Source organism: Malus domestica, chromosome 10 (genome assembly GCF_042453785.1).
Source record: "Malus domestica chromosome 10, GDT2T_hap1".
In the NCBI taxonomy this organism is placed as follows: Eukaryota; Viridiplantae; Streptophyta; class Magnoliopsida; order Rosales; family Rosaceae; genus Malus; species Malus domestica.
Window position 1 is genome coordinate 17,765,330 of NC_091670.1, and position 72,089 is coordinate 17,837,418.

Sequence of the window (72,089 nt, forward strand, 5' to 3'; positions counted from 1 at the left end):
CACGGCATTAAGTGGATTCATTCTTAAGATAGTAACACCATTTAATTAAAACCAAATCCGGGAGTAAGCAGAACTTTCGATCATTAAAAGACCTAAAATGATTGGAATACATACTAGAGAATTCATTACAACACCAGATCTATTAACTAAAAGACAAAACAAAGGGAATCAGGCAAGATTGAACCTTGTCGGGCAAGGTTGGACCTTTCGCCGTTTCTTTTCTTTGCCACTACAAGGGTCTGAGGATTTCAAGGGAGAATGGATGACAAATAAATTTACACAAGAGAAATCGATACTACTGGTGAGCAGCAAAGCTATTAAACTAGACAAAAGATGACTTTTGTGAGGGCTAATCCTAAAAATGATTGAGGTTGGGGGCTGACTACAGCTTCGTATGCAAATCTAGCTTAGCAGAGTTTGTGTATTTGTTTGTTTGATTGGTTGAGTGTCCTTGTCTCTAGGCCCTCTTCCTCATTTTATAGGCGAATTAGCCTATCTGCTTGTAGCTTGGTTCCTGCCCGAAAGCAACTGAAGGGTAGTGACTCATCAACAATTTATCTACTTTGCCATTCAGAAAGTGTTTTTGGGTTGAGAGTAAGTTGATTTCCATCAAGTGTCACTTATTTCAAGCCACTAGCCTTTGCATTAAATGTGGAATCATCATTTTGCCTTGGGTTGGACGAATGGGTTTGATGCTGGGCCTTCGGGCAGAGTCATGCCTTCTGGGCTTCTTTTTCGGGCTTCTCTTCCTTCGACCCAAAGTTCAAATACTAACCCAAACAGTGCCCCCTTCAATCATTGTTAAACCTGCAAACCGAGGCGTTTAATAATGATTGAATAGTTACCGCGCACCTACACTCGGTATGAGCGCCATTTAATGCAACCGTTGCTAACTGAGTCTTTCCCACCAACCCACACTTTTTGCCCTTTAATCAACATCTCATTGTGTAATTTCTTTTAAACGGTTTAAAACTCCTGAATTTCCAGTTTTCCCCAGATTTTTCCAGAATTCCTAAGGTCTTCAAAAATCTTTCTCACTTCTGGCTTCTTGTTTTCTACCCTTTTATTGTATGCTCGAGTAATAGCTTCATTTCCTTCTCGAATCTTGTTTAAAGCTTCAAATTTGGCTACATCAAGATCCTCAATCTCTTGACACATGGCTTGAACATATTATTCACTGTGTAGACCGAACTAATTTTGAATTCTGATCGAGCTTACATTAATCTCCATGGGAATCACAGCATCTTGCCCAAAAGTCAAAGTGTAAGGGGTTGTTCCAGTCGCCGTCCTTTTGGATATCCTATATGCCCGCAAAGTTTCCCCTCAATCTCTCATGCCATTTTTCTGGATTCTCGGCTATCGTTCTTTTAATGATGCTTACCAAACTTTTGTTAATGGCCTCCGCTTGCTCGTTTGACTGAGGGTAATAAGGACTAGATTGAACCATCTTTATTCTAAACTTGTCAGCAAACTCTTCTACTTCTTTTGAAATAAAAGATGGTCCACGATCTGTGGCAATTACCTCAGGCACCCCAAATCTATGCAAAATTTTGGTTTCAATGAACTTCTTAACCATGGCTGAAGTAATGTTTTTTACGGCTGAAGCCTCCACCCATTTGGTGAAGTAATCTATGGCCATGATTGTGAATGTGTGTCCTTTACTGGAAGCCGGATGAATATGCCCAACAAAGTCCATTGCCCATCCTCTAAAGGGCCAAGGCTTGACCACAGGGTTCAAAGGTATCGAAGGCACATGTTGGAGTGGCCCATGTCTCTAGCATTCTTCACATCCTTGGGCATAATCTTTACAATCTTTCTCCATCTTGGGCTAGAAATAACCATATCTCCTAAGCAGCCACCTCATCTTGGTTCCAGCCTGATGAGCTCCACAGATTCCTTCATACACCTCGGCCATGACTCTCATAGACTTTTCCTGGCCTAGGCATTTTAACATTAACCCGTATGGAGTCTTTCTTAGTAGATTTTCTTCTCACAAAACGTACTTAGTCGATTGTTGTCTATCCTTCTTACTTATGGGGAAGGAAGGATCTTTTAAATACCGAATGACAGGTTGTCTTCAGCCTCCACTTATTCGATCATTACATCTAGGCTAAATCCCCTATCCATAATGGAAGGGAGATCTCCTCTCTGGACTTTTATGTCTCTCTCAAACTTCCTCTCTTGGATTTGTACTCCTAAGGCCAATTGTGCCATCTCGTTAGCAATCATATTTGCTTCTCTAGGTATATAGCCAGCTGATATTTCTGTGCCCCAATAGCTCAATAATTGTGTGGCTGCCAAGTAATAATTGGCCATGATGATGTGCCTGCATCTATACTCCCCATTTAAATGATTGATTACCAATTTTGAGTCACCAAACACTTCAATTTCAATTGCCCCCAATTCTATCAAGACTTCTAGGCCAATTATCAAGGCTTCATACTCTTCCCGATTGTTGGTAGTTTCTTGGTAATCCAAGAAGAATGAATAACAATGGTGAGTACCTCTAGGATCAATCATAACGATCCTAGCTCCCGCAGCATTTTGGGTGCAAGATCCATCAAAATACAGCTTCCATAGGGTAGCCCAAAGGCTGGATATCCTTTCTACCTCTTGCCGAATCCACTCTTCTCTGCCCAAGATGGCTTTGCTTGGTGGGATCAAGATGTTAGCCATCTCCAAGGTTCCTAAGATGTTGATTATTTCTCCCTGGGACTCTTAATGCTCGGCTAAAAAGTCTGCAATTACTTGCCCTTTGATTGCCCTCTGAGGTACATACTGAAAAATGAATTCGGACAATGCCAGAATCCATTTCCCAAATTCTTCCTATCAACATAGGTTTTGCCAGCATGTATTTGATCACGTTGGTCTTGGCGATGATATGGATGTGGCAAGGTAACATGTAATGCCTTAACTTGCAAGCAGTGAAGTACAAGGCCAAACATAGTTTCTCCACTGAGGTATATCTTGTCTCTACTTTAGTAAGGATTCTACTGAGGTAGTATACAGCTTGTTCCTTTCCTCCTTCATTGTTTTGGGCCAACAAGTTTCCAATTGATCATTCTGAGGCAAAGATGTAAAGTTTAATGGCTTTCCCCTCAGAAGTGGCATGAGCACTGGTAGGGAGGCTAAGTAAGCTTTTATGTTGTTGAAAGCTTCTTGATGTTGTGGGCCCCATTCAAAATCTTCCTTATCTTTTAGTCTCAACAAAAGAGTTAGCGGTTGAATCTTGCCTACTAAATTAGCAATAAATCTCCTCAAGAAGTTTATCTTTCCTAGCAACATTTGCAGTTGTACCTTATTGGTGGGTGAAGGTGATTCCACTATTGCCCGAGCTTTATTTTTATCCACCTCCGCTCCTCTCTGATGAACGAGAAACCCCAAAAAGTTGCCTAACCTTACTCCAAAAACGCACTTCTTTGGATTCATCTTTAACTTGTGGATCCTTATTCTTGTTAAAGCTTGTTTAAGGTCTACCAAATGTTGTTCATCAGTCTTGGATTTTACCACAATATCATCAATATATACTTCCATGCTATGGCCAATTAAGTCATGAAAAATGGCATTCATTGCTCTTTGATAAGTGGCACCAACATTTTTTTAGCCTAAATGGCATCACCACATATTCATATGCTCCAACATGACCCGGACATCTAAAAGCCGTTTTATGTATATCTTCTTTAGCCATTTTTATCTGATTGTATCCTGCATTTCCATCCATAAAAGGCAGAACTTTGTGTTTGGCTACTGCATCTATAGATAGGTCAACCATTGGCATGGGATATTCATCTTTAGGTGTGGCTCCATTAATGTTTCTATAGTCAACACAACACCTAACTGCTTTAGTTACAACTTTTAATACAGGAACAATGTTGGCCAACCACTCAACATATTTGGCAGGCTTAATAAATCTGGCCTTTACCAGCCTTTCGATCTCTTCTATAACCTTCTCTTCGATCTCTTTTGATATTCTTTGTGGTGCTTGCTTGACAGTTTAAACCCCTATTTAATAGGCATTATGTGTTCTACTAAGGTTGGGTCTAAACCTGGCATCTTAGTGTAATGCCAAGCAAAACAGTCTTTGAATTCATGCAGAAGGTTAACAATCCCTGTCCGATCTTTGGTTTTTAACAAACCACTTATCTGTATAGGTCATGGATCTTCCCCCGTCCTTAGATCAATGGTCTCCAAGGGATCTTGCACCTCTGGGGCTGGTTTGTTAGGCTCTACACACAAAAACTTAACCAACTCTAGACTCTCGAGTAAATCTTCTGGCCCGTCCAAGTCATATATACACTCAGCCATTTGGATGGCTGCTTCTAGCTCTTTCCCAAAACAATCCTCTTTAGTTATCTAGCTATTTGAAGCTTCTCTGCTCCAGCCATTTTCTTCTTTGGCTGAGCTTTCCCTTTCCTGTTTTTTCTCTCTCCCATATACCAACAGTCTTTTTATCAAGAACCTAACTACGATCACTTGGTCCTTCCTTTTCTGCTCTGACATTTAAAGGTGTTGGGGAGTTGGGATGATATGGGGCCGATCTCATTCTTCCCTTGTAAGAGCTAGCCCTTGTTCCAAAAGCTTTTGGGTCGTCAGCTTAGTCGGGTGACCTTTCTTATCAGCTCCTGAACATTGAAGAATCTCAATACTAGGATTATAGAAGTTGGCCTCTGCAACGTTGGCTGTAGGGAGAAATGGTCATGATTTGGCCTCTACCATCTCCCAGAATCCAAGTCTTGCTTCTCCTTCCTCATGGTAGACGGCCATTTGTTGGTGTAAGGTAGATGGCACAGAGAGACTCTGATGAATCCAATCTCTGCCTAGTAAAGCTCCATAAATGGAAATGTTGTCCACAACAAAAAAAGGCCAACATAATTTGTTTTGATCCTAAATCCACCTCCAACGGCAGTATCCCATGCATCTTGGTGATAGCTCCAAAGAAACTAGAGACTATAAGATCGGTGGGAATAAGATCCTCTTCACTCATACACATCTTCTTCATTTGCTTGTATGGCAGCACATTAACTGCGGTCTCACCGTCGATCAAGACCCTCTTGAAGGGTACTCCTTCTAGGTGTGCAGTTATATATATAGGCTTAAGATGGTTGGCCTGGCTTGAACTCAGGCGGGCAAAAACCATTTTATCCGAGTATATCATCTCAAGCTTCCTTATTGATGGTTCAAGCAATCCAGTTTGGTTAGGTTCTCCTTGTCCCGTATCCTCAACACTAACATACGCCATCATGGGTTCTGTTGCCAGGTAATCACCTTCCATGATGGGAGGTTGATCGTGCTCAGCATGAAACATGGCTGATAAAACATGTCATGTTTACGTGGAAATCACTGGGTCCAGGTATATCTCAATTTTTACCCCCTATGTGGTTTATAAACCCATCTAACCAAGCTTGTGCTTCTTCTGGCAATATTAATTCAGGCACCGCTTCTTCTTGAGTTATGCCAAAGTTTTTCACCTGCACTAGGCTCTCACATAGTGTATCAACCAACAATGGTGAAGGTATCCCTCTCTCGGGCGAGATTGTTCCAAAACAGCTTGGTTCTGGGCACCACCTAGGTGTTGGTATCATTATCATATCTTCCTGAGCTCTTCTTAGGATCCTATATTTTCCTGGGTAAAGGTTCGGTGGCGCATGGTCTCCTTCCCCTTTAGTCTTGCTATTGGCTTTCTCTACCTCCTTCTTGGTTCTCCTGCGGATTTGATTCTTTCTTTCATTAGGTACCTTGTTTACCTCTCCATTTTTAGAGGTTTTTGAGGTGGTGGGGACTTTCAATGAGTTCATGTGGGCTTTATGTTGCCTTTGGACTCTCCTAATCATGGAAGCTCTCATCTCTTTAACGGGTTTTCTGTCCCTTCCAACTATATACCATTTCTGCCCGAGTCGGGCAATGTTCTTTTTAGTGCCTGGGTTCACTGTCTTCTTTGGTTGAGAGTCTCCTCCCAACCTCTGGAAGATGCTCCGAGAGGTTTCCTTATCGGCTGCTTGCATGATATCTCTGCGGGATTCCTGCTCTTCTTTTCCTCTTCTCTTAATCAATTCATAATCGAGGATGGCTTCTGCAACTGGTACTTCCAGCTTGCACTCACATTGACATTTATTGCACAAAACCACCCCTTTGATTATTGTTGGCTTAGGCTTTTTAGGCAACTTGATAGTTCCGTCCGTCGGCCTATCAATTTATCGCCTTTCAGCTCTTACTTCCTCGGTAGCTTTTTCTTTCCCTTTCTCTGCCCACGTTAAATTGATCATGTTTACGGGGACTTGTAGAAAAGGATCAGCACTTGTTACTGCTTTAGTTTGAGATTCTCCCAATGTTTGCATTATTTCTAGCCCGTATTACCCCCTGTTATTCAATGAGAACGACAAAGGGTTAAGCAACTTGGGCTTCTTGATCTCATTCAAAGCTAACTGGCCGGCTTTGGTTTCTTCCTTGCTCTTTTCCTTATCCCCTTCTTCTGTTAGTAAAGGGGACAAGGAAACAACTGGTTCCTTTGTAGGGCTAGTATGGTTTGTTGTCCTTCCAACATTATCATTTTCTGGAGCAGAGTGCTCTAGATCTGACTTTCTTTGTGGATTCATGGAACAGCCTTTGTCCATTTTTTCTTTAGCTTCCTCAAAACTTCTCTCCATATTTAGAGAATTTCTCTCCAGGTTTTTCAAGATAGCCATCAGGGCAACCTGTATATCTTCTTTTGTAACCCTCTCCTTTGATTTTTCAGAAGGGGTCGGACTTCCCGTCAAGATGGGTTCTTGTAAATCTTCGGGGAGATTTGTCATGCTAAATCTCGGTGTGTAGTGGAGTGATTTCTGTTTTGCTCCTCCTTGAAGGTTTGTTCCTTCCTTCGCCTTCTTGGCATACAAGATAATATCCCACCGGGTGTGCCAAAACTATGTTCGGGCAAGAATATCGCCTGTGGGCGTTCCTGGCTCAAGCACACAGCTCCCCGCGGAGTTAGCACTTTGGTTGTCTATTCGGTTCTTGTTCGTCAGGCTACAAGAAGAGGACAGAGTTAATTATAAAAGGTGCCTTTGTCGAGCCTTAAGTATAGGCCGTGAGGCTTGCAGTCAAAACTAACTTAAGTGCTTAGGCGTGCCACTGCAATCTCAGTATGGCAGATGTGAAATGAGTAGATTTAAGCCGATTACTTGCGCCCCAAGTTACTATAACTTCTCATTATCAAAGGATTGTCGTGGATGGGTTAAGTCCACATTAGATTCTTTTTTATGCCTTGAGATCAAGGACTTTTGTGTATCTTGTATGGTAAAAGGGTAGAGGTCCAGGTCTAATCATGGCATTAAGTGGATTCACTCTTAAGATAGGAAAACCATTTAATTAAAACCAGATCCAGGTCTAATTATGTTTTTGCCTTATCACTGAATTAAAGACAAAAATTGTGAGATGAATATAAGCTATATATCCTCTTCTGATAAAGATACGTGTCCATGACTCCAACGTGTTCCACGCACACAACCTACCCATACATCGAAACCTTCATCTGCAAGGACAAAGCCCAGCGATTCTTCTGGAGAATTTAAGAACCATGCATCACCTGCCTGTTTGAAATTCAAAACTAGGTAATAGTAGCATAAGATCAAGAAAAGGCGGTAACCAAGTTCAATTGAGTTTGAAGCACATTAGAGCCTCATTTAAAATGTATCCCATGGACGTTCATCACTTCACCACATTCGTTCGTTTCAAGAAATAAAATTTCAACGGAAACTAAAAACTTGAGATAAGGGAGCACCAAAAAGTGACTTTACGGTCAAATTTTGAAATAATCAACTTAGTGGATCAATATGTTCAAATGTCTGCTGAAAAAAAAATTGGAAGAAACTATAAAAGTTAGGCGTTTCACCAGTTTAGGCGTCCAGGCTCAAGGATCAGTTATGAGGATCATCTCAGCAATCCTTCGCATCACAAACCAAACGGAAAATGCACTAACAAACACGACTTATATTGATTCAGATAAACAGTCCAGCAGATGCGGCTCCAATCACCCGTTTTTTCTACACTTCTAGATGGTGTTTAATGAACATTTGCTAGATTTACATGTAAGGAAGACATGCAATTACCAATCATATCATAAACCTTGCTATTTCCCCATATTCGGTCCTATAAATGTATGATCGAAAGTGACATCCACACTACTACAAAAGTGGCTTATTGTGTCGGTAGTTGGTGTCGGTTTTGTTGGAAATGTGCCCTAAAACCAATCATATGATGATACTTTACGGACATTTCACATGTTAAACTAATCTAGTTTAAATATAAAGGGCAAATATTATTGTTTGAGCCGTCTCATATAAATGTTATATGCTTAAACGATAAAGTCCAAGGAATATGTGATTGGGAGAATGCAATCTAATGAAGTTAGATTCATGAGACCATTCTTTCGTTGACACATCCTAAATGTTCCTGATCATAGGATTACCAATTGGGCATTGACAGTCCGTCAAGATCGGTACGTGCTATGTCTTCTCTCAGGGAGAGTGACTAGTCTCGAGTCATTGGTGTGTGTGACATCAAGACAAGTACGTAGGTGCTCAGTAGAGAATGAGTTCACTGAACGTGATCAACGAAGAGTTCTCATACTCATGTCACATGAGAACTCATGTTTGGGATAATGCAAATTAGTCCTTTGACCTGAGGCATCACAGTTGTCTTATGGTTAAGTCCTTGATCTTTGATTATGTCAAAGTCACCCCATCGGGGTGTCCACGGCATCGTTGGGGTTAAGCCACTTAGTCATGGAGGCAAGTGAATGCGCAACAAGGGATCTCTAACCTTCAAACCGTTTGAGGGAGAATACTCTATGATATGATTTAGAATCTCTGGCCAGAGTATGAATGAGATTTAGAAAAGTCGTTCTAAATCACATTCAAGGTAATCATATAAGCACACGAATCACATTGGATAGTAGACATGAATAAATAAACTATCAAACCAAACAATGTGGTCAAGAGTATTGTATTAGAGAAGGACCGTATTGCATTTGTAATCCTAAACTGAATAGGTTCTTAACCTCTTCTGATTAGCTTGGGTAACCATGACATACGGCTAGGTGTCACTCATGGTTTGTGGAAGCCCTAAAAGTGTATTATCACTAAAGGGAGAATTGAAAGTAAGTTTCAATTCATAATCGATTTGAAAGAGTTTTGATCGCCCACTGCCTCGCTAAAAGGAACCTAATGGATCGTACACCGTATAAGGTGGAGATGGATGAAACAAACTAAATGAGTAAGAATAATTGAATAGTTTAATTATTTATGGCAATGATTAATTAATATGTTAATTAATCAAACGAATAAGTTCGTTAAAGACCTTGGGATAGGTTTTGGACCTTAAGGCCCAATGGGCTTCGAACGTCAAGCCCATTGACTTAAGTTGTATGACAACTTAATGAATAATAATTCACTAAGACCCAAAAGCCCAAACAACCCCCCATGGCCGGCCATATAGAGAAAGGGTAGTGAACTTGCTTTAATTACAAGTTTGCCACTCAAATGAATAAAGGTATAAATATGAATTTATAGCCTTTTATTCATTAAGGGTTTGTTTTGGGGAAAATTGGTGAGAATTGTCTCTACATTTCTCTCTAGAAAGGCCGGCCACCATGGAAGTTGTAGCTAGCCATCTATTCTTCCATGGTCACTCATTTATCATCCATGCTCTCCTTGGTGTAGATCCATCCAAATCCATGGATCTAAGATGCAAGGAATGAAGGCCCTATCTCTTGGGTGATTAGCCTTTGTTTAAATACAAAGAGGAATCTACAAAGGTATATATTTCAACTCACTTTGTTTTGAGTTGTTTATTGGTTCACCAATCTACTAGGCTTTGAATTTCTTGGTTAATGTTTTGTTTTTAAGTGCATGCTAGCATGTTTCCGCCTTTAATTGTTAATTGCATGCTTATTGATGTTGCTTAAATGAACATGTTTTCACAAAATATTCCCTTCAAGTGGTATCAGAGCCTAGGTCTAGTAGTTGGTGAATCCTTTTGTGTTTTGTAGTTCATAGTTTGTGATTTAAAAGTTGTAATATGTTACAAGCTTTATTCTTGTTTCTTTGAATGTAAATTTTGTTAGAAAATTTGCCATCTCAAATGTTGTAGATGTAGTTCATATGAGCATGAATATTGGAGCTAAAATTTGGTGCCATGACTTTGGGGATTTTCGGCCAAATACAAAGGGTGGATTTTTGGGTTCTTGTTTGACTTGTTAAAAGTGTTTTCAAGTGACTTTTGGAACCCTTATGTACCCTAGTTTGGTTAGATGTTATTTCCCTAAAGTTTGAATGGTTTTGGAATGTTTTTGGGTGGAAAAAGTTCATGGAAAAATTTTGGGTTTTTCATGAATGTTCTTCATTGTTCTTGATATTTTTGCCAAGAACAAAAAGGTTTGTGTTTTGATTCAAAGTTTTGATTTATTTCATAAAGTTTATGTTTTATGCATTTTCAAATGTTTAAATGTTTTAGATATTTGTTTAAATGGCAATAGAAATAATGGTGGGTGTGAAAGGATTAATTCCCTTTCACACACACCACTTGTGCACTTGCATGCTTTATGTCAAACTACAAATCAACACACACATCACTCATATCCTCTTCCAAAACCGGCCACCCCCTAGTGGGGGTACTTTTGGGGCCTTTTATGCAAATACATAAAGTTTTGATACTTTTGTGTATTTGCACTTAGGCCCAAAAGTTTACGTTTTTACGTTTAGGTCCAAAAACGCTAAAGGACAAATTGTTTTGCTCCTTTAATGAAGTTTTTGCATTGATTAAATTTTGGGTTCTATTGTAATTACATGAAGTAGTGGACTTTTGTGTCTTTACAAAGTGACCCCAAAAGTTTTGCAACATAGCCCAAAAGTTGAGGTTAATTGCTTTATGGCCCAAAAGTTGTGGTTATTGCATAATGGCCCAAATTAGGTAGAGAACAAAATTGTTTTGTCTCTTTAAATGAGAATTGGATTTTCATTTTGTTTAGCTCCATTTAAATCAATTTTATGGATACAAAAACCAAATGAAAATGTTGCATTCAATTTAATTAGTTAAAGTGTTAATTAATTAAAGGGTGATTATGAACCTAAGCCTAATATAATTGAGCTATGTGATAGGCCGTTTCAAATTTGTTTGAACCATGGGAATGTGTAGATTAGATTTTGGTTGTAATTTGATTTGATCAAATGTTGTAAAAGGGCTTAAGCTCTTCTTTACTTTAAAGTAATTTATTTTATGCAAATGTTGTAATGAGCATAAGCTCACCTTTACTTTGAAGTACTTCTTTCTTGCTTTATTTGATATGCATGAAAATGAAGTAGTTGGGTCCAATGCCCCTAAGACAACACGCCTTAATGTGATTAAACGCGTAACTAAAATCAATCACCATCCCTAGACCGAGATTCAACACAAGGCTCGTGTTGAATCTAAACAAAGGTTCATAGTCATCCTAAGGCCCTAAGGCAACTATATAGTCCATCAAATGAATGCAAAGGTTATGTTAGTAGTATCATATACTCTTGCTTTAAAAACCGTTTTATAAGCATAGTGGGAGTATTATATACGACTAAAAACAATCATATGGACCAATAATTGTAATAGGACCAAAATTGTTTTAATAGAGATTAAAATTGAATATTTGTATGTGATGAGACCTAAAACCCTCAACCAAACCATTATTAAGTTGATAAGCGTGAGAGTGCTTAGAACACTCTTTCGTAGGCCTTCCACCGTGGTGGCTCCAATGGTTTATGACTTGTACACCGGCTTCACCCTATCATGGGGGAATACAAAGTGCATGCTTATACTCAGGAGGAATCCATAAACATATGATGAGGTTAGTGTAGGCAACGAGGATAGCCGACATCGTATCATCGTGAGGCTATTCTTGAACCCCTTCACGAACTAAGCATGGTGGGAATGACTTAACTAAGTGCAATGGAACCAACATCATATCATTGTGAGGTGACATTCTCTAGAGGCCAAATAAGATGGGTACTTGCATTAGTTGCAAATGAGTAAGTGTACTCTCTCATTATTATTAATGCTAGCCAACATCATATCATTGTGAGGTGGGCTTGGTAATAGTGAGTCTCCCATAACCTACTAAGAGTTTCATCCAAAACTCTCGAATTCCAATGAGGGATATGGAATTTGCCAAAAATAGTGGGTGGTGCTATTTGATTTAAAGACCCGAATCAAATGGCTTAAAATCAATCAATTTATATTCGTTATGTATTTGTTTACCAATATATTTGCAAACGCTATCCATCACTTGACAAATAAAAGCCGAAAGTTTAGTTTCCGGACTTAGTACTACAAAACCATAGATTGTCTTTAATGGCTTGTAAATGTACCTAAGTAGTCTCATCCTCACAATCTTCCTATTGATAATGTATCATTAGAAGAATATGTTAGAAAGGTCTATCATGAAGAGGACAACACAAACAACCAATGCTTAATCCTTTGTTAAATGAACAAAGGAACTTACGAAGATTAGCATAATGACAAGGACACTTTTAGTGTTATTAGTTCTTCACTTACAAATCGTTGTATGAAGAAATAATAGTTGCTTTGAACTACCCTTAGTCAATGCAAACACTAGTGCTTGTTTCTTTGTTAAATGAACAAAGAACTTGAGAAGAAAGCACAAAGGCATTGACACTTTATGTGCCATGATTCTTCACTTACAAATTGTTGTATGAAGAAATGAGAGTTGCCTTGTACAACTCTTGAAGGTTTGTAATTATGTTTAGAACATAATGGTTGGTTGACAAAAAAATAGTGCATCAACATAGACTTATGATGATTTTGAATCATTGAGTGTTGAAGTGTTAGAACACTTCTAGAGACGGGAACTAGGCAAGGACTTCACCTTTGTGTCCCTATCCTAATCGTTCACTAAGTTTATTGTAAACTATGTAATGAACAATAACCACATGCTCTCCAAAATGTTTGATGTGTATAACACAATTGAAATAAGTTTCAAGAGAGATAGTGGGAGTTTAGGGACCTTGACTATGGTAGTCAAAGGAGAAGTCAAATGAAGAAAGCGAAATAACTCCAAGGGAACAAACTTTCTTTATGAAAGGATGGACATTGGAAGGGGTATTTGCAAGAAATGTCTTGCAAGTGTCAAGAACACACCTTTCGAAGGTGTTGTAAATTGTTCTTGAATAGTTCAAAACAATTGGTTCTTCTACTTGAATGTTTGATTCCGTATTAGTAACTATGTTTTACAATCGTTGTAAAAGTGTGGCTAATAAGAAGTAGAAGATTAATGAGAGAAGAGAAAGTACTTCACATTCGGAAAGTGAATAAAATATAGATTTCTGCGAAAGCAGATGGTACTTACTTCCTCATATGAACTACCAAAGAAATTGGAAAAACCAAGGATTGTCTTTACATTCCAATTTTAAGGAATTTAATTCCGTCACTATAGTAGAGATGGATGAATGTTTTGTTTGACAAAACATTGTTCTTTATTAATCAATGATTGGATTATAGTAATCTAATTGATTGTCTCTATAGTATAGATGATATGGTAGTGTTAACTGTTTAGAATACAACGATGCTTAAAACCCAAAAGGTTGCAAGGTAGTGACTAATCCTAACTAAGTTGTGATTCCTCTAAAAACATAAATTACGAGTTGGTAATAAATGGATGCTTTGGATTGTTAGATCCGGATCCAATACCTTCTTGTTAAAATTGTATAGAGGCAAAATGTTTGAATCTTCATTCTTTTGGAAAGAATAAAGAATCACAAAGTTGTTGAGGTTAATTCACTTAGATGTTAGTGGCACTTGTCCACAACATAATGCTACTCATGTTGTATGACATTCACCGAAGATCACCCTCGGTTGGACTATAGTTTATTTTAAATAAACACAAGTCCGAATACTTTGCAAAAGGTTTCAAAGAATTCAAGAAATGTAAGTTGATGAGTAAGACGTCTAAAGTATTTACATCCTTAGATTTGATCCAAGGAATGGTAACACTTTAGAATAGTTTTCTTGAAAGATATCAAGGAAAGAAGCATCATAAGATAATAGATTTCTCCATTAGGAGAAGAACGAACTTGAATAAGATTTAGTTCGTTAGATGTTATCTATTACCCATATATAGGATAAATACTTCTAAAACAATATGATTGTCAATGAGAAGATCTTCCAATATTTTCATGACTCCATAAGATGTAGTTGGAAAGAAAAACAAATCTTAAAACATGTTAAGATTTGGGGTTGTGTGTTAATAAACAATATTTGTTTGATAACAATCTTGTAGGATATCCTTAAATTAACTTTTGGATATCGCTTCTATAAACCAATTAACAAATGTTGTTTTGTTGGATAGTTCATTGTAATCCTACAATGTGATTTGCCTAAGAGCAAATGAACGAGAGATAGAACTCAAAGAATGGGTTCTTTGAGAGACAAGATAATAATCAACAAATATAACAACCTAGTTCCTATATCAAAAGCTCCAAGGTAGTCGAGAAGGATTTATAAACCGTCTCAGTTGAATGGTTTGAACTTTATGACTATGTCATAGAGTTACACCTCTTAATTCGAAAGAAATAAGAATGAAAATCCTTATGACTACATTGAGTGTATATATATGATATATACTCAAGGAAATGGTAAAGTACCATTTGACTCGAAATAATGAAACCTTCATAGCTAATTGGTAGCTTAAGGTGACTACAATCAAAGAGAATGGTTGACTTTGAAGGAACCATTTTTGACATAGTCTTAGTTTCAATTAATTCGAAGATAGCTAGCGACAACTAAATGGTGATTCAATGTTTGGACATTATATGGTTTCCGAAACCATTATTAAGATAGTCTTGATAATATATATGTCTAAAACTATGAATCACAAGACATATAAGTTGTAGAGATCCAACCATCATGAATCTAAGCAAGCTAGTGGGAGCTATAAGCGTCTTATGAGAGAAAGGTCAAATCGTTTGCTTTCTCATAAAGATGTAAATGAATCTTTTGTTTACTAGGTTTACAAAAGATTAGTGGGAGTTAATCATATTCCTAAATTTGTATATATATATATATATATATATATATATATATGTGATATATATGAATGTATATATGATATATTAATTTTGGAAATGAAAAGAATACTTCTTCGTTAAAGTTATGACTTTAAACATTCTATAACGATAGAATATATATGGGAGACATAGTCTAAATACATGGGATGGAAATCTATATTGATAGATTTCAAGATATAATTTGATTATATCAATCCCTAATAATAGACAAAAGTTGCTAGGAAGTTTCTCATATGATGATAAACTTCAATTAGAAGGATGACTCTAGTGTGACTAGCAAGTTGCCCTTCTCAAAGGGAACGTACCCTTTGACTCCCAAAGAAATAATGTGTAAATAAGAATCCTTTATGCATACGCATAAAGGTGATTTATGTATTTCATATTATATGAAAAACATTGATATGATTTATGTATTTCATATTATATGAAAAACATTGATATGAGTTGTACCTAGAACGGTACAAGACGATATCAGTGCAAGCCCAGGATAAGAACCATGGCACTGTCAAGTGAGTCCTTAAGTGTTTAAGAAATACTAAAGGATAAATCCCTCAAAGATCGAGGAAGAATTAGAGTAACGTAATGGAAGCGTAAATGTATTAGATTATGAATCTAATCCATCATTGGATGTTTCTTCATTATGAATGAAGAGATAAACAGATATCTCTTTATTATGACTAAAGAGATATTTGGATGGAAACATTAAAGTAATGACTTTAGTGTGTTCCATTATGAATGCAAAATATATTGCCATATAGAAGTTTGCAACAATGTTGTTTGGATGGGAAAGTTCATTTAGTGAACTCTCTATTCGGTTCCAACCAGAAAGTGTATCTAGTGTACTGACACTATGACACTAATGGGGCGATAGCTCAAACCTGGGAATCAAGGTCTCATCAAGATCCGAACTCATATGAGAGACTGAACCACATGATTGAGAATCATGTATAATGGTGACGTCGTTATTCTCAAGGTTGCTTCTATGGATAACATATAGATATCCATTGTCTAGGCCTACTATTCAGCCATTTATGAAATGACCACAGAAGAGGTATCATCACAGATGATCAAGCTGATTGGCTCTAGTGCAAGTGGGAGATTGTTGGAAATGTGCCCTAAAACCAATCATATGATGATACTTTACGGACATTTCACATGTTAAACTAATCTAGTTTAAATATAAAGGGCAAATATTATTGTTTGAGCCGTCTCATATAAATGTTATATGCTTAAACGATAAAGTCCAAGGAATATGTGATTGGGAGAATGCAATCTAATGAAGTTAGATTCATGAGACCATTCTTTCGTTGACACATCCTAAATGTTCCTGATCATAGGATTGCCAATTGGGCATTGACAGTCCGTCAAGATCGGTACGTGCTATGTCTTCTCTCAGGGAGAGTGACTAGTCTCGAGTCATTGGTGTGTGTGACATCAAGACAAGTACGTAGGTGCTCAGTAGAGAATGAGTTCACTGAACGTGATCAACGAAGAGTTCTCATACTCATGTCACATGAGAACTCATGTTTGGGATAATGCAAATTAGTCCTTTGACCTGAGGCATCACAGTTGTCTTGTGGTTAAGTCCTTGATCTTTGATTATGTCAAAGTCACCCCATCGGGGTGTCCACGGCATCGTTGGGGTTAAGCCACTTAGTCATGGAGGCAAGTGAATGCGCAACAAGGGATCTCTAACCTTCAAACCGTTTGAGGGAGAATACTCTATGATATGATTTAGAATCTCTGGCCAGAGTATGAATGAGATTTAGAAAAGTCGTTCTAAATCACATTCAAGGTAATCATATAAGCACACGAATCACATTGGATAGTAGACATGAATAAATAAACTATCAAACCAAACAATGTGGTCAAGAGTATTGTATTAGAGAAGGACCGTATTGCATTTGTAATCCTAAACTGAATAGGTTCTTAACCTCTTCTGATTAGCTTGGGTAACCATGACATACGGCTAGGTGTCACTCATGGTTTGTGGAAGCCCTAAAAGTGTATTATCACTAAAGGGAGAATTGAAAGTAAGTTTCAATTCATAATCGATTTGAAAGAGTTTTGATCGCCCACTGCCTCGCTAAAAGGAACCTAATGGATCGTACACCGTATAAGGTGAAGATGGATGAAACAAACTAAATGAGTAAGAATAATTGAATAGTTTAATTATTTATGGCAATGATTAATTAATATGTTAATTAATCAAACGAATAAGTTCGTTAAAGACCTCGGGATAGGTTTTGGACCTTAAGGCCCAATGGGCTTCGAACGTCAAGCCCATTGACTTAAGTTGTATGACAACTTAATGAATAATGATTCACTAAGACCCAAAAGCCCAAACAACCCCCCATGGCCGGCCATATAGAGAAAGGGTAGTGAACTTGCTTTAATTACAAGTTTGCCACTCAAATGAATAAAGGTATAAATATGAATTTATAGCCTTTTATTCATTAAGGGTTTGTTTTGGGGAAAATTGGTGAGAATTGTCTCTCCATTTCTCTCTAGAAAGGCCGGCCACCATGGAAGTTGTAGCTAGCCATCTATTCTTCCATGGTCACTCATTTGTCATCCATGCTCTCCTTGGTGTAGATCCATCCAAATCCATGGATCTAAGATGCAAGGAATGAAGGCCCTATCTCTTGGGTGATTAGCCTTTGTTTAAATACAAAGAGGAATCTACAAAGGTATATATTTCAACTCACTTTGTTTTGAGTTGTTTATTGGTTCACCAATCTACTAGGCTTTGAATTTCTTGGTTAATGTTTTGTTTTTAAGTGCATGCTAGCATGTTTCCGCCTTTAATTGTTAATTGCATGCTTATTGATGTTGCTTAAATGAACATGTTTTCACAAAATATTCCCTTCAGGTTTTATATAACATGCTAGTGGATAAGACATCTCCGACACCTACTTTACATGGTGTCGGAATTACTGTCGGGTATAACCGACATAAACTGTCATTGTCGCTTATAACTAACATAAACTGTTTATGTCACTTATAACCGACATAGATTTTAATCTTTTAAAATAGTAGTGTCATATAAAAAGAAAAACGTGTCGGTTAAAAGAAGATTGGTGTTGCTTCTATTGATGTGGTAAAAACTAACACACAAATTAAACCCTATTAAGATAGTTGTAGTACGCGTAAGTAGGGATCATTCTAGACTGGGGATTAGTTTGGGATGCTAATCAACACAAATTAAACCTAAAAACTGAAAACTAGACTCTAAAATAGAAAACTAAACTCAAACTACTCAAAATAGACTAAACAAACTCAAAACACACAAACTAAGTTAAATTGACTCAAAACAAGAACTAGAGGGTAATTTAGACGAAATTTGAACTAAGAAGACTCAAGACAATGTAAAGAAACCAGTTTTGGACAGATTCTAACTAAAAACACGAAATATAAAGAGGGAGTTGGTTTTTGACGAATTTAAGACTAAAAGCAAACAGATTTAAAGACTCTAAATACTTTGGACGAAATTGGTGATTTAATGGGTGAATGGCTAGCTAGAGGGTTCTTCTCCACACATGACACATATGTATACGAATCGATTTCCAGTTATTCCTCCGATAAACCATGAACGACAATGCCCCAAATTAATCGTGAGAAGCACAAATTAACTTTCAGATTTTCCTAAATTCATTGAATTGGACTTAGCGACGCAACCAAATTATTCTTATCAAGTTCCCTATATGAACAGCATGATAGAGATACATATCAAAGATTATTAAGTTCTGTGACAACCATAAACATTGACAAGGCATTCCTAACTATGAACTGCATGATACTCCTGCCAAGAATTCCCTTAACACAATCATGACTAGTGACTTTTACTACTTATGAATATAAGTTCACAACGATTAGGTGAAATTCCCTTATATCCTAGCATCAAATTCATGCATGCAAGCTAAGTAGGCCTCCTTAATCAACACACATGAACAAGTTATCAATCACACAGATAAGTAAATTGTATTCATGATTTATGAAACAATAACTGGATGTAATCAATTCATATCACATATATGTTCATGGTTTTGAATTCTCCTCTAACTAAAACGAAATTAGTTCCACATGTTCATCATAATTGAAAATCAAATTAAACTAAACATTGGACTAAAACTAAGGATAGAAAGAACCCAGAAATGCTCCAACACTCCAATGGTAGATTTGGCACAATCCTTGCTAGTCCTCGAGCAAAACAAAACAAACAAAACATAACCTAGACCTTCCAATGTTTGCCTCAGGGATTTCCAATGAAACATGACACATTAAAAATCACTACTCACATAGATTTTAGCTATCCTTACCCTCGAGGTCATACTTAATCGCAGTCACCACTCACTATCTCGCATTTAATCAATTAAAACAATGTTTTGAATGTAGTAACATGCCTTAGAGAATTCCCTCAATTCCTCACTGGATATACTCTATGTTTTCACATAGATTTTCTGACTACACTCCCTATACTAGGTATATGTGAGAAGATTGATCTAAACATGTAGACTAGCCACTCACATATGTTATAATCAAAGAAGGCACTTTCTGGAATTATTAATGCAAGTATATATGATCTCATGAACGGATTGTCACTACTTAGAAATGAGAACCAGGGATTCCATATGCTCGTACCAATTTCAAACTCCACATATTTAAACACAGAACAACTAAGATAGAAGTCTAAGGGTTGTAATGGGGCTAAGGGTATTGGCTAACAAAGAAAGGTTAAGGATAAACAAATGTTCTTAAAGCAATAGTAAGAAAAAATAATGAAATTGACACTTAGAATTCACTTTTGATTGTAGAAACTAACTTTAAACACAAGGGAAGGATTCTTACAACACTTAGGGCCGGATTCAAACTTTTGGACCCTTTCTGCAACAACCAATACTTGTGAGTTCATTCTCACTTATTTAGAACTCTTTTCCTTTCTTTTCTCAACTTGTTTTTTCTTTTTTTTTTTCTTTTTTTTTTTTTTGGAAATAACCTTCCCCCACACTTGTTTTCTGCGAAATGTTGATCAAAAGGAATTCTCTCCAAGTCATGCTCCACTATACTTTAAGAACAAGGGTGTGGATAGTCCTATTCTAGGCTAGGTAAGGATAATGTGGCTAACAAAGAAAATAGGCTAAATAAGGCTCAAAAGGGTTAAACCTACAAAACATATGCAAGGGATTAAGGCTTTTTGGCTCTAGTGTTAACTAAACAACTTCATCTTGTCTTTGTTATGGAATCAATTTTAAGCTTTGAATGAAACAGGCATGAGTTCTAGTATTTGGAACTAAAATGATGAAAAAACATTCTAAGTAGCAACCAAGCAAAGAAATAATGAGACCATGCAATTACTTTAGAAAACAAGAATTCACAGATTAATAACTCTCCAAACAAGGAATAGGTTAAAGTCTCTCAGGGTTGTAGCGTTAGTTTGAGTTTCTTCCTTCAAGCATGTTACAAAAACTTATTTTTTCTCTCTTTGTGATTACATGTGAAGGAAGGGGAGGGCATCAGGTAGTCGACATCCGGATAAAGAAGGAGGGGAAGGGCGTCAGGTAGTCGACAATCGGCACTCCTAGGTTACGTCGAATCCTTATGAAAATGAATCCAGAACAAATTCGTGCTAAAACCAAAATGTCACCCATAAGTGGCGCATAGTGTGGCCCGAGCACAGTGATAAGTGAGCAAGGGTGGCTGTATCTCCATCGGCACCCGGATGCAATGTTCAATGAGCAAGAGGGTCATAGAAACTTCTTTTTGAACGACTCCACTCAAAGTTGTTTGGGAACATATGCTCCTATCAACTTTACACAAGACACACAAAAGAAGTACTTTGATCCTACTAGACGGGGGAGGGTGAAGAAGTTAAGACAGAAGGTTAGAGTTCAAAAGAGTATAATGCATTTAGGAACGTGGAATATAGGAACCTTAACGGGAAAATCTATGGAAGTAGTGGAAGTTATGGTGAGGAGAAGGATAAATATTATGTGCCTATAAGAAACTAAATGGGTTGGTCTTAAGGCAAAGGATCTAGAAAACTCAGGTTTTAAACTTTGGTATTCGGGCACAACTAGAACGAGAAACGGTGTTGGCATCATCGTGGACAAGACCTTGACACAAGATGTTGTAGATGTCAAGAGGGTAGGAGATAGAATCATGGCAATCAACATTGTAATAAACAAGAACTCATCAATGTGATTAGTGCGTACACACCTCAAGTAGGGTTGGATACGAGTTTGAAGGAGAAATTTTGGGAAAACCTTGGAGACTTGGTGCAAGGAATTGCTCAGACGGAGAAGGTATTTATAGAAGGAGATTTAAATGGACACGTGGGCAAGGAGACAGGCAACTATGGAGGTTTTCATGGTGGCCATGGTTTTGGGGAGAGAAATGAGGATGAGGAAGCTATCTTGGATTTTGCAATGGCATATGATCTCTTCTTAGCCAACACTTTCTTTAAGAAGAGAGAAGAACATGTGATCACCTACAAGAGTGGTTCGTCAAAAACACAAATAGATTTTCTTCTAATGAGGAAATAGGACGGTATAACTTGTAAGGATTGCAAAGTTATACCGGGAGAGAGCTTGGCTAATCAACATCGCTTGTTGGTGATGGATATACATATCAAAAGAGAGAGAAAAAAGAACAAGACTTGGAAGTGCCCAAGGACTAGATGGTGGAATCTAAAATGAGAAAAACAAGCCATTTTCAAAGAGAAAGTATCACCCAATGCGTGTGGGATAGAGAGGGGGAAGCTAGCCAAAGGTGGGATTCCATGTCTAGTTGTATCCGAAAAGTAGCAAAAGAGGTATTAGGAGAGTCCAGTCGCAAGCCTCCATTTTCAATTGCGGATCTCAGTCAACCAAATTCATCCCTATTCCTTTGACCCCACCATCGTCTCCTCTAACACACCCCAACCGAGGTCAAGGCATATTGGCCGTCACGTGAGAGTGATGTAGCCATGTGCACCGGAAGCGATAAAGTTAGCAAATATACGAATAATTAAAAACCATATTACTAGAGTGCACTACTAAACAGAAAGTAATAGGAGTTAGTTACAACAGTCAACACTCTTAATCAGAGCATAAAGTCTAGGTGCAGTCCAGTAGGACAAGTACTAGTTATACAGTACCAGGAATGTCCTACTATTATTCAGATAAGTCAGAACAGCCGACGCCCTTGAGCCACCAACAACAAGCTTACTTCAAACCTGGAGGGGCGCAAAACAGAAAACGTGAGTGGGCAAAAACAAATGTTTTACAAATTCATTTCATTTATCAATATACTAACCCCTCGCTGTAAAACATGTATAATTTTTCCTAGAATCAGAATATAAGCATATACATAAATGAATATGAAAATATATCAATTCAACTCATACTTCACATAATCATAAGCATATATATGTCATGCCAAGATATGACAGAGTAAGAGTAAGCAATTCAGGTAAGAATAAGTTCATAGAAATATGATATGTTAGCCGGAACCCCTGAGGTGGTCTATACTACTGAATTCATAGCTCAAAAGTAAATCTAGCCAAAGTCACTACAATGACCTATACGGCAATATACTGCACATAAGTCGGAACCTCTAGAAAGGGTTTGTACGACAAGATTGGGTGAAATACAGTTATGCTTAAGACTGTGCACTTAAGTTAAATCACTAGTCACCTACGAGTAGGAACCATGAATAAAGTCTGTACAACAAGACTGTGTACTTAAATTGGATCCAATATAAGCATATAGTACGGGAGGTGACGTAAATAAACAGGCATGTACTTCACATCTCTGGCTAAATCACAATCACCCTAGGTGCAGTTTTATGAGCTCAACCTTACTCAATCACATAACACATCATTGATGATTCACATAACCAAACATAACTTACCTGAACTTACCTGTGCCTCCACATCACCACATTTATATATATAAGCAACCATGCAATACAGATTCAAAATATAGAAGCATTTGGCATATTATTTCAAAGCATATTTTCCTTAGAAATGCATTTCTGGGAAATATATCAAGTATATAAATATATACTGAAAGCAAAAGCCCACTCATTGGTATGTCGAAGGGTCGTAGCCCCCGAGTCGCCCGTGGATACGCTCGTCCTCGGGATAAGTCTCACCTATATGCGAATTAACTATAAAAACTTCTCATACATTGCTCAATTTTGGTATTTAAATATACCAACGTGACCTACACAACCTCACGAACATCGTGATATTTTTAGATAAACTTTTAGGTGGCTCACGCGCCCCCACGCGCCGTGGAAGGCACGGCCTCACGTGCCCAACACGCGCATCATCTTCAACCTCCAGACGTCGGAATAGTGTCGCTGGTGCCGGATTCTAGGCAGACCTGCAACTGCCTTTTTCTCACTCGTTTTTGCACCATTTTTCACGCAATATATACCAAAATGAAGCTCTTAACTTGTAGAACACGATCATACTAATTTAAAGCTCTAAAAGTCACGGGATCGCACAGGAGAATTCCAAGAAAATCGGCCAAACTTCGTCCATACAATCCCGACGTCCAAAACCTTCAAACGAAGCACTCTGAGCTTTCTTAGGACCTCACTAAGCTCGCTATGAGCTTGGATTGTCCTAAAACATAACCATTTAAAAGTTCGTGAATAGTGCTCAACTTGGAGCTTGAAGTTTGAACGTGATATCGAACGAGGTCTTACCTGAACTGGGTAACTTTGAACTCGTATGGTACTCACGAACACAATGGTACTAATTTTGGCCATGATCCGTGAAGTTTCAAGGGTCTTGGGTGCTTATCCGTACCATTTCAAAGGAAAGAGAGTGAAACCGAGAGAGAGAGAAGAGAGAGCACGGGAGAGTGAGAGAGACAGGATGTGTGGTCCAGATTTTTAGGTCACCAATCAAACAACCCATTTTCCTTACTTCCAATTGGGTCCAAAATAATAGGAACTTAACACATTGGTCCTCAACCACACATAGTCCCACAATGCCATAAACGCTCAAGGGAATTTTAGTCTTTTCACATCAACGATAACAAAATAATGTACATTTCCGGGACGGGTTGTGACATCTTCCTCCAAACCTCTCTTCTCTGATGACCCACCCCCATCCCCTCCTCCAATCGACGAGAATGGCCATGCCGCTGGTAGTGGAGAGCTCAAACTCAGCCTTGCGCCTATCGTCGTCGTTCTCATCTTTCATGTAGCTCAGACTAAACCCAAAGAAGCACAGAGTCGAGAATTTGTACATCTCATCGACAATCGTTGCCGTCGGTGGGGTGGTCCGGCGAGGTTGGTTGAGCAAACCAGGAAAAAGACACGAGGAGGACGGCTAGACGAGGACGTGAGGAGGAAGGGACGCGAACGGTCTTAGCAGTCCCCTACTGATTGGGGGGTCTCGCTAAGCCCTTCTAACGAAGTACTTAGTCGATGCGTGTCCTGTCAAATCCCATTAAACCTAATCCTTGTGCAAACCAAACATGAGACTACACTAGTAATTAGTCTAGTCTAGGCCAGTCCCCCCTAATCTGGTCAAACAAACACACCCAAAAGTACACAAATCCTTTCTCACCATCCATATTCGAAAGGATTATTTTTGTTCATCACTATAAATTATGGTGTATGCTCACCATCTCTTTATCACCGTTAAATGAGTTTGAATTTTGAGATTCGTATAGTAAATAGTCACAAATCTCAAAATTCAAACTCATTTAAAGTGTAGTGAGCATTACTACCATTTGACAGTGGGCAAAAATGCACTCTAATTCCAACGTTACTATTTAGACCGCTTTTCAAACCTCTTCACTCTCACTTTCTTATTAAACCCAAGGTTCTAAAAGACGTTAGGCGCTAGTCGGATGGCGGGTTGGGGCCTAGTGCCTAAGTGGGTGTCTAGGCGAACTATGCGAATTTAAGTAAATATATCATATTTCGTGTAAATAAGTGTTTGCTTATACATAAAATATATATAATTTCATCAAAAACTACAAAATAGAATGCATATATATATTATGAAGTATTGGAACATAAAGAAAACATGTGAAATAAGGATATAAGGTGTGTTCATTTAAGTATGCAACAAATCTCTTACAATTTATTGAAAAAATAAAATAAAATGTAAAATAAAAATTATCTATTTTCTGTCTAAGTGAGTTGCGACTTAGGCTGATTTGGGCAGATTATGCGGTTGTCTCAGCAAGTCTATGTGCCATTTTTTAATTTTGAAACTAGTGGACATTAATCAGACCCGTGACCAGCCGAATAGGGATTAAACCCTACGAAAAAAACTCTCCACCCACCTCCGTCGCCGCTACCGCTGCACCATGGCCTTCTCCGAGTTCCGGCCTCTGGACGAGAAGGTCCTCATAGAGTACATAAGGGCCACGCCTTCTCTCGCTTCTAAGCTAGGCAACAAGTTCGACAACTTAACCATCAAAGAAGTTGGCGATGGCAATCTCAACTTCGTCTTCATCGTCGTTGGTTCTTCTGGTTCTTTCGTCATCAAGCAGGTAAATCATTTTTCACCATATGGGTAGTAATGGGTTCTGGATGTTTGATCAAATTGTATTGGATTCGAAGCAGCTGATGATTTTTCAACACTTGGGTAGTAATGGGTTTGTGGGATTTGATCAAGTTTTGTTGGGGGTCCTACTCCAAAGTGTTTAATTTGTGTTCTTAGACTTAGACTTTGATAGGGGTAAAATTAAAATCAGTGTGCTTTTGATGTCCCTTGATGAAATATGCTAATGGGTTTGTGGTGTCAGATCAAATTTTGTTAGGTTCAACTCCAAAATGTTTTACTTGGGTTCAACTCCAATGGGAGTTTTTTTTTTTTACTTTGATTGGGTGAAAATGTAAAATTAGTGAGCTTTGGATGTCGTCTGATGAAATACGTTGATTGGTTTTGCAGGCTCTTCCATATATCCGTTGTATTGGGGAGTCATGGCCAATGACAAAGGAAAGAGCATATTTTGAGGCATTGGCACTTAAAGAGCATGGAAGTTTGAGTCCTGATCATGCTCCTGAAGTCTATCATTTCGATCAGACCATGTCTTTGATAGGCATGCGCTATTTGGAACCCCCGCATATCATACTGAGAAAAGGGTTGATTGCTGGAGTTGAGTACCCCTTGCTGGCTGACCACATGTCCGACTGTATTGCAAAGACTCTGTTCTTCACATCCCTCCTGTATCACAATACCACAGACCACAAAAAAGCTCGTATGAATGTATTTTCTTTTAGTTGATTTTAGTTTGTTTTCACATAGTTGTCATGTACGTTTTTGTTTTCTTATAACATGTTGGAGATAGAATGCATGAAGTTGAAATGCTTTGAAGGGAATGTATATGAAATTGTGAATCATAGCATACACTTATATCATTTGAAAGGATGTTTTTGTCCTGGATCTTGATTGGTTGAACATTTTGGTCCTATTCCAGAATGGTATTGTTTTGAACCCTGCCAATAGTTTGATTTGGTTGTGAGAGAAGAGAATAATCATGCACCATGTTCTCCAGTTGTGGTTCATAATTGGCTCGCTTATACTTAGCCAAAATGATTAGGAAAGTCATTGAGTTTAGAAAAAAAAACAATTTCTTAGATTGATAATCTCTTGTTGAATTCTGTTCAGTTTAACACACGACGTGAGAAAAGGAACTCAACTTGAATCTTAGTATTCTAAAATTGATTTCAACGTGTACAGATTCAATTCCATTGCAGTTTTGCCTTATGAACAATCTGCTATTGTATATATATCATAACTCGTCTTCATGTCCACTTTCTGCGGTTGCCGAATTTTGTGGCAATATGGAGTTATGCAGGCATACTGAGCAGGTTGTTTTTTCTGACCCTTACAAAGTATCTCAATATAACCAATGGACTTCTCCTTATCTTGATTCGGATGCTGAGGCTGTGCGGGGGGATAAAGCTTTGAAGCTTGAAGTTGCTGAGTTGAAATCCTTGTAATGAGACTATCGAATCTTTGTAGCAGTATGATTCTCTATGTCATGTTTTCATTTTAATTGTCATTTGAACGATCAAATTGCCTCTTCTGTAGGTTCTGTGAGAGAGCCCAAGCCCTAGTACATGGAGATCTTCACACTGGTTCTGTAATGGTGACTCATGATTCAACTCAAGTTATAGATCCAGAGTTTGCATTTTATGGACCAATGGGTTTTGATATTGGAGCTTTTCTGGGCAACTTGATTTTGGCTTTCTATGCACAAGATGGGCATGCTAATGACCAGAATGATCGAAAAGTATGTCCTGGTCCATTTCATCTTAAATCATTATCTTTAACTCGTTGCTTTCTACTATTCTTTTCTTCTTGATGAATTCTTTTCAAGTTTTTCAGCTCTTGTGACGTTATTTGTTTTTCAGTGTTATTTATCATTTGCATATAATTTGTCATGTTGTATTTCAATGTGATTATTCTACATTGTTGTTAAGTCATTTAGTTCTGTACGTGTATATTGTTATTGTTCCCCTATGTCACCTATCAAGACCTTGCTAATCATCTTAACTATCACGTTAAATTGATCTTCAGGATTTCTCAAATAATTTCATCAACCTTCATGTTTGTGATTTGTTGTTTCATTTTTGAAATGTAACCCGGTGGAGACCGGAAATGTTGTATTTTGATAACCATCCATTGGATAGTTGTGGACTGGAAATATTGGCAACATCTGCTAGATGTTTCAGTGTAAGAAGCCGGGTCTGTTTCTTTAGTGAAATCGGTGGTCGCCTTGTGAGTGTTCAAGTTGAAGAACAGATCAAAAATTAGGGAAGGCCACCTCTTCAGTCAGTACTGGTAAAGTTAAAAGCTTGATTCTCTTAAGACATTTTTAGAAACTTCTTAGATTATGAGGAAAAGGTAAAAATCAGAGAAGAATGTGATCCCAATTCAGTTATCAAAATATAAGCTTTTGTAAGATCGAGATTTGAATAGAAGGAATAGATGCAGAGTTTGTCCTTACATTCGATGGTGGATTCGAGATTTGCTTTAGTTTCAATGGTAGAAAAAGCTTTGCTGTTTCTTTGAATATAACATGTGGTGTTTTTTTAAAATACATTTTGAGTATTTGGAATTTCGGATGCAGTTTTGGTTGCCAGATAGTTTAGATTTAGTTATTGTTACTATTGGTATTTAAAAATGGTTTCCCACCGATGCATGTGCCTGGCTTATGATGATCCAACAGCAGGGGTGTTTGTGCAACTAAAAGAAAACTTCATGTAGTTTCAGTGTAATTTCTGACAGTATAAGGCCTGTTCTATAACATGTTAAACCTGAGAGTTATGGAGTAACAGTTACAAGGGTGGAGCTAGGAAAGTTTATATGGGTGGGCTATTTTTCTTTTTGTGTTCGAGGTAGGCTAATTTTATCAAAGAATGCTGTGCTAATTTCAAAATTAGACAACTTTGGCTTATCAAACTACATGCTGCTTTCTAAAATTCCAAAATTTACCCTAGGCCATAGCCCAACCTAGCCATACTCTACCTCCGCCCTTGATTGGTTCATAGTTCGACTTGCTATTATTAGTGTTTAGTTATGGTGTGGTGTGATGGTCTTGTATGAAATTTGCTTTATGATGCAGGCATACAAGGCTTGGATTTTGAGGACAATTGAAAACACTTGGAACCTTTTCGACAGGAAATTCCTTGCACTATGGGATGCGAACAAAGATTCTGGCGACGCATATCTACCTGCAATTTATAACAACCCTGCGCTTTTACAGCTTGTACAAAAGAAATTTATTAAAGATCTGCTTCATGACACTCTTGGATTTGGCGCTGTGAAAATGATAAGGTGAGAAAACAGACTGCATATTTCTTTAGTTCTCGTATTTGATGTTTTTGCCCAAACGAAATTTATTGAAAACTAATAATGAGATCTATTCAGAATCATGATCATGCATCTTTCATTTATTTTCATTCTTAACCGGAATCCTCTTCTCTGATTCGTTGCAATGACCCATATGCACAGACTGCTATCTTGTTTGTAGTTTTGTGCCATTCTTATGTGGTCTCTTAACTCCTTACCCGTAGCTTCTATGAGATTTTTGTTTTCGTAACTCGGTAGTCCTTTTGAAACCAAGAGGGAAGAGCTTCTAGACCAGAAAACCCCGTGCTTAAAATAAATATTTCACGGTGAAGGATGGCCTACTAGAAGAAACACCACAAACACACACACACACACACAGCGCTTCAAGAAACTGTTGAATTAATTTCGATAATAATGCTTTTATTTTTGTTGTTAATAGGCGAATCCTTGGAGTTGCACATGTTGAAGATTTTGAGTCAATAGCTGATGCCAGCAAGCGGGCGGGTTGTGAGCGTCGAGCTCTTGAGTTAGCAAAGCTCCTTCTCAAGGAGAGGAAAAAATTTCAGGACATTAACGAAGTTATTTCAGCCATTCAACAACACCAGTAAAAGTAACGACTTCTGAGACGGTTCTACGAAAAATTAGCAACATGCTTGAAAATTTGAAATAGTGATTTCTGGGAAGAAATATACAAATGTTAGGTGTGGCTGCTTGTAATTTGACTTCGTCTGGCCATGAACATACTAAATAAAAACATGGCTTTTTTTTTTTTTTTAAGGGAACACTACCTCAACCTATATGCTCCACTCACAAAGCTTCAACATACAAGCTTCAACAAAAGAAAATTCAAAGAACTTAGCGAAGAAGGCTTTGGTTTATTAAACACAATACGTTGAAATGAAGGAAAGCTTATTTATTGATATCTCCGATAAGTTACAAATATGTACATATACTTGAGTCAAAATAAACAAACAAGAGGGAGCTTTCACAAAGGTTGTTTAGGAGAAGTCTCAGCAGTCGGTAGAGCCCCAGAAAGAGAAGGCACCGGAAGGGGATCATTCGGAGCCTCAGTACTGGACAAAACCCTAGAAGGAGGAGGCATCAGAGGTTGATCATTTGGAGCTTCATTACGCGGTACAGCCTCAGAAGACGAAGGCAATAAATGCCTTTGGAACAAACCCACAAATCTCTGATGATCAAGTAAAACCTGACCATCAGATTCCTTCATCTGGTCAAGCTTCCTCTTCATGTTTGTAGCATAGTCATGTGCGAGCCGGTGCAACTGTTTATTCTCGTGCTTGAGCCCTCTAATCTCCTGTTTGAGACTCATCACTTCAGCCGCCAATGATTCAACTTGGCGGGTTCGAGCAAATAGGCGTTGGGCCATATTAGACACAGAACCTGCACACTGAACACTGAGAGCCAGAGAATCCTTAACAGCCAACTCATCAGACCGTTTGGAAAGTAGTCTGTTATCTTTGGGAGTGAGAAGGTTCCTGGCCACTACCGCAGCGGTCATATCATTCTTCATCACGGAATCCCCAACGGTAAGAGAACCAGTAAGGGAGACAAAGGATGGGCGCCATATGTTGTCTGGAGAAGGCGGGGCTGCCTCTTCAACAAGGTTCAAGTCAAAACGACGGTCGGAGGGGCCAGACATTTTCAAAGATGTTGAAAAGAGAAGAGGTCAGACAAATTAAGATCTTAGAAGTGCAAGAATGGAGCTTCTACTGGTGGATATTCAAGTGTGCTTTGGAACTTAATGTCAGCCCCTATAAAAATCTGCACTCGACGAAGCTTCAGAAATTGAAGAGGCGCCTGCTCAGAAATCGAAGAGGCGTTTGCTTTCTCAAAAGCTGGGCTGCTCAGAGACCACGAGGGTCGATCTCAGAAATCGAAGAGGCGTTTGCTTTCTCAAAAGCTGGGCTGCTCAAAGACCACGAAGGCCGATCTCAGAAATCGAAGAGGCTTGCTTTCTCAAAAGCTGGGCTGCTCAGAGACCACGAGGGCCAATCTCAGAAATCGAAGAGGCACCTACTTTTCCAGCCTTGTCAGCACCTGTCACACGCACACTCAGCTTTGCGGAAATTATAGGCATTCTGTCGAAGATTTCTGGCGAAGTAGAAAGCACATGAATCGTACTGTTCAATCACCCACTTCCTGTTGGAAATGTGCCCTAAAGCCAATCATGTGATGATACTTTACGGACATTTCACATGTTAAACTAATCTAGTTTAACATATAAAGGGCATAGATTATTGTTTGAGCCGTCTCATATAAATGTTATATGCTTAAACGATAAAGTCCAAGGAATATGTGATTGGGAGAATGTAATCTAATGAAGTTAGATTCTTGAGACCATTCTTTCGTAGACACATCCTAAACGTTCCTGATCATAGGATTGCCAATTGGGCATTGACAGTCCGTCAAGATCGGTACGTACTATGTCTTCTCTCAGGGAGAGTGATTAGTCTCGAATCATTGGTGTGTGTGACATCAAGACAAGTACGGTAGGTGCTCAATAGAGAATGAGTTCACTGAACGCGATCAACGAAGAGTTCTCATATTCCATGTCACATGAGAACTCATGGTTGGGATAATGCAAAGTAGTCATTTGACCTGAGGCATCATAGTTGTCTTGTGGTTAAGACCTTGATCTTTGATTATGTCAAAGTCATCCCACCAGGAGGGTGTCCACGGCATCGTTGGGGTCAAGCCGCTTAGCTATGGAGACAAGTGAATGCGCAACAAGGGATCTCTAACCTTCAAACCGTTTGAGGGAGAATACTCTCTGATATGATTTGAATCTCTGGCCAGAGTATGAATGAGATTTGGGAATGCGTTCCTAATCACATTCAAGGTAATCATATAAGCACAAGACACACATTGGATAGTAGACATGAGAAAATAAACTATCAAACCAAACAATGTGGTCAAGAGTATTAGATTAGAGAAGGACCGTATTGCATTTGTAATCCCAGACTGAATAGGTTCTCCACCTCTTCTGATTAGCTTGGGTAACCATGACATACGGCTAGGTGTCACTCATGGTTTGTGGAAGCCCTAAACGTGTGTAATCACTAAAGGGAGAATTGAAAATAGTTTCAATTCACAATCGATGTAAAATGGTTTTAATCGCCCACTACCTCGCTAAAAGGAACCTAATGGATCGTACACCGTGTAAGGTAGAGATGGACGAAATAAATGAAATGAGTAAGATTAATTGAATGGTTTAATTATTTATGGCAAGGATTAATTAATATGTTAATTAATCAAACGAATAAGTTCGTTAAAGACCACGGGATAGTTTTGGACCTTAAGGCCCAATGGGCTTCGAACGTCAAGCCCATTAACTTAAGTTGTATGACAATTTAATGAATAAAGATTCATTAAAGCCCAAAAGCCCATAAATCCCTATATGGCCGGCCATGAGGAATGAATTAGGGTTTTGGTTATTTAGGTCACTTAAAGAAGTGACTATATAAATGACTTTATAGCCAAATATTCATTAAGTGAAATAAGGGTTTATTTTTGGGGAAAATGGGTGAGAATTGTCTCTCCATTTTCTCTCTAAAGAGGCCAACACCTTGGAGGTGATTAGCTAGTCATCTAATCCTCCAAGGTCACTCATTCATCATCCAATCTCTCCTTGGTGTAGAGACTTAGAGGTTCTCAATTTTGGGAACTTGGAGAACCTATTCTTCCATCCAAATCCATGGATCTAAGAAGCAAGGAATGAAGGCCCTATCTCTTTGGGTGATTAGCCTTTGCTTATGCAAAGAGGAATCTACAAAGGTATTAATTTCAACTCACTTATTTTTGAGTTGATTATTGGTTCACCAATCTACTAGGCTTTGAATTTCATGGTCATGTTTTGTTTTTGAGTACATACAAGCATGATTCCGCCTTTTAATTGTTAATTGCATGCTATATGATGTTGCTCAAATGAACATGTTTTACAAAATAATTCCTTCAAGTGGTATCAGAGCCTAGGTCTAGTAGTTGGTGAATCCTTTTGTGTTTTGTAGTTCATAGTATGTGATCTAAAAGTTGTAATTGTTACAAGCTTTATTCTTGCTTCTTTGAAAGTAAATTTTGTTGGAAAATTTGCTATCTCAAATGTTGTAGATGTTGTTCATATGAGCATGAATATTGGAGCTAAAATTTGGTGCCATGCTTTTGGGAAAATTCGGCCAAAATCAAAGGGTGAATTTTTGGGTTCTTGTTTGACTTGTTAAAAGTGTTTTAATGTGTTCTTTGGAACCCCTAAGTACCCTAGTTTGGTTAGATGTTATTTCCCTTAAGTAAGAATGGTTTTGGAATGTTTTTGGGTGGAAAAAGTTCATGGAAAAATTTGGGTTTTTCATGGATGTTCTTCATTGTTCTTGATGTTCTTGCCAAGAACAAAAAGGTTTGGTGTTTTGATTCAAAGTTTTGATTTATTTCATAAAGTATATGTGATATGTTTTTAAATGATTTATCATGTATTTAAAGTGTTAATTATTTGTATAAATGATGATTGAAATAATAATGATTGAATTATTTCATAAACATATCCTTTTACATACACTTGCATGTTTTTTGACAAAACTTACAAATCAACACACACACCACTCTTATCCTCTCCCTAAAACAGGCCACTCCCTCAAAGGGAGTACTTTTGGGGCTTTTATGCAATTACATAAAGTTTTGATACTTTTGTGTATTTGCACTTTGGCCCAAAAGTTTACGTTTTTACGTTTAGGTCCAAAAACGCTAAAGGACAAATTGTTTTGATCCTTTAATGATGTTTTTGCATTATTAAAAGTTTGGGTTCTAGTTGTATTTACATGAAGTTGTGACTTTTGTGTATTATACAAAGTGACCCCAAAAGTTTTTGTTATTGCAATATGGCCCAAAAGTTGAGGTTAATTGCATGATGGCCCAAATAGGATGAGAACAAAATTGTTTTGTCTCTTTAAATGAGAATTGGATTTTCATTTTGTTTAGCTCCATTTAAATCAATTTTATGGATACAAAAACCAAATGAAAATGTTGCATTCATTAATTAGTTAAAGTGTTAATTAATTAAAGGGTGATTATGAACCTAAGCCTAATATAATTGAGCTATGTGAAAGGCGTTTCAAATTTGTTTGAACCATGGGAATGTGTAGATTAGATTTTGGTTGTAATTTGATTTGATCAAATGTTGTAAAAGGGCTTAAGCTCTTCTTTACTTTAAAGTAATTTGTTATATGCAAATGTTGTAATGAGCATAAGCTCACCTTTACTTTGAAGTACTTCTTTCTTGCTTTATACGATATGCATGAAAATGAAGTAGTTGGGTCCAACGCCCATAAGACAACACGCCTTAATGTGATTAAACGCGTAACTAAAATCAATCTTCATTCCTAGACCGAGGTTCAACACAAGGCTCGTGTTGAATCTAAACAAAGGTTCATAATCATCCTTAGGCCCTAAGACAACTATGTAGTCCATCAAATGAATGCAAAGTTTATGTTAGTAGTATCATATACTCTTGCTTTAAAAACCGTTTTAAAAGCATAGTGGGAGTATTATGTACAACTAAAACAATGAGATGGAACAATAGTTGTAATAGGACCAAAATAGTTTTAATAGAGATTAAAATGTATGTTTATATGTGATGAGACCTAAAACCCTCAACCAAACCAATATTAAGTTGATAAGCGAGAGATGTTTAGAATATCTCTTCGTGGCCTTCCACCGTGGTGGGATCCAATCGTTTATGACTTGTACACCGGCTTCACCCTATCATGGGGGAGTACACAGTGCATGCTTATACTCAGGAGGAATCCATATACATATGATGAGGTGAGTGTAGGCAACGAGGATAGCTATATATCGTATCATCGTGAGGCTATTCTTGAACCCCTTCACACACTAAGCATGGTGGGAAGAACTTAACTAAGTGCAATGGAACCAATATCATATCATTGTGAGGTTACATTCTCTAGAGGCCAAATAAGATGGGTACTTGCATGAGTTGCAAATGAGTAAGCGTACTCTCTCATTATTATTGTTGCTAGCCATATATCGTATCATCGTGAGGTGGGCTTGGTAATAGTGAGCCTCCCATAACCTACTAGGAGTTTCATCCAAAACTCTCGAATTCCTATGAGGGATATGGAATTTGCCAAAAATAGTGGGTGGTGCTATTTGATTTAAAGACCCAAATCAAATGGCTTAAAATCAATCAATTTATATTCGTTATGTATTTGATTACCAATATATTTGCAAACGCTATCCAACACTTGACAAAACCGAACGTTTAGTTTACGGACTTGGTACTACAAAACCATAGATTGTCTTTAATGGCTTGTAAAAGTACCAAAGTAGTCTCATCCTCACAATCTTACTATTGATAATGTATCATTAGAAGAATATGTTAGAAAAGGTCTATCATAAAGAGGACAACACTTTTAATGTCATAATTCTTCAATTACAATTTGTTGTATGAAGAAATAGGAGTTGCTTTGAACAACTCTTAGTCAATGCAAACACTTAGTGCTTGTTTCTTAGTTAAATGAACAAAGAACTTGAGAAGAAAGCACAAAGGCATGAACACTTTATGTGCCATGTTTCTTCACTTACAAATTGTTGTATGAAGAAATGAGAGTTGCCTTGTACAACTCTTGAAGGTTTGTAATTATGTTTAGAACATAATGGTTGGTTGACAAAAATAGTCCATTAACATGGACTTATGATGATTTTGAATCATTAAGTGTTGAAGTGATAAACCACTTAACGAGACGGAAACTAGGCAAGGACTTCACCTTTGTTTCCCTATCCTAATCGTTCACTAAGTTTATTGTAAACTATATAGTGAACAATAAACCACATGCTCTCCAAAATTGTTTGATGTGTATAACACAATTGAAAAAGGTTTCAAGAGAGATAGTGAGAGTTTAGGGACCATGACTAATGTAGTCAAAGGTGAAAGTCAAATAAAGAAGATAAATAACTCCAAGGGAACAAACTTTCTTTATGAAAGGATGGACATTGGAAGGGGTATTTGCAAGAAATGTCTTGCAAGTGTCAAGAACACACTTTTCGAAGGTGTTGTAAATTGTTCTTGAAAAGTTCAAAACAGTTGGTTCTTCTACTTGAATGCTTGATTCCGTATTAGTGACTATGTTTTACAATCGTTGTAAAAGTGTGGCTAATAAGAAGTAGAAGATTAATGAGAGAAGAGAAAGTACTTCACATTCGAAGCATGAATCAAATGTAGATCTCTGCGAAAGCAGATGGTACTTACTTCCTCATATGAACTACCAAAGAAATTGGAAAAACATAGATTGTCTTTATATTCCAATTTTAAGGAACTAAATTCCGTCACTATGTGAAATGGATAAATGTTTTGTTTGACAAAACAATGTTCTTTATTAATCAATGATTAGATTATGGTAATCTAATTAATTATCTTTATAGTAGAGATAATATGGTGGTGTTAACTGTTTAGAAAATAATGATGCTTAAAACCCAAAAGGTTGCAGGGTAGTGACTAATCCTAACTAAAGTTGTGATACCTCTAAAACATAAATTACGAGTTGGTCATAAATGGACGCTTTGGATCGTTAGATCCGGATCCAATACCTTCTTGTTAAAATTGTATAGAGGCGAAATGTTCGAATCTTTATTCTTTTGGAAAGAAGAAAGAATCACAAAGTTGTTGAGGTTAATTCACTTAAATGTTAGTGGCACTTGTCCACAAACATAATACTACTCATGTTGGATAACATTCACCGAAGATCACTCTCGGTTGGACTATAGTTTATTTTGAATAAACACAAGTCCGAATACTTTGAAAAATGTTTCAAAGAATTCAAGAAATGTAAGTTGACGAGTAAGACATCTAAAGTATTTACCTCCTTAGATTTGATCCAAGGAAAGGTAACACTTTAGATAAGTTTCCTTGAAAGATATCAAGGAAATAGCATCATAAGATAATCTATTTCTCCATTAGGAGAAGAACGAACTTGAATAAGATTTAGTTCGTTAGATGTTATCTATTACCCATATATAGGATATATACTTCTAAAACAATATGATTGTCAATGAGAAGATCTTCCAATATTTTCATGACTCCATAAGATGTAGTTGGAAAGAAAGACAAATCTTAAGCATGTTAAAGATTTGGGGTTGTGTGCTAACAAGCAATATTTGTTTTATAATAATCTTGTAGGATATCCTTAAAATAACTTTTGGATATCGCTTCTATAAACCAACTAACAAATGTTGTTTTGTTGGGTAGTTCATTGTAATTCTACAATGTGATTTGCCTAAAAGCAAATGAACGAGAGATAGAACTCAAAGAATGGGTTCTTTGAGAGACAAGAAAGTAATCAACAAATATAACAACCTAGTTCCTATACCACAAGCTCCAAGGTAGTCGATAAGGATTTATAAACCGTCTCAGTTGAATGGTTTTGAACTTTATGACTATGTCATAGAGTTGCACCTCTTAATTCGAAAGAAATAAGAATGAAAATCCTTATAACTACATTGAGTGCATATACGATATATACTCGAGGAAATGGTAAAGTACCATTTGACTCGAAATAATGAAACCTTCATAGCTAATTGGTAGCTTAAGGTGACTACAATCAAAGAGAATGGTTGACTTTGAAGAAACCATCTTTGAGATAGTCTTGGTTTCAATTAATTCGAAGATTGCTAACTACAACTAAATGGTGATTCAATGTTTGGACATAATATGGGTTTCCGAAACCATTATTAAGATAGTCTTGATAATATATGTCTAAAACTATAAATCACAAGACATGTAAGTTGTAGAGATCCATCCATCATGGATCTTAGCAAGTTAGTGGGAGCTATTTGCATTTTATGAGAAAAGGTTCAAATCGTTTGATTTCTCATAAAGATATAAATGAATCTTTTGTTTACTAGTTTTACAAAAGATTAGTGGGAGTTAATCATGTTCCTAAAATTTAAATATATATGATATATTAATTTTGGAAATGAAAAGAATACTTCTTCGTTAAAGTTATGACTTTAAGCATTCTATAAACGATAGAATGTATATGGGAGATATAGTCTATATACATGGGATGGAAATCTATAATGATATATTTCATGATATAATTGGATTATATCAATGCCTAATAATAGACAATGGATGCTAGGAAGTTTCTCATATGATGATAAACTTCAATAAGAAAGGACGATTCTAGTGAGACTAGCAAGTTGCCCTTCTCAAAGGGAATGTACCCCTTTGACTCCCAAAGAAATAATGCGTAAATAGAATCCTTTATGCATATGCACAAAGGTGATTTATGTATTTCATATTGTATGAAAAACATTGATATGAGTTGTACCTAGAACGGTATAAGATGATATCAGTGCAAGCCCAGGATCAGAACCATGGCAACTGTCAAGTGAGTCCTTAAGTATTTAAGAAATACTAAAGGATAAATTCCTCAAAGATCGAGGAAGAATCAAAGTAACGTAATGGAAGCGTAAATGTATTAGATTATGAATCTAATCCATCATTGGATGTTTCTTCATTATGAATGAAGAGATAAACGAATATCTCTTTATTATGACTAAAGAGATATTTGGATGGAAACATTAAAGTAATGACTTTAGTGTGTTCCATTATGAATGCAAGATATATTGCCATATAGAAGTTTACAACAATGTTGTTTGGATGGGAAAGTTCATTTATGAACTCTCTATTCGGTTCCAACCAGAAAGTGTATGACACTAATGGGGCGATAGCTCAAGCCTGGGAATCAAGGTCTCATCAAGATCCGAACACAAATGAGAGACTGAACCACATGATTGAGAATCATGTATAATGGTGACGTCGGTATTCTCAAGGTTGCTTCTATGGATAACACATATAGATATCCACTGTCTAGGCCTACTATTCAGCCATTTATGAAATGACTACAGAAGAGATATCATCATTGATGATCAAGCTGATTGGCTCTAGTACAAGTGGGAGATTGTTGGAAATGTGCCCTAAAGCCAATCATGTGATGATACTTTACGGACATTTCACATGTTAAACTAATCTAGTTTAACATATAAAGGGCATAGATTATTGTTTGAGCCGTCTCATATAAATGTTATATGCTTAAACGATAAAGTCCAAGGAATATGTGATTGGGAGAATGTAATCTAATGAAGTTAGATTCTTGAGACCATTCTTTCGTAGACACATCCTAAACGTTCCTGATCATAGGATTGCCAATTGGGCATTAACAGTCCGTCAAGATCGGTACGTACTATGTCTTCTCTCAGGGAGAGTGATTAGTCTCGAATCATTGGTGTGTGTGACATCAAGACAAGTACGGTAGGTGCTCAATAGAGAATGAGTTCACTGAACGCGATCAACGAAGAGTTCTCATATTCCATGTCACATGAGAACTCATGGTTGGGATAATGCAAAGTAGTCCTTTGACCTGAGGCATCATAGTTGTCTTGTGGTTAAGACCTTGATCTTTGATTATGTCAAAGTCATCCCACCAGGAGGGTGTCCACGGCATCGTTGGGGTCAAGCCGCTTAGCTATGGAGACAAGTGAATGCGCAACAAGGGATCTCTAACCTTCAAACCGTTTGAGGGAGAATACTCTCTGATATGATTTGAATCTCTGGCCAGAGTATGAATGAGATTTGGGAATGCGTTCCTAATCACATTCAAGGTAATCATATAAGCACAAGACACACATTGGATAGTAGACATGAGAAAATAAACTATCAAACCAAACAATGTGGTCAAGAGTATTAGATTAGAGAAGGACCGTATTGCATTTGTAATCCCAGACTGAATAGGTTCTCCACCTCTTCTGATTAGCTTGGGTAACCATGACATACGGCTAGGTGTCACTCATGGTTTGTGGAAGCCCTAAACGTGTGTAATCACTAAAGGGAGAATTGAAAATAGTTTCAATTCACAATCGATGTAAAATGGTTTTAATCGCCCACTACCTCGCTAAAAGGAACCTAATGGATCGTACACCGTGTAAGGTAGAGATGGACGAAATAAATGAAATGAGTAAGATTAATTGAATGGTTTAATTATTTATGGCAAGGATTAATTAATATGTTAATTAATCAAACGAATAAGTTCGTTAAAGACCACGGGATAGTTTTGGACCTTAAGGCCCAATGGGCTTCGAACGTCAAGCCCATTAACTTAAGTTGTATGACAATTTAATGAATAAAGATTCATTAAAGCCCAAAAGCCCATAAATCCCTATATGGCCGGCCATGAGGAATGAATTAGGGTTTTGGTTATTTAGGTCACTTAAAGAAGTGACTATATAAATGACTTTATAGCCAAATATTCATTAAGTGAAATAAGGGTTTATTTTTGGGGAAAATGGGTGAGAATTGTCTCTCCATTTTCTCTCTAAAGAGGCCAACACCTTGGAGGTGATTAGCTAGTCATCTAATCCTCCAAGGTCACTCATTCATCATCCAATCTCTCCTTGGTGTAGAGACTTAGAGGTTCTCAATTTTGGGAACTTGGAGAACCTATTCTTCCATCCAAATCCATGGATCTAAGAAGCAAGGAATGAAGGCCCTATCTCTTTGGGTGATTAGCCTTTGCTTATGCAAAGAGGAATCTACAAAGGTATTAATTTCAACTCACTTATTTTTGAGTTGATTATTGGTTCACCAATCTACTAGGCTTTGAATTTCATGGTCATGTTTTGTTTTTGAGTACATACAAGCATGATTCCGCCTTTTAATTGTTAATTGCATGCTATATGATGTTGCTCAAATGAACATGTTTTACAAAATAATTCTTTCACTTCCCACACGCAACAGTAGCTCATGGGTACCACAGATAACTTTGCCAAAGTTCTCTGACAAATTTGAGACACGTGAAGCTTGCAGCTCCCACTACATCGCTCTGACCAAGAAGGGTAAAAGAATTGCAAAGAAACAACACTAACAAAGTTTAGACACATAAATTTTGAAGGTCTAGCTACCATATTATTACCCACAAGGGTAAAGGAACAGTACCACTGCTGGATAATTGGAAAGTCCCGGTGTGTCAACCTCTGTGCTTCGTGGCAAGGTAGACTAGCAAACATGCCCAACCTTTACTCACATTCGAGAAAACACTCCCAACAAGATTGCTTGCTCCAAAATCGAAGAGGCACCTCCCTCCGAATCTCGAAAGCCAGACTCCCAACATGATTACTTTCTCAAAAATCGAAGAGAGGGTAAAGGAACAGTACCACTGCTGGATAATTGGAAAGTCCCTGTGTGTCAACCTCTGTGCTTCGTGGCAAGGTAGACTAGCAAACATGCCCAACCTTTACTCACATTCGAGAAAACACTCCCAACAAGATTGCTTGCTCCAAAATCGAAGAGGCACCGCCCTCCGAATCTCGAGAGCCAGACTCCCAACATGATTACTTTCTCAAAAATCGAAGAGACACCGCTCTCCGAATCTCGAGAGCCAGACCCCCAGCAGGATTGCTTTCTCAAAAATCGAAGGGCCTCGTTCTCCGAATCTCGAGAGCCAGATCCCCGACAGGATTGCTTGTTCGAAAACCGAAGAGGCACCACTTTCCCAACTTCAAGAGCTGGATCTCCTTGGATAAAGCTTGTCTGTAATCTTCACACGCAACATCAGCTTTCCAGATACCACAGACCACTTTTTCAAAGTGCTCTGACAGAGTTAAAACATGTGAAGCTGGCAGTTCCCACTACCGTGCTATGACCAAGCAGGGTAAAGGAATAGCATTATTACTTGATGTTAGGGAGACTTCTATATATGTCGATCTTCATCCCTAACGGACAGGCAGACCTGCAAAAATGCTCAACCCTTTCTCTTATCTGAGAGGGCACTCCCAACGAAACCTTTCGAAATATTCAGCTTTCTTTCCCCCCGATAATACCTCTGTAAACAAGCTATACTAGAGCAAGAATATCTCATATCATCAGGGTTAAAAGCAAGAGTATCTCATATCATCAGGGTTAAAAGCAAGAGTATCTCATATCATGCTTTTTCCCTGTCTTTTCCTTTGGCCTTGTTCTTACCTGCAAGACAAGGAGAAAGAGAGCAATCAGTCAGCACTTGGAATCAAGCTTCCAGCCAAGAACTGACTGCCTGGAACCCTTTACCTGATTACTTACCTGACATTGCTCTCGAGTACTCATCTTCAACATCTTATGCTTCCAGGGAAGATACCGCATCTGCCTGAGGAACAGATAGGGCAAGTGAGAATGATACAAGGAAGCATGTGGAGACAAGCGTAACAGCACATGTGCCGATACATCCACTACTCTGTCAAAAGCAAAAGTATCCCATATCAGCAGGGTCGAACGTACTCTAGATTTGATGGACTTGTTTTGACCCTCAAATTCTTCAGTCGGCCTTATACTCTGGAGGAAACCAGAAAACCCTCCAGCCCAGTTCAAGAATAAGCATGTGGAAAGTTACTTCTTCAAAAGCAAAAGTATCCCATATCATCTCTTCTCATTTTTCTTCTCTTTATCCTTCATGCTGCCTGCAAAATATGGAGAATGTGAACAATCAGTCGAAGCTCTGATTGCTTACCTTGTCTGTCACCTCTTTCAGCAGATCCCCTAGCTCGGCGACTTGGGGGACTCCTACTACATGGTTTGTATCGCGCTTGACCAAGCATGAAACTACAAGTAAGCTTCAAGTGAAATTGATACATTACCTTGTGCATCTCCACCAGTTACAGATAACACCCCTGGATGAAGGAAGAGTACTTCCAGAGAAGATGCCACATCTACCTATGAGACAGATAAGGCAAGTCAAGACGATACCACACTCCGGTACTTAGAAGTTTCGTGGCTACGAGATCATTCTCCCACAATATTTCCTAATGTCATTTGTACTAAATCATTCACTTGTACTCACTAAAGGAGAGCTTGAACCTATGTACTTGTGTAAACCCTTCACAATTAATGAGAACTCCTCTATTCCGTGGACGTAGTCAATCTGGGTGAACCACGTACATCTTGTGTTTTCTTTCTTATCTCTATCCATTTATATACTTATCCACACTAATGACCGAAGCAATCTAGCGAAGATCACAAAAAGTGATCGTTTTCGCTACCTAGGATCTATCTTGCAAGAGAACGGAGAATTAGATGGAGATCTCAACCATAGAATACAAGCTGGATGGATGAAGTGTAAGAGTGCATCCGGCGTGTTGTGTGACCGTCGTAGGCCACTGAAGCTCAAGGGAAAATTTTATAGGACGGCAATAAGGCCAGCGATGTTGTATGGCACAGAATGTTGGGCGGTGAAGCATCAACACGCACACAAAATGGGTGTAGCGGAGATGAGGATGCTTCGTGGGATGTATGGGCACACGAGAAATGATAAGATTGGGAATGAGGATATCCGAGGTAAAGTAGGAGTAACCAAAATTGAAGGAAATATGAGAGAAAATTGGTTCCGGTGGTTTGGACATGTGCAAAGAAGGCCTACTGACGCTCCGGTTCGAAAATGTGACTACGGGACAGAGGTTCAGGGCCGAAGGGGTAGAGGAAGACCTAGGAAAACTTTGGAAGAGACCCTAAGAAAAGACTTGAGTACTTGGATCTAACGGAGGACATGACACAAAACCGAGCGCAATGGCGTTCTAGGATTCATATAGCCGACCCCACTTAATGGGAAAAGGCTTTGTTGTTGTTGTTGTTGTTTTTGCTGCTTTTATGTGATATATTCACTTACTGCCTTGATTAATGTCCTACTTGATCATCCCTCATCTATTTTCCAAGCTATATGTAATTTCATTGTATTGAAGTGGGGTATGCGTAAAAATACTCCAGTCCTGCTAAAGCAGTAAGGCTCTTCTCTTCGAGAAGTACTTACACGAACCCGGTTTACAACCATGTGACATCACGATTTAGTAAGGTCATACCACTTACAGATAAACTTACCCAGTAAGGCTCTTCTCTTGGAGAAGTACTTACACGAACACATAGTAGAGTAACTAGGGGTGGGCACGGTATGGTTTTGTGTGGTTTTAAGTGAAACCGAAACCGAAACCACAACTTTTTGCGGTGCGGTTGGGTGCGGTTTTGAAGTCAAAACCGAAATGAAACCAAACTGTTTGGTTCGGTTTGGTGCGGTTTCAAACGGTTTCGGTTTGGTTTTTTAGATAAAAAATCTACAATTTAAAATTTATACTTATCGACATATACCATGGTCTCATTTTCCTCACATACATTAATTAACCACCCACATGAGAATTCTTTTCTTTACTCTAGCTAGCTAATTGCACAGATGATAAACTCTTGCACATGTGATAAACTTTGTGAGTAGGAAAAAGTACCCAAATGAAGTGCTGCAGCTTATTACTTGATTAGAGATTCAGTCTTGTATCTCTCCTTCTATGACTACTCTTATTTGATGCTCATTGTTTCTTTTGAGTTTTCATTTGCATTTCTGATTAATATATTATATAGGCTATCATTCTGAACTTGAATTAGGGTTCTGAGGGATATAACTATGACAAAATTTTCATCTTTTCCTGTAAAGAAACATTGAGATGCCAAGCTTGATGAGGGATATAACTTGGAAAAAATAATCATTATTATGACATGCACATACTAAATGTATGGACTCTAACAAACAACTAATTAAAACATGACATATAATTTGAGATGCGGTTTTGGTTTCAGTGTGGTTTTCAAAAGCCAAAACCAAAACCAAACCGATTCCTACAATGCGGTTCGGTTTCAAAACCGCAACCGTTTCAAAACCGCAAAATCAAACCGTTCGGTGTAGTCCGATTTGGTTCGTGTTTCGATTTCGGTTTTCGGTTTCAAGTGCCCACCCCTAAGAGTAACCCCCTTCTTGTCATTTATTCTTCATCAATACTCTAATTTGATTTGATTATATCTACTTACGTTTGATGTGATCAATTTATTGTGTTGCAGATTGACTTGACCTCTCATATAGTGAAGGTTTTCTTGGCATTAAAGGTATGGCTTTTTCTGTATTGTTGAATTTTCTGTGTGGTAAATTGAACCCAGTTTGTAAAAATTTCAAAACTTTGATGGGTTAGGAATAAATTTTAAATCTTTGTCATGGTTTGATATTTTGTACATCTTTCATTTATGGTTTTCGATATGAATGTGGATACTCGAGTATAGGTTCAATCTTTGATTTAAGTTTTCATGCTACACTATCCTTTTCGGCGCAAATCTTGCATGATGTGGACCAATGAACTACCTTTGATTTTGAATACTGGAAAATACGGATCGTTATATTTACAAATTGGCATGTTACACTTGCATAAAAAAAAATTGTTTTCATTTTGCCCTTAAGCCCTAATCTCTCCCTCCTCTTTCTAAAACCCATCTGACCAAGGTATAATGGGTATTGTTTCTATCTGCATGTTGTACTCGGACAAGCCTGTGAAGGCCGAACAATGGATTAGGAGATGAACCAAGCCGGCGAAGGAATCAAGGGACACAGAGCTCTAAATATCAGAGGTATAAATTCGCTTCCGTGATTTTTTTTATTTAATTAATTTCAACCAGGATCTGAGAAATTCTGAGTCATGGATCTATGAATAGTATCTGTGTTGAGTCTCTGAGCATTTCGATTTTTGGTATCAAATGGTCTATGTAATGTCTCTGTGTATTGGTTCCATGTATGAATATGATTTGTTTTATTCATTGTTTCCTATAGTTGATAATAAACTTTAATATATAGTTTGAATGGATTGAAGATTTGGTTTTGACGGTTGAAATGTTTGACTGAAGATTTTAGACTCAATCAAATAACCGTTTATAAGAAATTAACACACATATGAGACCTATTTTAAAAGAAAAATAAACAAAGGTGAAATCATTTTTACGACTATAATTTGGTTTTGTCATTTATAGATGATATTCCTTGATAATTATTAGATAAAATCTAATTTTGACATGTCTACCGCTTGCATTGTACTGAAATGTCTTAAATCTTTCACTTTTATACCGAATTAAGGGCTGGTTTGGTATTGCTGTGCTTTAAAAAAAAGCTGCTGTGAGAATAAGCGGCTGTGAAATAAATCAGCAGAGTGTTTGGTAAACTTTTTTGTAAAAGTGCTTTTGAAAAAAAAAGCAGTCTGATAGTGGGTCTTTTCATTAAAGGAGCACTGTAGTTCTGTGTGCTTTGAAAAAAAGCCAGTTTTCCAAAGCTACAAATTGCAGCTTCAGCTTTTTTCTTTGATTTCAGCTTATTCTCACAGCAGCTTCCAAAATAAGCCCTTTTTTTTAAGTTTACCAAACACCAAAAACACTCCCAGCTTTTTTTCATAGGAGCTTTTTTTAAAATCACCTCAACCCCAAACTGGGGCTAAGTATTAGGCTGCAACAATGTTTTCTAATGTAGATCCATGTGGCATATAGGAAACCAGAGCTTTTGGGGTTTGAATATTTTCCATTTTTAGCTTATTTTTGGGTAGGGAATTTTGATGAGTTTACGTTTTTTTTCCCCTCTGTTTTTCGGTGTTTTCAGGCGACTGAAGCTGAATATGGAGAAGGTTTTTAAGGCTTCTAGACCTATTGGACATCTCAAGGTTTATGTGGTAAGGAATTTATGGAGTTCTATGTATAGTAGTGAAATTGTTTCTGTGTTATATTGAATTTAATTTAATGGTTATACTTTATGCTGTTATGAGTTAATATTGTTGATTTTTACTCTGAGTTGGATTTTTTGAACGACAGACTGCAAGGAGGTTTTCATAAAATGATATGATATGCCATGAAACTGAATGAAGCTTACGGTCGTATATTCTCTTTTGACAATTTCGTGGTAAGTTTTTATAACATTTAATAGTTATGTGTTCTAGGTTCTGATGGCTAGAGGAATATCGCATCTATGACGCTTTAACTGTGAAATTAATAAAAGATATCTAAATGCGTATTGGTGAGTTTTTTCCAGCAAGTGTTTTCGAGTTCAACTCCTCGAAATGGTACATTCTTCTCTCTTTGCCTTTTACTCTTTCTGGGTTTCTCTACTTTAGCTATTTCCATTGTTTGGTTGCCTAGAAAATTTTGGTCTTATTATTTAGGGAACTTTAACGAAAAGCACCCGGTACTGTTCACTTTAACGAAAAACCACATTTTTACATTAAAAAGTCAATCTTGGTACTATTCACTTTACCCTTTATTTTGTCCTTATCATTAAAACTCAAAATTTTTAAGCCCTTTTCATTAGTTTTCCTTATTATTTAAGACCCCAGATTGTGAAAAGTTGAAATTTTTGTTCAATATTAGGCTATGATGGGATTGCCAACAAGAGGGATGACTACTCGAGATGTAAGAAATGACTTATGTAAGTTCTTTTTCCTTTTGGGTAATGTTTTATGGTTTCGTGTATATCGTTTCACTATTTAAGTTCCAGATTTTTTTTCTTTAAAACAATTGAATGTTTGGCATATGGGTTATTTTATTTGTAGTTGAAGTTGTACTAGGTTTTTAATAGATATGGTTTTTTAATTGAAATGGAAAATGATAATTTATCTGTTATCCTTGCTGATTATGCGAATTTTAATTTCATTGCATTTAAAAACTGACAATTTGATTGGGTGGCTATTTGCTCAGTAGCCAAAGTGCTACAATTTTTAGGGTGCATCGCTCTATTTTGAACAAATCTTTATATGTATATAGAGTTGTCAACAACTACTATATATTTTATGTAAATAAATTTTATACATCTCAATGCTTACAACACAATTAATCCCTTATTCTAACGGTTATATTTCATACCTATAATGATGCTGACGTTCCAAAAGGTCTTGCAGTGCTTCCAAAAGGCTTTCAATATTGTTTTTTTAACTTTCGATGTCTAACAAGTATCTTATGTTTGTTTTTGCAGGAGTGGGGTGATCTTGGGTCTGTATATTGTCATTGATTTCAATTTGATTCCTTGGTGGGTTTGAATTTACAATCAGCTCATTTTTCACTCACTTAATTGTGCGTAAGATTTTAATCTCAGTATTCCATATTTTTTTTCGTATCACCTAAATATCTCATAATTGTTTTCATTTTGGCTACTTCATTATGGATCATTAATTAATGTCATTTGGTTAGTATGTGAGATTTGACTGTCTATACTTAATTTGTGTATTTAATGGATTATTGGGGGTCTGATGTATCTTAATATCATGTTGTTGTTGCTAATTAAGGATTGAATTCATCTTTATGATATGTTTGAATTTCTTGATTGAATGGACTTCAAAGTATGTTCTGATGCAATTGGAGGAAATAAATAAAAAGGGTAGCGAGATTGACTGCATAATTTGTAATTTGGGTTTAGTGACCTATAAAATTGCATAATTTTTTGAAATTCATGTACAGATTAATTGATAAATATAATGCTATTGAAATTTCTTATTGTTGTGATTGTGTTGTGCTTGCTCTGTATTTGCTTAGCTTAATTATAAATTAAGGGTGGTTGAAAATTAGAATTTTATTCATGCATGTTTTTTCCTTTCTTCCCAGCTATCAATTTGTTGTCGAGGGCTTCAGTTTCATTCATCTTAGAGAAGAGTATCTCATTACAAGGAACTTAATCCTTTTAATTTTCATCTACATTTTGTTTCTTAATGTCTAGGTGATTTACATGGTTTGTAACCATTAAATGACCTAACTTTATATTTACAATTATGTTTCTGATTGTTGATATTCAGGTTATTAAATTTTATCATATATGTTAACATATTCATTTTAATAATTACCACTTGCTTTGATAAATTGAAAACGCTAATTTTGTGACAAAAAAATCATCTTATTCCCTGTTTAATAAAATTGTGTAGTAATTGGAGGAAATTTTTGATAATAATGAAGTTACATAATTGTTCGTGTTATTTGTAATCCCACAACAACGCGTGAGCATTACTATCTAGTTATATATACTAAAACTCAGTTGATGATGGCACTGTTCAGAAATAGTAAAAGGGCGGAAATGCCCTCGCTTCTGTGTTTTGTTTCCGTTTGTCTCGCCTGCTTGATGGGCTAAAGAGACCTTTTCGCCCCTGTTTTCCACACGTCGCCCATCCTTACTCCTTCGACTTCGAGAGTCTTCCTAGCCACTTGGGTTGTTGTCCCTTCAGTGCCTTTCCTAATTTGCGGTCTTCCCTTTTCGTTTTGCCCGTTGTTTTTTCGAATCCTCTGATTCTCTTTGGTGTTCTGTTCTCTGTTTCGTGGAAAGAGTTCCTGATTTTCGTCTTTAAGGGATTTTCTTTGTGGTTTGTGCTTGCAAGGCCTTTTTTCATCCATTTAAACCTAGGGGATTTTTTTTTGTGGAAACTAATAGAATTGGTTTCCAGGGTTTCCAAAGTTGTGATCGAGGCAAGAATTCGCAGTGTTTGCCATTTTCTCCGTCTAGGATTTCCGGGTTGTGGCCGGATTTTTGGCCGATTTCCAGCCCAGTTTGGGGGCGGCATGTTCTAGATCGCTGTGGAACAGCTCTTATTCAGCTATATAAGGTATATTTTATAATGATTGTCTTTCATTTGGTTCTGTTTTCTTAGAGGTTTGATGCATTTTGTGTTGTGTTTTTCGGTAAATTGACTCGGTTCATATGATTAATTCCCATGGTTCCCATGCCATATTGGTTGAATTTATTTTAACTATATTTATTTTTGTTGCAGCCATATCCTCATATAAACAAGTGGAAGGTTTACAGGACATTAACAAATTAGTTGAGCTAGCAGTTCCTTTACTTTGTGATGTCCCTGGTGTGGGTGAAAAAAATGTTAAGGTAGTTGGGAAGATTTAGCAATGCCTTTTTTGTGTGCTTTACTTTATTACGTTTTGATAGGAGGTTCAGCAACAGATTACTAAAATTATCACTTACATATATAGCCTCCACCACAAAGTAATTTACTAAGAAATGTAAAGTACTTTGTCTTCTGGGTTAGTGTTCTCTAATTTAGATTAGACATCAGGGCTTTGAGCTTGGTAAGGTTTCTTTTCTTAATGTACCTCATTTTTTTTATTTTTTTTTCTTTTTGGAGTTTTTGATTTACAGATAAATTCTACGTTTAAATTCTCTTTTTGTGATCCTGCAGATTTTGTCTCTGTAATCAGATGGTTGATATCACTGTCTGATATTGTTCTTCTTCACTTTCAAGAAGCACCCGTGTTTATTGAAGGTATATAATCCGTTTAGACATTTAGTTTTCAATGTATCAAGTATTTTGTATTGTTAGTTTTTTTTGTTACTTTTGTTGTTACCTTCCCCTTTTTTTTTCTATTTTTTTTTCGTTTTTTTTCGCTTCTCTTTCGCTTTTGTGCGACCTATTTTCCTCAGTTTGTAATCTTTCGTTGGATAAATTTGATCGCCCAATCTATTCTCAAGTGATGTATTTGGTTTTAACTGTTTGTTTAATGTTAACCCCAACATTTTATTTTCGTTCTTTATGCATTTGAACCAAACTTAATTGGTGCTAAAAACCGTATAGAGCCTTTAACTATACAATGAATGCAATGTTAGCCAATAAATAATTATAAAAGTAACTTCGTCATGGGCTATAATCATATCCAGCATCGTTCCATGATTGTTACCAACCTTTAAAACCAAATTTAGTATCAGTATGTTTTACCTCTGTTTCAATCTCAACCACTAGCATCTACAATTTTGTATTAATCATCTTTATCGATTGTTCTTAACATTTGATCATCATATCCCAATATGTCGACCGTCATTTTTCCTCCCTTATCATATTTGAAACGATTATATTTGCACTCATTTTTATTCATTGGAAACAGTATTTGTGTCTCTCCGTATTCAATCCTTGGTGCAAAATGTTTACAATTTGAATTTTTTTCAGTTTCCTACAGCCAAATTGGAATCAATCTGAAAGAACTGCATCTATTCGCCGTCTTCAAGGTATAACATTGATAACTCTCAACCTTTAATTTATTTTTCAACTTTTTTCCCTTTTGCATTTCTAAAAAACCTTTATTCAATATATACTGATATGGTCATTTACAGCATAAGAAAAACTTCATCTTTTTTTGTCAATATTTAAGTTTTTCTTATTTTTCTTCATGAACCAGGTCAGCTCATAACTCTGTAACCATCCACGTATAGAACTTTATCCATTTTTATCATTGTGGTATCAATACAAATGTACTCTTATTTTTTGAGGTGGGATTGGTCTTAAAACACAAGAACCAAAATTTAATTGATCCCATTGTTCTGTACACAAAAATTCCATCGACCCAAAAACCTCACATGGAAAAACAAATGTATCACCTCTTTTTTTTCTTTTCTTTTTTCTTGCTTCTCCTTAGTTTTTACCTCACAAAAATTTAACGGTGCAGCACCGCAACAACGTGCGGGCAGCCTAGCTAGTGGAAACTAGTTATGGGTTGTGTTTAATTCTTCTATTTGGTTTAACTATGATGGACAATGATACAACCTGAACGTTTCTTCCAAATTTTTATCTGAGCTACATACACCTAAAATAAATTACTGTCTATGCAGTCAAGTAGTTGTGGGATTTGGGGATGAAAAATTAGAAATAGAGTTTGGGTAGACATCATATTAAAAGACTGATCATCGAACCCCAAACCTAACCAAAATAAACCAAACACAAGTTAAAATGAACCAAACAAAAACCGAGGAAAACCCAATTGAACTGAACCGAACAATACTTTCGGTTCAGTTTTTGGTTTCGGCAAAAAACTGAACCTGCCCCTACTTACTAGAGTATCTAGCAGGTGCCACACCAAAAAGCACTAAAATGTGGTAGAGAATGATTTCGAACTTCTCGTGAGAGTGAGCCCTAGTTAAACCTACAAACGCATCAACAATAAAATTAGGGATGTGATATCTACACTCCTTTTTACTTCTCTCATACTTTTTAAATTTTTGGCCTTCGGATCGGATGAATTGAAGAAGATCAAATGACAGAAATTAACAAGGGGTGTGGAAGAAGTAAAAAGGATGTGTGGATAGCACACCCCTAAAATTAACTTTCTTCATCACATGGCGAAACCCGTAGCCTTTATATGCACATAATACATATGTTATCTGAAATGTTTATTTCTCGTATCTTCAACTGCAGAGAGACTTTAATATGTAGGACAATACCTTACAATAAGGGAGTTGAAATCCTTTCTAAATCTCACTACCCGGAGTCCAAGGACCGAAAAATCTAGACAGTGAGAAATGTGAGGTCGGCAAGTGGAATAAGTTGAAAACCGTGAAATTCATATTTCTTGATTCTAGGACTCTGAACAATGAGATCTTGACTTGGACTCGGGCTTTTTAGCCGTCTTGAAACCTAGCTAATTATAGATAATGCTGATGGGACATGGTCATAGAATTAGGGTGGTTTGGTATGGGATATTGAACCAAAACCTTACTCCCGATTCCCAAACCAAAATTTTCGGGATTCTCAATTTTAATACCGATCCCAAACCAAAATTTTGGGAATCCCAATTTTCGGAAATCCTGAAATAATTTTGGTATTTCGGGACAATCGAAATCCCAAAATATGATCAAAATACATCTAAATACCTACGCTTATACAAGAAAGCAAGAAGCAAATAAAGTATTTTTACACGGCAAAGAAGCTAATAAGAGAGAAGTTCCTTTTAACTGCTTCTTTCTAGCTGCTCAGAGAACGGTAGTACTATATTACCAACAATGTCCCTATCTGGTATGCTCAGGTTACAATTATTGAAAATTTTGCGAAACACAGTGAATTGAGAATTAGAACAAGTAGTATATAACAAAAGACATGTCGGACTGTCAGAGTAGGAGCATGATGCCACTGCCCTGTGAGACCAAACAAACCCTAATCTAGAATTCGAAAAATTAAATTTCAAAAACCCTAAATACAAACCTTAATCTAGAATTCGTAAATTAAATTTCACAAACCCTAAATTAAATTTCAAACCCTAAATTAATTCCCATATTTATTTACCTGTATATGAATCTAAGAGAGAGAATCGCGTGAGAGACTCGAGAGAGAGAGAATCGCAAGAGAGAATCTTGTGAGTGAGAGAATCGCGAGAGAGAGATCGTGGCTATGGCTCTGTGTCGTCACTGTCGTGAAGGAAGGCTCTGTGTCGTCACCGTCGGAGAGAGACAACGGTGGATCCATGTGGTGATGGGCCGGTGACTGGCCGGAGTTGGTTTTGAGAGTCGAGATAGAGAGGAGGAGAGGGCTCTCTCGGTGGCTGAGCTGAGAGACTGAGTGAGCATTAGTCTGTGAGAAAGAAATGAAATCAAACTCGCCTAGGAGAAAGCCTAAGTGCCTAACAAGGAATGGACGACATAGATTAATTTGAAACAATCCAACAGTTCAAATTAACTCTAATTGTAATTAAAAATAATAATATATTATTATCTGTGTAATATATATATATATATATATATATATATATATATATAGATATAATTAAAAATATATATTTTCGGTTCGATATGGGAATACTGAAATATTGGGAAGACAATCCCGATTCCCATACCGAAATTTCGGTATTGATTCGGTATAGCATACCGAAAATTTTGGGAAAATTGGTTTGGGACATTTTTGGTTTGAGATCGGTATTTTTTTGGTTTGGTTCGGGATTTTTGGAAATTTTTTTCCACCCCAAGAATCAACTACCCTTTTCCTAGTTCCCGCCATATATTTTATATCTAGGTTGGAAAATTGCCCTGACCATTTTATTTTATATTTTACTATGATTACTTTATATTTGTAGAACACTATGAAAACAAGAAAACAAAAGCCTTACACAAAAACAAACATAAAAACCAACAACAAAAAGACACGAAAATGTGTAAGCACTGTCCAAAAACCACCTTGCTAGACAGAAAACATTTGTCGGATAAAAGTGGATTCCGTTTCCCAAAACCTTAGACACGGAAGTTCGTCGGAAAAGGTTGGTAGCGCAAAACCTATCGCTCGAAGTCTTACTCGTTGAGAATGGAAATTTGTTGGGCGAAACTAAGTTTGCCTGACGACTTTTGTGTTAGAGTAAAAGTGTGTTGACCGTCTTTTTCCAACAAAATTATCTTGCCCGACAACGTGATTTTGTCGCCCCGTACCAAATTAAATACAATTAAAAACTTGACTTGACGATATTTTTGCCGAGCAGTTGTTTAAAACCAAACTAAAAAACATAAAACAAAAGTTTGCTCGACGAATAGTCTTCGAGCAAACCTTTTTAATTTTTTTAAATTCGGTTTTAAAGCAATATTTATAGTAAATAATTTATTTAATTCTAATTATATTAATTTAAAAAGATAAAATTTATTTAATTGCGTTCAAAATAAAATTGTTCGTACAATTTTTGTAAAATAAACTAAACTAATTAACCTAAACTACACGGGTGGGTGTTGAGGTGGCTAAGGGAACGGCGCTTGAAGGTCACTCGGGGGCTCGGGAATTCAAATGCTTGAAGTTGACATTGCTTCGGTTGTCCCATGAATGTACACGCGTACTGCTTCTCGGTCGCATGTAGTAGCTTCTCGCTCATGAGCAACTTCTTCTCTCAGGTATTGCACTTCTTCTCTTTGGTGCTTAACTTCTTCTCTTTGCTGTGCTAGCTCCATCTCCACCTACTGAAGTTTGGAAGACATCTCGATTGAAAGATGTGAGCTCGCTAAAGAAGAAGACACCTCCATGAAGTTTCTTGCCTTTCCGTCACCTAACCTCGTCCATCAGCAACTGTAGAGACACCTTTAGATCAGGTGTCATCTCCTCCATAAGCACGTTTGGTTGCTGCTGGGAAAGGTTGGCGAGGTACTCGTCCTTTTTCTGCATTTAGAAGTCTAAACGAAAATAATAGAAACCATTTAAGATTATTGATCATAATTTAAAAATCTTTTTTTAATGTGATGAAATTTAAATTTAAAACGTAGAACGGAATAATTACATAAATGTCGTCCCCGACTTGGTTGCCATAATTGGCATGCATCTCACCCTAAACCTCCAGTTCCGAGGAATGTGTACCACTCGCCCGCTGTTGCTCGAGCTTTGAGCAACAAGGGCATTTTTTTTTCAAGTTTTTCAGTTCTCTTCCATTTTAAAATTTTCATCACGCAACGGTGGCACCAAAACCTAGTTTACTGCGAATTTTAAGGGTTTTGCAAATAATAATTCGTCACGCAAAGATATAATGTTGTGGCTCAATTTTGTTTCAAATTTTTTGTGTTTTTTGTAAAGGTTTTTTAGTAACAAAATTTAGTTTTTCATCACACAAAGCTGCCTTACGTGACAAATATTTTCTCGCGCTAGGTATATTGTCAACGTGCAAATGGTGGAGCCAATGTAACAACCAGTCCCTAATTTTACGATTTTATTAATTTTAAAGGAGTGGATTGACGAAAATGCCCCTAGAAGTGAGATTGTTGACTTTCGTTAACCATCATTTAGTGATGTGTCTTGAAGTACTCAACGGTATGAACGCATAGGTGCAAGCAGAATCGAAATAGGAGTTATGACGAAAATTTTACTAAACGACGAACGTGAAGGCCGATTTGGTAATTTTACATTGCGTGGGAGATATTTTCTTTTGTGGCTTTGTTTTGGGAGCCAGTGGGACCCACACCACACTCTTCTCCCCTCCCCCGTGTCTTCCAACTCTCTCGGATAGACTCTCTCTCTAACTTAATTCACTATCTCTCCCTCTCCTTTTTCGGTCACCTCATTTCTTCTCTTCCTCTCTAACCTTCCCTTACTCTTTCAACGCTTGCCATCTTTCTCTTCTTTGTGAACACTGAGACATTGACCTTGGGAACTAGCACCATCTAGCCTCGCCACTTCAGCGAGCTACTGAACCTCATTAGGCAACTGTTCGTGGTTAGAATTTCCGCTGGGGAAGTTTCCTAGCCGACGAGCACACAGCTCCCCGAGAGGTTGTCGCTGGTTGATGCTTTATGTCGGGCTTCTGCTTTACTGGCGGGCTTATCGGGCAAGGCTTGTCGGGCAAAGCTGAAAGAGAAGGACAGAGTTAACTTTGAAATGTGCCTTCGTGGGGCCTTAGGTGTAGGCCTTGAGGCTCACAATCAAGATTAACTTTTAAGTGCTCAGGCGTGCCACTGCCATCTTCAGCATGGCAGATGTAAAACGGATGTTGAGTTTTAGTTGTATATATACCCGAGAGATCGTGTTAGTTATGACAGGTGCCTTTGTGGGGCCTTAGGTGTAGGCCTTGAGGCTTCCAGTCAATAACTAACCCAATACTCGACCATATAACGTTCGTTTCAGTGATTGCATGAGTCTTATAACTATTATTCTTTTGATTACCCGAGCCCGAAGAGCAGAATGAATCCAAATAGGTGCCTTTGTAGGGCCTTAGATATAGGCCTTGAGGCTTCCCATCAGAATTCCTTCTATACTCAAACGTTCTACGATAATCATAAAATAATGGAAATAAAACTAAGAGATAGGTCAATTACTTGCGCCCCAAGTAACTTCGGACTTCTTGTTTATCAAAGCTTGTCGTGGATGGGTTAAGTCCACATAAGGTTCTTTTTTATGCCTTGAGGCCAAGGACTTTTAAATGATCAATCTTACATGCCCGAGGGCTTAGAACTTAGATCTGGTTTGAACTGTGAAGACATATTCAAATCGGATTCAAGAGCTGAGAGAGTCTTTCAATAGTCAACTTACTAGAAATAACCTGAATATAACTAGAAGTATACAACATATTGCTAGGCTAATGAATGAAAAAACAAAAACACAGAGGGTCGGGCAAGGTTTAACCTTTTCGGGCAAGTCTGAACGTCTTGCAACTTTCTATCCTTCTAGTTTATCAAGGGGTTTAAGAGTTTAGAAAGGGGGGTAGGGAGATGAGTTTACAGAGAGAAATCGATACTATAGCAGGTTTGAGACAAGGTAGCAGAGCTATTGCAATGGTTTTGGTAAGGGTTTATCCCGAAAGGGATGAAGGCTTGGGCTGACTACAGCTTCGTTTGAAGGCAAATCTGGCTTTGAGCAGAGTTTGTGCTTGTATTTGTTTGATTGAGTGTCCTTATTTCTGATCTCTCTTCCTTCTTTTATAGACATTTCGGCTTGGCCTCCTGTAGCAATAATCTTGCCCGAATATATTTTGAAGGGTAGTGACTCACCAACTATTTTACTTGCACTGCCACTGTAAAGTACTTTTTGGGATGGTTAGCTGGCTGGTCTATACCACTTGGCCTTTGGGTAGGTGAGCAAGTGGTGCAAATGACCTGCACCTAATCGGGAAAGGCCTTCTCTGCCTTCTGGGCTTCGGCTGGTGATGCGTAAATAGATAAGCACACAAATTAAACCCTCTTTTGTCAAATTGTAGTAAAGATGTAAGTAGGGATCGTTCTAAACCGGGGATTATGAGGGATTGCTAAACTCTTGAAAAATAACTCAATAATGTAAAAACAAAGTTTAAAACACTAAACTAGACTCAAAGAATGTAAAATTAAAAGTTAAAACACTTAAACAAACATAAAACTCAAAACAGCAACCTAATGACTAAAAACTGCCTAAAAACCACTTTCTGGGCAGTTTTGAGAACCTAACAAGAAATTGGACGAAGTTGGATCAAAACTTGGATCAAAACACTTAGAAACACAAATCAAAACACTTTCTAACTAATCTAAGACTTCAAAATAAAGGGGGATTTGTTTTGGACGAAAATTGAAAACAAAACAGAAACTTTAAAACAAAACAGATTGTAAAACGTTTTTGGATGAAAAGGATGGATAAAAGGCTAGTTAGGAGGTTCTTCTCCACACATGTCACACTTGCAAACAAAACGATTTTCAGTTGTTCTTCCAATAAATTATGAAACTCAACACCCCAAGTTAATTAGATACGCTTAAATTAACCTTCAAGTTCTCCTTAAGTTAATGAATTGGATGGGAAAGCGCTTACAACAATTCAAAGCATTCCTCAAAGGTTCCTTACGTGATGAGCACAATAAAGATACAATCAAGAATCATGAAGCACAATGAGAACTATAAGTGTTGACGAGGCATTCGTTACTATGATGAGCATGAAACTAGTGCCAAGAATTCATTCAACGCGATCGTTTTCAAGCGACCTTCACTACTTGTGATTATAAGATTGTAACAATTAGGTGAAACTCCCTCATAATCTAGCATCATATTCATGCATGAAAACTAAGCGTGCACTCTCAATCAACATACACAAATAAGTTATCAATCAAGTAGATGAACGAATTGAATCCACAACTTATGAAATAACAACTGAATGTAATCAAATCATATTGCAAGCATGTACATGGTTTCGAATCACCCCCCAACTAAGGGGGTTTAGTTCCTCATACTCACAACACAAAGTTTATTGAATTGAAACATTGAAAACATAAGAAAGATTACACCTAAAAGTTCCAGCAATCTGCAATAGACTAGCAAGCACATTCAAGAGCACTCCTTCTTCCTTCTTGCTGCGGCACAAGGTATGTAGATGGTTTGGATGGGTTTTGGATGATGGAGAATGGTGGGAAGGTGTCTAGGATGGGTGTATGGGACGGCTAGGGTGGTTTTAGGTCAGAAAATATGGTGAATGGTGAAAGATAGGTGTGGCAGAGAAAGTGGTGATGTTTCTGGCGTGAATAGGACTGAATGGAGATGTGTGGAATGTTTTGTGGCTGCAACAAGGAGGTTTATTTAAAGGAAAACAGAAATTAAAACCCTAGGTTGATTAGGAAATCAGAAATTAAGTCTAAGGATTCTAGAATTAGGAAATAAAATCAGAAACTTAAAGGAAACCCACCAAAAGTTGCGGCAATTACTTAAAACACAAAAGGAATGTGTTTTAAGTCAGATTTTGGGAAAGAAACCCTCTCCCTTGCACGGCAAGGAAGAGGAAAGGATGAGGGAGGTGCGGCTCATGTTTTAAGAAAGGAAACATGTCCTAAAACTAAAGGAAAATAGGTCTACTTGTGCGGCAAGGGTTTGGGAAAGGTCTAAGTGACCTAAAACTGATGGGAAAGAGGATCCCTTGCACGGCAAGGAAGGGGGATTAAGGGAAAGGTGCGGCAAAGGTCCTAGAGTGGTTTAGGGCCTTTGTTTGGTGTCCCAAAGTGCTTAAAAGGTATTCAAAGTGGCTGGAAATTAAGGACATTTAGGAATAGGGAAGGTCAACCAAAATAGGAAACCTTGGCTAACTTTCCTACTTCAAGTAGGAATCCTTGTTGGAGTAGGAGTCTTTGTTCTTCTAGGAATCCTCAAATGAGTAGGAATCCTTCTTCAATTAGGAATCCTCTGTTGATTAGGAATCCTTATTGGATTAGGAAACCAACTTTCTTCAAGACTTCAACTCATCCATTCCTTTTGCTCCAAAAGGCTCCATTTTGCTTCTTTTTGCACACTTTGACCTTAGAACCTGAAAACACACAAAAGTGACTTTAAACACTAAAATAGCTAAGTAAACACAACCTAAATGCACGAGAACAAGCCAATTAAGTAGCATAAATATGCTCCTATCAGCTGGGCTTCGGGCTTCTTTCCTCCTTTTGGGCCAACTTCCTTTTGAGCCCAAAGTTTAAGTTTTAACCCAAACAGCAACCTTACCTCTTCCTCCCATCCTCTCTAAGTCTTCTCTCACGAACTCCCTCTCCATGTTCTCTGTGCCTAGAAGCACTGTGCCATCATCATCGTTGATTACTGTGAAGGTAAGTTTCAAAATACCTTAGGTGAACTTCTCTTGCTGTTTAGCATTAAATATAGGTATGTTATGTTACTTTGGACTAGTTTTGTAACAGAAACAACTCGGGGAAGAATTTTCCCAGAATTCTGGAAATCTGGACCGTGACCATCAGGCCGCTTTTAGGCTGTTTCCCCAACCAATTCTAGCCACCATTGGACCTCGAACTGGTATAAACCCCTTCCCCACATTCCTAGCTTCTAATTAGCTTTTGAATCATTACTTTTAGTTCAAAATCAAGCTTGAAATGAGCCTTGAAAGTCGGGGGAAAAACCTGCAAAACTACAGGAACTCGTGAGGAAAGAATGTACCAACATACTTGCATGCACGTGGGCGCGCGTAGGAAGGTCATGTGCTCGGCGCATGGCTGCCCGTGCAGCCACCTTGTGGTGGCACGTGGAGGAACCCGACGTCCCTCCTTAGGTTTCTCAACGCGTCGAACCCAAATCTGCCCTCTGTTTTCAAAATTTGATCGTTTTAAAATAGTTCATTTATTAGCGATACATTGTACGAATACGCGAATTTATGTTAGTACGTTTTATATTAACATAAATGGTTTTGTTTCTAGGTGAAACACATCGCAAGGATCTTTGATGCCCACAAGACGAGTTTGACTTCATGACATGATAGCCAGTCTTCACGTGATTGTAGTACTAGAGCATAAATCATTATCACACCCAGTCTTGTTCATATCAGAATGCCTCTGCATGAACTCGTGTATCAGCATATATCAATGAGCACCCAATATTATATGTTTGTTCATTCGAGTTATGGTGATTACTGATTGTCATGCATTTTATATGCTAAATATCATGAATTGTTGCATTCTGGTGATATTATTGTTTACAATAAACGTTTTCATACTATATGTAGTATATATATTTGGAAACTATATTTGTTTTACAGTGAGGTGTTATTACATTTTCGAAAAGGTTTTACAAAGATTTATTTTTAGGCCCACTCACCCTAGTTTTTCGCCCCTCCAAGTTTTAGTGGCTGAGCTTTCGTGTCGACGAGGATTGTTGACAAATCTTGGTTTACGAGATTACCTTCAATGGTATAGTTCTCATTCTACTTTACTGTACTTTACTTATGCTCTAACATCACTTGTGAAATGGGTTCATTCCCACTCAAAAGCACTCCTTCAATTAGGCACTTTTAGGTTTAAATTTACTCATATTTTTCACCTCACTACACTTTTATGGCTTCATCACCTTCCGGGTGTCGGCCAACACAACTCGATTCAGAGTCCAGGTGGACATTCCGAGTCGGGTTATGTCAGCCAAACCATAGTTTACCGCAAAATATTTAGGGTTTTGCGCAATGGAAAGGACAGTTGCGCAAATAGTCCTCAAGCGACTAAGGGTTCCTTGCTCAAAGATACAATATCGCTGTGTAAGAGTTTTATTTTTTAAAGTTTGAGGGTGGAAAAATTCATTTTTTCATCACACAAGAACGCCTCATGTGACAAAATACATTTTGTCGCTCAAGGATTCTTTGCATAAGTAGGTTTTTTTTTACTAGTGAATGAAAAGAAAAACGGATCGTTTAGTGACACTATGAAAAGAATTACCTCTTCTAATACCTATAAAAGCATTTGCTTGTTATATTTTTGTTTTTCCAACTTCGATAGCTTTCGACGGGTTTGAACATGTATTTATAAAACAGTAATCTTACATATGGTAAATTTGTGAACCGAATTTGTATTTACATGTATGTATGTTGTTCTACTGGAACTTACCTTTTTTTTCTTATTAATACAATCATCATTATCTTCCATCTACATTATTAAAGAATCTGATATAGTTGTTCTACGAGCATTTACTAAACCTAGCATTTGTGTCATGTTTTTTGTGTTCGTGTCATTTTCGTGACATAACCGATATCTTAATAGGTCGTGTCGTGTAACATCCATTAAAGTAAACAGGAAATATGAACCGACCTGTTAATATTATCAGCTAATATGACCTAACATGTTACCCGTTAAAGAAAAAAAATTTAAACCAATAATGAAAATGAAAAATATAATTTGATCCAAAATAAATGGAAAATATAATATTAAATTACTATATGCATATCACAGCGTGACATAAATATTACTTTAAACATAAAAATTAAAAAAATTAAAAAATAACAAAATAAACATTTGTCTTTCAAGTATTACATACCCCAAAATAAGAGTCTAATGAAAAAATATTAGTACATTACTACAAAATACCAAAGGTTCAATGATATGCAAAATGAAGGGAGTTCGTTTCAAGATTAAGGATGCAATTATGAGCGTTTATATATGCTTTCACATTTTTCAAACTTGTGCATTAATGATTATGAATTTTATTTATTCTGAACTCCTTTAAATATGATATTCATGAGGGTTAGTATCGTTTGGTGTACGTACAGGTCGGAATGGAACGAATGATTAAAAGACAATCGTACTCATCCACTCTGACGAGTTCGACCTTACCTGAGCCACCGCCAATGATTTCAACGTCATCCCTCACATCTTCCGCCTAATCCTTAATGTCCCATCCCTCAAGCGACGATGTCGGCCACATCCTGCGAATGGGTGGTCTTAAGGTTTTCGCAGCGAAGAGCGACGGTCTTGTCATCGGACTAACAGGGAGCAAGGAGGCGGCGAAAGGAAGGTGGGGTTAGGTTCGGATAGGTTTACTGGGATTGGGTTAGCTTGGGTTGCTAGGTTTGTGATCGAGGAGGAGGATGAGGCTACATGAGAGAGGGAGGGGAGAAGAGAGAGAGGGACAAAATCCATAGTCTAAGGAAAAATGCATGAGAAATGCAAAGTCAGATGAAACGTCTACGGGACGTCATCAGAGATATGATCAACCCAAGGTTGGTGCCTCGTTAAAACCTAGTTAGGTAGCAAAATCCCAATGGGAAAAATGCTCATAATCATAGGGAAAAAGAGTACATTAAGATCACGCAAGTATACTTCAGGATACTCCCCCTAAGTTTGACACAATTCCAAAGAGACCTAGCAATGTTACAACTCAGAAAGTTTACGCATACCAATTCCTTGAGCAAGCTTCTGAAATGTCACATTCGGTAGTGATTTGGTGAAGAGGTCGGCCAGATTATCTTGTGAACGGATTTGCGTGACTTCAATCTTCTGATGCTCCTGTTATTGATGTGAGAAGAAGAACTTCGGCGAAATATGCTTGGTGTTGTCTCATTTGATGTAACCCTTCTGAGTTGTTCGATCCATACTGTGTTATCTTTATAGATCGCCTTCGGGACATCCATGACGAGATAAAGATCGTAGGAGCTTCAAATATCGCCCATAACTGCTCTCAACTAAAAGCATTCCCGAGTTGCTTCATGTAAGGCGAGAAGTTCAACATGTTAGACGAAGTGGCAACTAAGGTCTGTTTAGTTGACCTTCAAGAGATTACAGTGCCTCTAACGGTAAAGACATAACCCGTTTGAGAGTGTGCCTTATGCAGATCAAGTAAGTATCCTGCGTCGGCATAACCAACAAGGCGAGAATCGACTCGAGAAGCGGGGTGTGAGGTATCACTTGAGGATCCGTAGGGATAGAACAAACCCATATCCGTAGTACCCTTAAAGTAACGAAAGATATCTTTAACACCAGTCCAGTGTTTGCGTGTTGGTGCATTACTGTATCTTGCCAAAAGATTAACAGCGATGAAGATGTCAAGTCTAGTGCATTGAGCTCAAAAGATTAACAGCGATGAAGATGTCAAGTCTAGTGCATTGAGCTAAGTACAATAAAGCGCCTATCGCACTTAGATAAGGAACTTCAGGCTCCAAAATCTCTTCATCATCCTCCTTCAGACGGAAGGGATCTCGTTTTGCATCTAGCGATCGAACGACCATAGGAGTACTCGAAGGCTTCGCTTTAAAAATCGTTAAAGCAACGCAACACCTTTTGGGTGAAGTTCGATTAATGTACTAAGATTTCATCCGAACGGTGCTTTATCTTGAGACCGAGATAGTATCGAGTCTTTCCTAGATCTTTCATCTTAAATTCTAACTTTAGGTGCACAACAGTTCTTGCGAGCTCTTCAGGAGTTCTTATAAGGTTCATGTCATCGACATATACTGCAACTATCGCAAAATCGAAATGTGACTTCTTAATGAACACACAAGGGCATAATTTGTTGTTCACATATCCCTGACTAGTCAAATACTCACTTAAACGGTTATATCACATTCTTTCGGATTGCTTCAAACTGTAGAGTGAACGCTTCAGCTGAATTGAGAGTGTGTTCTGGGGTTTGGAAATATTTGACCAGTCAATGTAAGTCATTCGGGAACTTTCATATAAATTTCTTTATCAAGATCCCCATAGAGATACGCAGTTACTACGTCCATCAGCTGCATACTCAGTTTTTCAAAAACTACTAAATTGATAAGGTATCGAAAAGTAATCACATCCATAACAGGTGAATAAGTTTTGTCATAGTCAATCCCTGGGAGTTGTGAGAAGCCATGCACAACAAGATGAGCTTTGTAACACACAATTTTTTTCTTCTCATTACGTTTCCGAACGAAAACCCACTTGTAGCCAACAGGCTGCACATGTGGAGTAGTAAGAGCTACAGGTCCATACACCATACGTTTCGCAAGTGAATCGAGTTAGACTTGGATTGCTTATTTCCAGTTTGACCAATTGGTTTTACGTTGACATTCATCAACGAAACAAGGTTCAATGTCATCATTCAACATGATCTCAGTAGCTACTGCATATGCTAATGCATTGTCGACGATCCTTTCATTTCTACACCACACATCATCTAAGCTAGCATAATAGATCGAAATATCACGATTCTCGAGAGAATGATTCGTCTCTTCAATGACACTTCTGTAATATAGAATTTTCTCATGAGTTGCATAGAATGAGTAAACGACAATCACGGTAGGCTCTTCAGGTGCCAGTGTCGTGGGTTTCCTCTTCCGAGGGTGTGAACCCTTTGAACCAAGAAGTCTGCCACGCTTCTATGTAGGGGCAGATGATTGGCTAGCCGCTAATGTACGTGGATCACCAAAGTTGGAGTCCTGGGTCTCCAGGAGGGAAGTCTGTCATACATTTGGTACATCCATCTTTGCAAGCACATTCGTAGCTGGAATATGTGATCTTGTCACTCGCGCTAGATCGATGAAAGCATCTAGCATGCTCTGAGCTATGCTCTGAAGATCTAATATATGCTACACTTCAATTTTAGACTAAGCAGTGCGATGATATAAATGAGACAAAGTGGGAGTCGTCCACGATAATTCGCATCGTTCTTCAAGAATGTTGACTTTTTTATTTCCTCCTAACAACGGGAAGACTGTCTCATAGAAGTAACAATCCATGAAACGAGGAGTAAACAGATCACCTATCAAAGGTTCTAAGTAACGAATAATCGAAGGAGAATCATATCCGACATATATTCCCATCATTCGCTGAGGCCCCATTTTTATACGTAAGGGCAGCAAAATCGGCACATAGACCGCATAACCGAAAACGCGCAGATGCGATATATCTAGTTCATATCCGATAACCAACTGAATAACGCTATATGATTGGGTAGTAATAGGCCTCAGGTGGACCGACATGGCTGCGTGTAATATTGCATGGCCTCAAGCAGCGATCGAGAGCTTGGTACATATGACCAACAATCAAGCAAGCATTTGTAAACGTTTAATGAATGCCTCTGCCAGGCCATTTTGGGTGTGAACATGGGGTACTTGATATTCAACTTCAACCCCAACCGATATGCAATAGTCATCAAAAGTTTTAGATATGAATTCTCCAGCATTATCCAATCGAATAAATTTGATTGGATAATCAGAGTGGTGAGCCCTGAGCTTGATAACCTAAGCCAACAGTTTGCAGAATGCAGCGTTCCTTATGGACAACAAGCACACATGTGACCAATGTGTGAAAGCGTCAACCAAAACCATAAAATATCTAAATGGTCTGCAAGGAAGGTGAATCGGTCCACAAATGTCCCCTGAATCCTCTGTAGAAAAACAGGAAAATTCGAACGAATCTTGTCATAAGAAGGCTTTGTAATAAGCTTTCCTATTGAACATGTGTGACATGCGATTCCTTGAATCGAACCCAAACTTCGGGTTAGTGGATGCCCGTGTTATGATTTGAGGATACGGCGCATCGCTATTCGTCCAGGGTCACTACAAAAAAGGATCATTTGCGAGGGTCAAATGTCATCGGAAAAGGCATTTTTCCATCGCAAATACTTATTTACGACGGAAAAAATCCCTCACTGGGCGTTGCAAATTGATCCATTGGAAATACTGTTTTTTCGACCAGCCATCGAAAATGCTTCATTTTCGACGCATGTGACTCATCGTTACTAGTTATCCTTTCGTCAGAAATGAATTTTCAAAATGACAAAATTATTTTATTTTCAACAAGTCAATGTGGTCATATATACTTATATGATCATCGAATATACTTTCTAAACAACGACATCTGCTTTTTTGTGATATTTTTCTTACAACCAAAACATTGTGTTGAAAAATATTTTTCCAACAATAAAATGTTATTTACAAGAGTGCATAGTCGTTGCAATTACTATTACCGACAATTAACAATTGTCTTAAATACGCACAAAAACATATTTGTGAAGGTCTAGAATCATTAGAATTATATATTTGTGAGTCCTACTTCGTCGGCAAAAATAAAATGATACAAATACAATTATTTTAAAGAAGTTTAATAATATTTTCAATGGCAATTTTTGTTGAAAGAATTGTTTTATATTAATGAAATCATATATTCAACTACATATACAAAAATCAATGTAAAAAATTTAAAGTAATTGTTACAATCCTATGATATGTCTTATAACGCTAGTTTTCCATGTCCACTTTAATCAACTGTTGACAAGTTCAAATGTAGTGCTATGAATATTGATCCATAAGTATAATCTTTATTCTGCCAAAAAGAAAAGATAGCTTATATCAAGCACAACATAATCGTCAACTGATAAGAAATCCAAACAATAAAAATTAGAAAACAAACCATTATCTATCCTAAGTAAAATAAAAAATCGATTCAGGCTCACCCGCCATTGATTCAAGCTTTCACGTACATTTATCCCTTGGAATATCCATTCTTAATCACAAATGAGCCACTAGACTTTGCTCTTATAAGTTCTTCCTGCAAAACACACATTTCATAAGCCTCAAATTTCTATCACCTTCAACCTTTATGGCAGAATTCATGATAGAACAACAAAGAACTTAGTACCTTTAACTAGTAAATTTGATAACTCGGATCATTAACATCATCCTCTACTATTTCATCTATTACTGGTTCATTCCTAACAGATTCTCGTTCTCCAAACCAACAAAAGACATTTCGACCTCAATAGTAAATAGAAAATTGCACATATATAGCCCACCTTAAGCAGAATTTATGTCACATCCTTCTAGCTAGTCACATATTCCTCAGTCAGATTATCAAGATAAAATCCATTCTTGGGGTCATCCTTGATCTAAAATAGATTAAAATGAAGCCCATGAGTATCTTAACTAATGAAGATGAACTAAAAAAGAAAAAGAAAAAAATCCATCAGTGAAAGAACTTAATAATAAAGAAAACATCCACCTCAAGGTTTAGCAGGGTTAGATCAAGTAAATCTCCAATTTGTTCGTTATGTATCTGTGGGAGAGAAAAATGTACAAAACACATTACTAAATAAGGATCCTTGATAATATATAGAAAGAATTTTGAAGAGTAACAAGTGGATACCACAGGTACACTACAAAGACCCGCCTATTTCTAAAGCTGATGTACATCCAAGCCGATGCCAATATCATTGCTGAAGTAATGAACATAATTGCAATCGTAGGCTTTTGTTTTAGGAAGTTTGTGTAGGCAATGTTTGAAAAATTCTTAGGCTCCTTCCTGGAACTGTTTGTGATTATGTCCTTCAAGGTACTACAAGGTACTTTTTGGATAGACATACTACCTACGTGGGGTACAGGTGTAAAGATTCAGCCAATTCATAGGAGTTGTATGCATTTGGAAGGTTTAAGAACTTATGACACACTATGTATCAAAGGAACCAAGTGTCCCGATGGAAAAATTCTCATTTGCCAATTAGAATACAAGGACAAGCTGAATATTCTATGAAGTTTTTCAATGCAAAACATAACTGAATTAGACCCAACAGTGTTATCAATGGAACCATTTGAATTATACGATGTTAACGAAGTCTTGGGATTTTTACCTTATAGAAGAATCCGTGGACTTGGGTGCGCAATTTGGCACGGCTGTGATGTGTAGCAAAGGAACCCATGGTTTTCCCTTCTGGAGTTAAGTTCATATTAGTGAATTTTTAGGGGTTTGTTGTTGCAAAGGAGGGGAGGACGTGTTCACAACTCACCGGGTTTGCTTCTGATTTCGAAAAGGTGGAATTGGGCTAGGGTTTGCAGAGGTGGAGGCGTGTGGAAATTTTTGGATGAAGGCACAGATAGAGAGAAATGGAGAAGATTTTGATGAATGCAACTCTGAGATTTTGAGAACGGAATGAAGGGTGGAGGTTAGGGTTTTGTTTATGGAGAGGAAAGGCAGAGTTGTGAGAAAGATGAAAATGAAGGGAGAGAGCTAAATGGCGTTGAGCGCTCTCTTTGGAAATAGAGAGAGAAGTAATTGGGCGGCATGCCAAAATTTTGGCAACCCTCCGAAAATTTTGTCTCCTGCCTCCTCCAAATTTTTTTAATTATGAATGATTCTATTTTTTTTTTTTTGTCAAAATGTATGACTCTATTTGAATCTATCGATTTAACGGGATATACATTCTATGAAATAAATTTCAACAATGTAATTGTTAAACTTGTTTTTATATGTTTCAAGATCACATACATAAAAAAATTGCAAAAAACTGACATTCAGATATTAGGAAACGGGACGAAACCTTTCGATGATTACAAACGAAAACTATCGATTTAACAGTTATTTTAACTCCAATTTTGATGATATTTTACAAATACACTCCTCAACCCTATAAGAGTACGATGAGCGAATTTGATCTTCAATTTAAAATATTTTCACTAGTGGATACCACAAATTATTATGTTCTACTTAATGGAAGTATAAAATAAAATTCAAGTGTTTGTTGAATCTATCGTTTTGAAGAGATACACATTCTACAAAACTAGTTTCAACGATCCAACCATCAAACTTGTTTGTATACGCTCCAAGATCGCATACGTAAAAAATCACAAAAAACTGACATTCAAATATTAGGTAACGGGAGAAAACCTTTCGACGATTACAAACGAAAACTAACGATTTAACGGTTATTTTAACTCCAATTTTATTTTTAATGTTATGGTCCAATCTTCTCCGTATGTATTCTAAGTTATATGATCTATTTATTGTAGAATTTAAATTAAGCATCAAACTTATTTCAAGAATATTCCAACGACACATGTGACCATTGGTAAATAATTGATTCCAACAAAACCATATGCCTTAAAAATTTATTCTGAGAAAGAAAAAATTTTGTCGGAAAAAATATGATTACTTCCGACAACAACTAATCACCCTCAAAAATATAAAAGCATTACCGAGGACTTTTTTTCCGTAAAAAGTATATAAACATTACCAAGAGGACTTTTTTTCCCTCGAAAATACTAAATCAATTTCGTAAACATGAGTAAATCTTCAGAAATAACCATTCTATTTCCGATAGGAACTTCACTTGTCATTAATACAACTGACGCCAATTCTTCCTGCCAAACAAAAGTGCATTTCTGACGAAACTTGAGACTTTTTCCAAGGACATTATATGCGTTGGTAATAAAAATTTGTTTCATGCCATGTTACTGACGACCAATATTTTATGGTCGCAAAATGTGCTTTTTACGACGGTTTTGTTGGGCCTCGGAAAATCTTCGTCGGTAATGACTACTTTTTTTTGTAGTGGGTGTCCCAAACGATCATGCCAAAGTGTAATTTCATGCGCAGTCCCAGAGGTATGGTCGGCCACATAGTGGCTTTCTATGGGGCGTATGGTCGTAGTATACAGACCACTCGGGATACGCTCCATCTTCTCTAGAATACGTTTCTGGCCATATTCGTAGGAAGTTATACACAAAAATTCAACTCCATTTTCTACGTGGGTTTCAGCATGATAATTGTTATCTCTAATGTCCTTAAACCTTAACAACGTTCTTCCGAAATGCAGAGAATAAAATGCCTCATCAATGGTCAAAATTGTACCAATGGACAACATTATATGTGCCTTACCATATCCTTCGATCAAGTTGGATGGGCTTCAGAGGGTTGTCAGAGGTGCATTCTTAGGTATGAAGTTAGTGAAATAGATGCATTCGCGCAAAACGGTGTGTGTGGTTGCACTATCTGCCAGACAACTAACTTCCCCACTAGTTATACCTAAAATGAAAATTTAATTTGAATAAGTCATATGCATAAAAGTTCTAAAAGCATTACCATTCAAAAAACATTTAAGTATTCGAGGATGGAAATTAATTAAAAACTTAATATTCAAAAACAAATCACCAACAAATAATCCAAACATAAAGGAAAATTGTTCAAAATTAACCAAAAAAAACAAGGGAGGTTCAGCCACTACTGTGGAATTCAGCCTCATTGTATAATTTTAACTAGAAAAATAGTTTATGTCTAAGATTCTAATCTTCCATAGGTGTGGTATCCTCTTGAACGTCAGAAACCTCCATCTTATTACTCTCCAGTTTGTCCACTTGCATAAAGTTTGATTCAAACTTCTTACGACGAGAATGATATTCAGCTACAACCTTCTAGGGAGCACAGCAAACACAGGACCAATGGTTCTTTGAACCACAACAATAGCACATATCCACATCCATGGTTTTGGGTGCTTTGCCCTTATTCTTGATGTTTGGGGCCTTGAGAGTGAGGTGAGGGCACTTCTGGGCTTTGTTTCCTCCCTTAGATGGCCCTTAACTATGTTGTTTTGGCGGTTTAGGCGTTGGTTCGTGCTATAGTGTGCTTCAGGCACAACAGTCACCCCAGTAGGTCGAGCTTGATGATATTTCATCAACAACTAATTCTGCTTTTCAGCGAGAAGCAAAATAAACATCAAATCCGAGAACTTAGTGAACTTCTAAGCTCTATATTGTTGTTGCAGGACAATATTAGTCACAGAGAAGATCGAATAGGTCTTTTCCAGGAGATCTTTTTTTGTCAAATTTTCGTTACAAAACTTAAGAGGTGATCGGATTCGACAAACTTCATAATTATATTCATTCATAGACTTAAAGTCTTGGAAGCGCAAATGCTGCCAATCATGTCCTTGCTTCAGGCAAGAAGATGTTCTTTTGGTGACCAAAATGATTGGCCAAAGCGGCCCATAGTGCTCGTGGATCTTTCTTAGCAAGGTACTCGGTTTGCAGGGCGTCATGAATATGTCTTCGGATGAAGACCATGGCAATGGCATTCTTAGCTTCGCCAACTTGGTTGTTCGTCTCATCTTCAATGGCAGAACTCAAATTCTTTGCAATAAGGTGGAGCTTCACATCTTTGACCCACTTGAGGTAGTTCCTTCCACAGACCTCCAAAGCGATGAAGTTGAGTTTGTTCAAATTCGACATGTTCCTATCACAAAATAGATGGACAAGATGTGATTAGTGTAATGAAGAAAAATATCAATCCATTCACATAAGAGTAGAACATTCAGGTTCTAATAGACATGTATTGGTTAAAATTTGCATGAAAAAACTTCGAGTTTTCATGAGTGATGTTTTTAAGGAAAACTTCAGGTTTTCAAACAATGTTTATAAAAACTTCAGATTTCGAAATAATTATGAACTTTAGGTTCATATGTTCTTGCAGACAAACGAAAATATATATACAGAAATATGCAACAAGCAAATATAGAAATAGAACTTTAGGTCTATAATTGTAATTGAATTAATTATTTGGACTTTGGGCCAAATTTAAAGTGTGGGTGAAAAAATATAAAACCCATTGGGCATAAAATAGTTAGGCAATTAAACTCGGGGCCCAAAATAAGGCCAAAGCCCACGGGTAGGCTAATCAAATAGGTGTTGTGTGTCCCAGGCCCAAATATTGGGCTGGTTTGGTCTCGGGCCAAGCATGCATGCTGGCCCATGCATCACAAAGTAAGTGGGCTGCATGTGCAAACCCAAAATAGCGGCCTGTGAAGGGCACGGATCAACTGTGATGTAAACACAGGAGCATGGATACTTCAGCGAAGCTGGGATCCAATGCAGCACACACACAGGTACCAGCAGAAGCTGGGATCTTGTGTGAAGCAATGCATGGGAGAAACGGCGGGAGCCCAGATGGGCTCAACTGGTTCTCGGGCTAGGTTATCACCAAAGCCCAAAGGGCTGGTGATGTGGGTCGAAACTCTTGGCACAAGCAGGCCCAAATAACAAAGGTGATGTGCGAATGGACCGAATGGAAACTGAGGCCCGTTAGGGCTCGAGTGGGATCTTTAGGCCACCCCATCAGCGCTAAGTGTGGGGATCCGCTGAAACTAGTCAATGGCGTCGCT

General features: G+C 37.5%; 1 protein-coding gene and 1 long non-coding RNA gene across 4 annotated transcripts; both read left to right on the plus strand.

The window, feature by feature from the left end:
- Nucleotides 1–25,276: 25,276 nt before the first annotated feature.
- Nucleotides 25,277–29,679, plus strand: LOC103401297 (methylthioribose kinase). Of its 3 annotated transcripts, none has more exons than XM_029109647.2 (6): nt 25,277–25,591; nt 25,993–26,310; nt 26,895–27,043; nt 27,139–27,340; nt 28,676–28,887; nt 29,342–29,679. In XM_029109647.2, the coding sequence occupies exons 1-6, from the start codon at nt 25,406–25,408 to the stop codon at nt 29,508–29,510; spliced, it is 1,236 nt and encodes a 411-aa protein (XP_028965480.1). In that variant the 5' UTR covers nt 25,277–25,405; the 3' UTR covers nt 29,511–29,679. The 3 variants fall into 3 exon arrangements, with proteins under 3 accessions (XP_028965480.1, XP_008338229.1, XP_028965481.1); XM_008340007.4 differs by having other exon boundaries at nt 25,993–26,302; nt 26,941–27,043; XM_029109648.2 differs by having other exon boundaries at nt 25,993–26,298; nt 26,865–27,043.
- Nucleotides 29,680–48,934: 19,255 nt separating this feature from the next.
- On the plus strand, nt 48,935–51,122 carry LOC103401298 (uncharacterized). Its single transcript, XR_011572277.1, has 6 exons — nt 48,935–49,134; nt 49,216–49,374; nt 49,540–49,649; nt 49,960–50,043; nt 50,722–50,780; nt 50,951–51,122. It is a non-coding gene; the product is annotated as an uncharacterized lncRNA (long non-coding RNA).
- Nucleotides 51,123–72,089: the final 20,967 nt, after the last annotated feature.

What these genes read in the sequence shown, in the direction of transcription:
- LOC103401297 (XM_029109648.2), top strand. Translation starts at nt 25,406, where the DNA reads ATGGCCTTCTCCGAGTTCCGGCCTCTGGACGAGAAGGTCCTCATAGAG. An exon ending in GTTCTTTCGTCATCAAGCAG is followed by an intron (nt 25,592 to 25,992) that starts GTAAATCATTTT and finishes TTGGTTTTGCAG; the next exon opens with GCTCTTCCATATATCCGTTG. An exon ending in ATGACCAGAATGATCGAAAA is followed by an intron (nt 27,341 to 28,675) that starts GTATGTCCTGGT and finishes TTTATGATGCAG; the next exon opens with GCATACAAGGCTTGGATTTT.